The sequence below is a fragment of the Xyrauchen texanus genome, chromosome 14 (genome assembly GCF_025860055.1).
Source record: "Xyrauchen texanus isolate HMW12.3.18 chromosome 14, RBS_HiC_50CHRs, whole genome shotgun sequence".
NCBI lineage: Eukaryota > Metazoa > Chordata > Actinopteri > Cypriniformes > Catostomidae > Xyrauchen > Xyrauchen texanus.
In genome coordinates this window covers 12,079,253-12,151,341 of record NC_068289.1, presented here as the reverse complement: position 1 = coordinate 12,151,341, position 72,089 = coordinate 12,079,253, and the positions used below count along the sequence as shown (strand labels likewise).

At 38.9% G+C, this 72,089-nt stretch overlaps 2 protein-coding genes across 3 annotated transcripts; one reads left to right on the top strand and one right to left on the bottom strand.

Moving 5' to 3' along the window:
* Positions 1 to 13,102: 13,102 nt before the first annotated feature.
* On the bottom strand, positions 13,103 to 53,807 carry LOC127655253 (cholecystokinin receptor-like). Its single transcript, XM_052142940.1, has 5 exons — positions 53,672 to 53,807; positions 35,115 to 35,363; positions 22,994 to 23,255; positions 16,365 to 16,492; positions 13,103 to 13,632 (listed from the first exon to the last, which is right to left on the bottom strand). Exons 1-5 carry the CDS (start codon positions 53,805 to 53,807, stop codon positions 13,103 to 13,105), a joined length of 1,305 nt encoding a protein of 434 aa, XP_051998900.1.
* A 2,557-nt stretch (positions 53,808 to 56,364) lies between these two features.
* Positions 56,365 to 72,036, top strand: LOC127655068 (Na(+)/H(+) exchange regulatory cofactor NHE-RF3-like). Of its 2 annotated transcripts, XM_052142675.1 has the most exons (9): positions 56,365 to 56,462; positions 58,677 to 58,887; positions 59,206 to 59,434; positions 59,567 to 59,703; positions 66,159 to 66,354; positions 68,461 to 68,657; positions 68,946 to 69,197; positions 70,667 to 71,011; positions 71,497 to 72,036. In XM_052142675.1, exons 2-9 carry the CDS (start codon positions 58,681 to 58,683, stop codon positions 71,542 to 71,544), a joined length of 1,611 nt encoding a protein of 536 aa, XP_051998635.1. In that variant the 5' UTR covers positions 56,365 to 56,462; positions 58,677 to 58,680; the 3' UTR covers positions 71,545 to 72,036. The 2 variants fall into 2 exon arrangements, with proteins under 2 accessions (XP_051998635.1, XP_051998636.1); XM_052142676.1 differs by lacking the exon at positions 58,677 to 58,887 and having other exon boundaries at positions 56,375 to 56,462.
* The last annotated feature ends 53 nt before the right edge of the window (positions 72,037 to 72,089 follow it).

Genomic DNA, 72,089 nt, shown 5'->3' with positions numbered 1-72,089 from the left:
CCATTTTCAAAACAGTGTAGAAAAAAACAAGTCAGGTAACAATCACTAGCTCACAAAAAAGATTTTGCACACCTCTGATATACACACAAACACACACATTATCTACCATTATCTGACATTAGTTTTTATCAAGTCTAGATTACGAAAAAGAATGTGCATACCTCTGATCCACACACACACACACACACACACACACTATCTAGCATTATCTAGAATTATCTGACATTAGTTTTTATCAAGTCTAGATTTCCAGTCTTAAGGCTAAAATCGAGAAAAGCTTTTATCAGCTAAAGAAAATAAAGTCACTTAGAAACTGAAAAACACACATATAGTTTTAAGGCATTGGTGGCCTAAAGTCTATAATGTTCCACTTTGTCCTGTAAATCTCATTTTCTTTTTCTTTTTTCAGATTCTTGTTCATGGGTGAACATTATACTTCCATATCTATATATTACAAAATAATGGTTTATGGTAGTGTAATGTTCACCCATGAGCAAGAATCTGAAACTCAATGTATATGTATGTGTGTTTGTAGACTACATTAAATACAGAGATATTAAATGTATTTAATATACAATAGATTTTTAGCAATATACAAAAAAAAAACTAAAAACATTTAAATAATAACAAAATGTTACCACCGAACAGAAAGCTTAACCATGTTCATCATTCATTCCTATACAAACTGCTTAATCATCTTTGTATCATATACACAAAATTCATTTTCTGGAATATCCAGAGCATCAATCACTGCTTTGAGTTTGGTTTCTCACTTGAGTTTAAACAAAGTCATGTGAATATTTGACAATGCTATATACTCCGGATATCTCTCATTTCCTTTTATAGACTGCTTGCTGCTCTAGTCTCTCTCTCTCTCTCTCTCTCTCTCTCTCTCTATCCATCCATCCATCTATCTGCATCTTGCAATTAACAATCTGACTTACATTAACCAGTTTTTCAGCCATAATTTTGAGATATAAAGTCAGAATTGCGATAAAATAAAGTAACAATTTACAGATTTGTACTGTAAGTCACAATTACAGTGCGTCAACTCGCAATTACAAGATAGTATGAGATCTTATTTGTCCTTTTTATTTATCTCCCTGATGAAAATGCTTTGTGGGGAAACTAAATGGAGGCTTCAAAACTTGAGTTGCCTTGCCAACAGCACCTCATCAGTTGCAACAATAAGGTGGTGGTTGTGAACATTTGAAGTCTCCTTGGATCCTTGATTATACACCATAAACAAAAAGGCCAATTTTCTAAAAATTCTGATGTCCATTAAATATGTGTGGCACTGCTTCTGTATGGACTTTGTATAGGTTGGTAGCAGCATCCATTTTTCAATTAAGGGTTTAATGCATGGAGGATGTCACCGCAATTGCTGAGGTAGAGACATCAATGACAGTAGTAATAACTTAAACTAGAAGGCTAGCTAAGCCCTATGGCTCAGATCTAAACCTCTGGAGGTGGTGGCAGCTCCCAGCAATCATGAATATCACTTCTTATCTGCTCCACAAGACTCTTATTGAACTATGGAGCACATTGAAAAACATATTTACCACAACAGTATATAGGAACTGGCTGTCCTGTGGTGTGACATGTGATATATAAAAATTAAAGGCTAATTATTCTATAATTATTATGTGTGTTACAGTTATTAACTGAATTTGAACACAATTAAATAATGAACACAAGAGGATAATTTAAAATGAACAAGAAAAAGCAAAAATGTAATGAACTGGAAAAAAGTGGTGAAAATAGTGAAAGGCTTATTAGAAATAAAGACTAACCACAGCACCTAAATACACAATTTCTCTAATATATTCATATAATCTTTAACCTTTTATTATTATATTAATCTATTGATTAAAAAAGTACATTAAAGAGTTAAAAGTAAAGACATACGGTACATAAATATAAAAATCGTACTTAATTTTGTTTTTATGGTTTTATGCTGTAATTCAGTTATTCTGAAGGACGAATCATATATTTACTCAGGTCACTTTTCACTGGAGTTTACGCTACGCCTACTTCATATGCCGGAACTCGACTCTCTAGTGAACGTGCGAATCTCTTGTGAACGCGAGGCCGTTACCGGAAGCCAGTGATTATAGTTTATAAAGTTATAAATATGGATTATATTTCTTACAAAAAGACATCGCTTCAATTCAGAAGGACATTATTAACCCCCTGGAGCTTTATTTGATGGATGGATGCGCTTTTTTGGTACCATTCACTCCCTTTATAAAGCTTGGAAGAGCCAGGCTATTTTTTAATATGACTCTGATTGTGTTTGGCTGAAAGAATAAGCCATATACACCTAGGATGAGTAAATTATGGGATAATTTTCATTTTTGGGTGAACTAACCCTTTAACAATCATTCTCATGGAAAACACCATAGCATCTCTGACTTTTATTAACTGAAACTAAACTTAGTACAACCTATTAATGCTGGCACCTTCTGTATTTAGATGCGTTTCTCTAGTTCAGACAATTTTTGGAGGACATCACTTTAATTATATCTCAGATCATTTGAAGTGATGAGCATGGGTTTGCTATTTGTTTTAGGAAACACAAAGTGTCCCTGTAAGTTCTGCTGTCCAATATAATAAAGTTAAAAAGGTTATAAGAAAAATAAAACAAAATATATATTTACCTGACAAGCAAAACTGCATACAATATTAAAAAGTGTTTTCAGAAAATGTATCTTAAACACAAGTCTTGGGGCACTGGCAGATTGTTTCACTTGTTCACATTGTCTTGAAATGTAGTTACATATGCTAAGAATATGACTTATTTTGCTGTGACCCAAGGATTCCTGTAATGGAGATGAATGCTTTAAAATACCATCTAAACAGGTTTTAAAATAACTTTCAATATTCTTGTTGCATGTCATCTTGACTGACAAGGCTGAAAAACTTAATCTGCAAATTCCATTCAGAGGAGGCAAGGTGAAACATTATTATAGTTTATACTTTTAATAAAGCTGAGAGGTTATGTATGCACTGGAGTGAGTGATCTGATAATAAAACTTGCGTTTGGTTGTTTGGGGTCTAAGCACTATAAAGCTTGAGGTTAGTTTAGGCTTCAGAGTGTATCCTATTAATCAGAGAAGAGCTAAAGGCCAAAACAATGTGAGAATGTGTTTTGAGCCCTCGCTGACTGCACAATCTTACTGTTCAGCATTCTCAAAGACACCTCGGGGAAATCAATGTTTTATAACCCTTCCATTTTCAGCCATAGCACCCAAGCTGTGAGCATTTACAATGGCAAGATTAGTGGGATGCCTCTACAGCTAGGCAGTCTGACTAATTAAAGTGTCCCACAGCTCATTAGAAAAAAAAAGAATTCTCCACAGGCATGACCGCATACCATATCCTTATTGTTTATGTGGATTTACCTGGCAGATGCTTTGAGTTTAGAGTTTAGAGTTAAATTGATTCTACATTTGCTAATCCAAAAACAATATGTCAAATGCATCTTCCATGAGAGCATTTCCTGAATTAAATTTGCCTCTTTTGTGTGTGTGTGTGTGTGTGTGTGTGTGTGTGTGTGTGTGTGTGTGTGTGTGGATGTTTAATTGTTTACAAGGACTTTTTTTAGGTTACAAACTAGTAATTACAAGGGTATTATGCTATAAATTTGGTTTATGAGGACATTTCTATTGTCCCCATAATTCAAATCACTTAAAAAACATACTAAATTATGTTTTATTGAAAATGTAAAAATGCAGAAAGAAATGCCCCAACGTGTGTGTGTGTGTGTGTGTGTGTGTCCAAATATTAAACACTTTGGCTGCTTCCATAAGCCAGTTTGCCCCTGCTGATAGATGCTGTACCTACACCATTCTGCATGTAATAAAATAAAAAAATAAATAAAAATAAATCATCTTTCTTTATTGATGGCCATTCATTAGTAGCTGCGTATTTTGACAAATGGTTTTTTTTTTTCAAGCAACATATCAATTGTGAATATGGGTATAACGTGCACTTATTGTGAATATTACATCATAATCTTAAAGTAGACGTTTTGCCAGTGATTTATTTTTTAGAGGGCTCTTCAAAGCATGAATTAGACTTTATTTTTCCCTGTCTGCTGCCTTTAGAAGCATGTACCAGAGATGAGTGGGAATGCTGTTGGATAGCTGTATTTATTTGGTATTTTAGATCTCTACAGAATAGACAAACATGATCCAATCCATAAATTCCTTCACATTTGACATCTGTGAAGCCTGTGTCAGACAATGCTACAGTACATTTTAATATTAAATTTAATAATAGGCATTTAAACGCAAATTCACCACTAATGGGGTGTTCTCCTGCTTTTGGGCTCCAACATCAAAGCTTTATAGGAAAATGTGCAGTTCATTATGCAGTATGAAAGGTGGTTGCTTACTGGCCCAATTCAAAAGTGTCCACCCTCTCTGAAATTCTGGTCCGATACTTCCTGTTTCTGGCGGCACACTGCACAAGTTATTGTAGCTTGCTAGCCTGCTTAGCATTGCTTATTCTGTCTTTCTACTGTTTCATCTGTTTGTATTATACCGCGCACTGGTTGCTTTCATTTTGTTATATTTTTTATTTGCCTTTTTCTGCTTGTCTACATCTCACGTCTCGACTGCGTGCATTCGTTTTCTCCACTGAGTTTTACATGAATTATTGCATCAATCTCAAACATCTGCTGATTACGAACCACATCGATCTCAAACCCTCACCACTCAAGAACAACAACAACAACAAATTGCCTCAGTCATGGCATCCGCTCATGTTATTGCTTCCTGCATTACATGCCTCATGTTTACTATAGCTTCTTCCATCAGTAGTGTGGGATTCACATGTGATAAATGTTAGGAATTAGTCAGGCCGTCGCCTCATGCCACCCTACCGCAAGATGCCTAAATGCTACACATCTGCCCCTGGTTCTGGTAGAACTATTCTTTCAACTACTAAGGATAGCTTCACTAATAATCTTCCAGAATTGTCATAATCAAATAACAGAAAACATAAATACAGTCTTTTCTAGCACTCTTGACAGTGTCTCCAAACTTTGACTCAAGAAATAAAAAAAAGGCCTCACTGTTACGATTGCAGATGAAGGCAGACGTGGAGACAGGATCTAAACGCAGTGTAACTTTATTGATACGGAAAAAGCTTAAATAGACAAAACCAAAACAAAGGAAATACCCATGATGGGGAAATAAACCAAAAACACGGAAAACATACGAGGAGTTAACAAGAAGGATAAACATACAAAGACCACGGAAACAGGCGTCCACAAACATCAACGATAGACAAGGGAATGGAGAACAAACAGGGTTTATATATACAGAAACACTAATGACTAAACGACATACAGGTGAGAACAATGAAGTGCATGGGCAGTGATGAAGGCAGGGAACTCTGGGAAATGTAGTGCATGACAATAGACAAGTGAAACACGGGGCGGACAACAAGGAAAACGTGACATGGAACGTGATCAGTAAAACAGAAAACACGGGACAGACAACAAGGGATCATGACATAACCCCCCCTCAAAAGGACCGGATTCCAGATGGTCCTAAGAAACTAAAAAATAGCAAGGAGAGAGGGGCTAGAAAAGGGGGAAAACAGACAGACCAAAGGGGGCACAAGGGACACAGAGACAGACCAAGGAGGCACAAGGGGCAATTAGGCAGTCCATGGGGGCACAAAGAGCAATTAGGCAGTCCACGGGGGCACAAGGGGTGGACAGGCAGACCAGGGAGGCCGAGAGGGCCGACAGGCAGTCCATGGGGGTATGAGACGGGGAACGGGTCAGGTGGACTGGGGGGCGTCCACCGGGTAGGGATAGGTTTAGGAGGCCAGGGAGGTGTCGACCGGGCAGGGACAGATTTAGGTGGTCTGGGAGGTGTCGACTGGGAAGGGACAGGTTTAGGAGGCCAGGGAGGTGTCGACCGGGCAGGGACAGGTTTAGGGAGCCTGGGAGGACCAGGAGGTGGAGCCGTGGAAGGCAGATCCGTGGAAGGCTCAGGAGGTGGAGCCGTGGAAGGCAGAGCCGTGGAAGGCTCAGGAGGCGGAGCCCTGGGAGGCTCAGGAGGCGGAGCCCTGGGAGGCGGAGCCCTGGGTGGCTCAGGAGGCGGAGCCCTGGGAGGCTCGGGTGGCTCGAGAGGCGGAGCCCTGGGAGGCTCGAGAGGCGGAGGCTCGGGAGGTGGAGCCCTGGAAGGCTCAGGAGGCGGAGCCCTGGGAGGCTCGAGAGACTTGAGAGGCGGAGCCCTGGGAGGCTCGAGAGGAGGAGCCCTGGAAGGCTCGGGAGGCGGAGCCCTGGAAGGCTCAAGAGGCGGAGCCCTGGAAGGCTCGAGAGACTTGAGAGGCGGAGCCCTGGGAGGCTTGGGATGCGCTGGCTCTTGGACGGTCATGGCTACAGGTGCTGGCTCTTGGACGGTCATGGCTACAGGCGCTGGCTCTTGGACGGTCGAGGCTACAGGCGCTGGCTCTTGGACGGTCGAGGCTACAGGCGCTGGCTCTTGGACGGTCGAGGCTACAGGCGCTGGCTCTTGGATGGTTGAGGCTACAGGCGCTGGCTCTTGGATGGTCGAGGCTACGGGCGCTGGCTCACTGACGTTCGGGGCTGCAGGCACTGGCTGGTTGGATGTGGTTGGCGGAGGCTGGAGAGCAGAGGCCTTTCTTCTCCTCCTCCTCCGGGCGGACGAAGTTGGCAGCGCTGGCTCATTGCTCAAGACAGGCGTGGGGGTTGGCTTGCTGGCAGGTGGAGCAGACGAAACAGGAAGTACCATGGGTGACTGGAGAGTCACCACTGAGGGAGGAGAGGTAGGATCCTCCTCAGCGACGCCCACGGTGAACGGTGAACCACAGACCAATAAAGTCGCCTCTATGTAGTCCCGTAGCGTCCAGCCGCGCGTCGCCAGTGGCAACCGCTCCTTGAGCGAAACATGTAAATTGCCCCTGAAGAATACCACCAGGGATGAGTCAGGGAAGTCCGAGATATTCGCCAGTTTGATGAAGTCGCGGATGTGGTCTTCCAATGGACGGTCCTCTTGCTTCAGGCTGAGCAGCAAGAAGTTTGCACATTGCACAGCTAGATCCATTTGCGGTCTATTGTTCTGTTACGATTGCAGATGAAGGCAGACGTGGAGACAGGATCTAAACGCAGTGTAACTTTATTGATATGGAAAAAGCTTAAATAGACAAAACCAAAACAAAGGAAATACCCACGATGGGGAATAAACCAAAAACACGGAAAACATACGAGGAGTTAACAAGAAGGATAAACATACAAAGACCACGGAAACAGGCATCCACAAACATCAACGATAGACAAGGGAATGGAGAACAAACAGGGTTATAAATACAGACACACTAATGACTAAACGACATACAGGTGAGAACAATGAAGTGCATGGGCAGTGATGAAGGCAGGGAACTCTGGGAAATGTAGTGCATGACAATAGACAAGTGAAACACGGGGCGGACAACAAGGAAAACGTGACATGGAACGTGATCAGTAAAACAGAAAACACGGGACAGACAACAAGGGATCGTGACACTCACACTGTGGTACAATGATCATACTCATGATCTCAAGAGAGCAGCTCAGAAAATGGAGCGCAAGGAGAAGAAAACAAAATTAGAGGTATTTTGTGGTGCATAGAAGGATAGTATCTGTAGCTATGCCAGGTTAGCATATTTTAGCAAACTCATAGAAAATAACCACAACAATCCTAGGTGTTTATTCAGTACTATGGCTAAATTGGTTAGGAATAAAGCATCGACTGATCCAGATCTGATATCAGAATATTTTACTGGTAAAATTGAAATAATCAGATATAAAACTGGAACTATACAATCAACTGTCACAGCACCTCAGAAAACAGTGTCTCGTAATTTTCACCACGAGCAACTTCAATCCTTCACTGTCATAGGCCACTGCATTTCTCTTCTAGTGCTTTTAGATCTTAAAGCTGCCTTCGACATGATAGATCACAACATTTTCTTGAATAGGCTGGACAATTATGTTGGCATTAGTGGACTTGCATTAGCATGGTTTAGGTCCTATTTATCAGATCACTACCACTTTTTATGTGTAAACGAGGAATTGTCAAATAAAAAGGTTAAGGATGGAGTGCCACAGGGATCAGTTTTAGGACCTCTTATTTTCTCCTTATACATGCTTCCCCTGGGAGATATTATCAGGAATCATAGAATAAGTTCCCAGCTTTATATTTCCTCTAGACCCAATGGAAATTCATTCTCCGAATTGAAATCAAAGATTGGATGGGCAGAAATGTCCTTCTACTCAATTCCGACAAAACAGAGGTACTGACGATTGGACCAAAAACCTCTCAAAATTTGCAGCTAAAATATAATTTGGCTCTCGATGGATGTATTGTTACGTCATCTTCTTCAGCAAGGAACTTAGGTGTTATATTTGATACCAATCTGTCCTTTGAAAATCTAATTTCCAAAGTTTGTAGAACAGCATTCTTCCACCTGAGGAATATTGCTAAATTATGACACATGCACTCTGTTGCTGAAATATGTGTTCATGCTTTCATGACCTCAAGACTAGATTATTGTAATGCATTACTTGGAAGATGTCCAGCAAGTTCAATAAATAAACTTTAATTGGTTCAAAATGCAGCAGCCAGAGTGCTGACTAGAACTAAGATATATGACCATATTAACCCAATTTTATCGTCGTTACATTGACTGCTTGTTAAATTTCTTATTCATTTTAAAATTCTGTTAACTACATACAAAGCTTTGAATTGTATAACTCCACAGTACTTAAGTGGCCTTCTGACACACTATATTCCATCACGCTCATTACAATCACAAAATTCTGGCTTGTTAATAATTCCAAGAATATCAAAATCCACAAAAGGAGGTAGATCCTTTTCATAATTTCTCCTAAACTATGGAATAGTCTCCCTAACACTGTTAGTTTAAGTTCTCAGTTTAAGTCTAGACTAAAGACTCATCTATTTAGCAAGGCACACACCTAAGTTATCCTTCAACTCACAATTAGGCTGATTTAGTTAGGTCTGCCGGAACCAGAAACAAACCAGAAACATCCATCATTATTTAAAACTCTTCATAAAACTGAATGCCATCTACACTAATATTATTCTATTTGTTTCCATGTCTGAACTTCGGGATTCATATTCCGAGGTTACCAGAGCCTGCCAGATCCAGCTCCCTTCATGCTCAGTGTCGGACTCAACAGCTACGTGTTGCTGAGAGATGATGACAAACTACAGACAGTGCTAGCCAGACATCACTTCAGTTTTTTTACTTCAGAGGATGAAATTATGCCAACTCCAACTGTAAGACATCGGATACTTAATATGCCACTGCCTGAACATTGGATTTAGGATGGAACCTACCGAACCTCAATGACCTGCTGGTTTAACTGTAATGCACCTCATAATTTATCTCTGCCTGCATCACCTTTGTCTATTTACGGACTACACTCTTGAAATGTAATACAAATACTATAATTTAATTGCCAACAAAAGCCTTCATCAGCCAACTAACAAAGGGCAATGCATCTATGTAAACTTCTGCAGTTAATCCAGGAAGTAATACAAATACATTTGTCATTAATCTTAAAGTTCATAAAAAAACATTTGTTTTATTTATTTTTAAAACACTGGACATTAACACTTACTTAATTTACAATTTTAAAACCATGACTTGCACTGCACACAGATAACTAATTTTGGCATAATATTCATGATGTTAGCCAGAGAGGACCTGGCCCCCACAGTGAGCCTAGTTTCTCCCAAGGTTATTGTTCTCAATTAACCAATATCTTATGGAGTTTTGTGTTCCTTGCCACAGTCGCCTTCAGTTTGCTCACAGAGGTTCTAAATACAATTATTATTATACTATTTAATTAACTATACACATTTTACAATCATATTTAATCGAACTACACAATGATCACTGTAAGAAATTATATATATTACAGATTGGTTTATGCACGATTTCCTGTAAAGATACTTTAAAATGATGTGTGTTGTGAAAAGCACTATACAAATGAAAACTACTTGAATTGTTTTTCCCAGGAAACACATGGCTTCTCAGTGGATGCAAACCTGAGGCAATCAGACATCAGTTCTCTTCACAGCAGGATTTCTACCACTAACTATATTGGTTTCAATGGCCCTTCGATAAAAAGGAATAATCATGTGTTTGGAAATGTCAGATCTAAACGCATCTGCTGACCTAATTTCTATTCTAATTAGAATAAAACTGAAACATCTGTGAACAACAACCATTGCTCCAAACCTTTTTCAGGATTGGGTGACACAATGCAATTTACCGTAAAGACAGAATAATACAAATTCATCCTTTGCTATGATTGCTGACACCCTTTCTGATCTAAATCCCTGAATTGTTGGGCAGCTGTTTTGAAATTTCAGAAATTAATTAAAGTAATGGCACTGCTGGAGTGATCTCATAAAACAAATCTTTGCATTTGAACTTTAATACAGATCCCGAATCTAAGTTGTGAGCATCACAGGGGAAAGATACTATTAAAATCCTGGCTGGTACATCAGGGAACGTTTGGATGACCAAGCTCCATGCATTTAATGGCGGAATTTGCGGTTTTTGAGGCCTGCTGTTTTATGCCGGGTAATCAGGAATGAGCCTCTTGAGAAGGGCCTGAGGAAAAGTGCGGATAAGATGCTTTCATTGTTCATTAGAAAGAAAGCTCAGTGAGCAGATGCACATTGATTAGAAAGTCGCATTTAGCCAATGAAAAGAGAGCAGAAAATAGAAAGTATGGAATAAAGGGACAGTTATAGAAGAAAAGAGTAGATGGTGAAATAAACAGGAAAGCAACAGGAATTCTTTGGGGAGCATTTCTGTTGGTTTATGCTTGGTTATTCTTGACTGTACCCAGGTTTTAAAAAAAAACGTTTTAACTTTTACAAAGTTAGTATAAGTGATGTAAAGTACAAATGACCAATGTGAGACTATATAACATTATATTAAGTCCTACGTGACCACTTGAAACATGTTGTAATGTAAGTAATTATTAGGGCTGTCAACTGATTAAGAATGTGTAGAATTAATTATATGATATGCTTATTACTTCAAATTAATCAAATTAACTGCAAATAAATGCATATCAATATTTGCTGAGAAAAGCCTCCAAATTAAGATAATTCAATTACATCATTGTGGAAGACAAGTAAAGCATTGAATAGACATTAGCCTAAAAATGTTGCTTTAGAATATATTTAGATTCCATATCATGATCATTATTAACTGCCCATATTATATTATAATGTCATATACAGTCCACAACAATTTATATAGCAACTGAGTGAATTGTGAATTGCAATTCTGGAAGGCAAATTCCTTATTATGGAATGTATACACCTGTCAGGGGATAGTTTTTGTTATAATTAAATGCATTAAATTAGCACATAAAATTGACAGCCCTTTAATTATTTTATGTTTAGATGTGAACATTTGAATCTCAAGGTAACATGAGCCATTTGAATGAATGGAGTTCCATGTGAATGAATGAAGGGGAAATGATTGTCTTTGCAATTAAGGTTGGGGAGCTGCAATTAAGGTTGCGGAGCTATTGTATGTAGAGGAATATGTAACATTTAATTTATCTTTAGCCTGCCTCAAAAATATTTAATTTGATCCTATTTTCTATTCTGTAGGTTAAAAAACTCCATAAGACATCACGTTTTAAATTTTTTGAGCGTGCTATGCTGTTATTTGATGAACACTATCTGGGAGCACCTTAATAAGCTTATAGTTATTAAATTGACAAGGGTGGGTAAAAGCAACCATAAATCAACCTGTGATATTATGACAGATTGGCATGAGTTCATCCCTATCAGAGTTTTCATGCAACCATTGCTCAGATTTGCCACCACTCAAGAGGATGCACCACAGACTGTGAGGGACATGATGGACAACCTTAAAATCAAAGAATAAAAACTCTTCATCCACATGAATAAGGATGAGGTCATTGGCCAAAATAACTTTCCTATCTAGCAACAGACCTACACAACACTTCGATAAATTAATTAAGTCTTCATATAAGAAATCCTTCACAAAATCTCTCCAGATGTTACAAGCACAGAAAACATTTTTAAAGTACTGGATATACTAAGCAAGCACTTAAAACTACAACAGTTATAACTTAATGTAATATTATTGGGATTCCACTGCTTGATTTCAATCATTAGCTTAATTTACATAGTCATTGGAGAATCAGAGAGAGTTGGTGGACGTTAATAGCATGAGCAACTCCACTTCCTGCTAAGTTAATGGACTCTTGTGGTCTTGGCAGTGACCAATGAGCTACTTCTCATACCGCATAACTGCTGAATCCATGCAGGGCTATGGCTTGTCAACACAAAGCCAGATAGATATAGCAAACACTGATTGGTTGCCATGGTAATTGTGTAACGGATTGTTTTTCTGCACTTCAGTTAAATTTGACAAATGACTATGAATGACTATGAATGACTATGAATAAACAGTATTATAAAGTATTATACAGTATTATTTTTCTTACTGTGCATGAACATACTTTCTACAGACATTTTTATTCTGTGTTATACAATTGTTTATGTTTGTGTGGTACTCCTATTTCGGTGCACTTCACATTGATTTACTGCTAAAATGTGAGGCTGCAATATGTGACATGGAATTGAAGATACATTTTTGGTCTGTCACCCCTGACAGAAGAGAATGAGGTTTTAGCAAATCCGCCAGTAGGAATGACATCCCCTACCAAAAAGTAGTTTTACGACAGCTTGTGGATGCTGTCTTTACTATGTTCATTTATACAAGTCTCTGGTGTTTATGTAACAACATGAGCCATCACAGATCATTACACAACAACGAATGATGAGCCTTTTATTGCAGCTAGGCAATAAAGTATGTTGCACCCTAACTGCTTGCCTTTAAACACAGCTACTCACTTGAAACTCCCATCAACAAAAGTCAAACCTTCATAATTTTTGTGGGATACTGTTCAAAGCTGAGTGTTATCTACCAGACCAAACATATGTCAACAACTATCCCAGCCAGGGTCCCAAAGGAGCCTGTGCTCTGAGAATCAGCATGGCCCCATGGTGCTTACAGTGGTATAGTTGAACTTGGACATGGATGCACCAGTCGCAGTGACCTCATCATCACCTTCTCTGAAGGCCCTCCTGCGGCAGGACCTGCAGCAGCAAGAAAAAGTGACAAGAAGCGCTTTGCGAAAACGCTTATTCATAAAGCAGTAGATGATGGGGTTGACGCAGGCGGATGTGTAGGACAGCAGGTGGATAAAGGAAATGGGGGCCCCGGAGAGAGCTCTGTGGGCAGATGGAAGGTCAAAAGCTTTCCAGGTGTTAACAGAGTGTAGGGGCATCCAGCAGATGAAGAACATAGCCACGATGACAATGAGCATACGGATTACTCTCTTCTTGGCCATTAATTTGGCCTCAGATGTGTTACTGCGTGGTCGGTCCACCTTTGTGGAGTTGGTTGGGGTGAGGGCCGACATCTCCATGGAGTTGAGCCTCTTTGACACCTGAATGTAGCAGCCATCTCCATCATCGCTACCAGATGAGACAGTGGCACTGATGTCATTTTTCATTCCTAAAGAGGAAACATTGCATATTCCTCAAAAATCATTTACAAGGCAGTCATTCAGCTATACACAATTCATGAGTAAGATGAGGACAAGAGGAAAATTAAATTTTAAACTAGATCTGCAGTTCCTGAAGTACAGACCAGAGCTAGCAATGTAGCAAAAGAATAGTTTTAGGACCAATTAAAGCTGAAGTATATAACTTTTTCTGTGTTCAAATACTTTATCCTATACCAGATTAATATGTAAAGACAACTACAAGTAAGCCATTCATAGGTTAATTTTCTTCAAAACTGTAAGCACTGTGTTTCTGTGGGCTATGAAAATAGTTTTGAGTGGCCCACTTAGTCCTACCCTAACAACGTTACTCAACCAATGGTGTGAGTTGGGTGTGGGACTATCTCTTTGTTTGACTAATGGCAGACGGGGGTGTATTCAGAAAGCTATTTTGAAAACAATGTTTATTTTTGCAATTCCATTTGGTCACACTAATAGTGCAGAAATTACATCAGCTTTAAACCTCAAAAGTACTTAAAGAATTGTTAAATGAATCCCTACTGTTATCCACAAACCAATAAAATTTACAAGATCACACAGCAGGTTATGCCTGTGCAGTCAGGAGGTTCCTTTTGCACAAACTGTTACCAATAAAAATGGAATAGGAAATGACATTTCACTAATTCCGATGAAAAACTTTAATGTAGAGAGCGGTGACTCAGTCAGTGATGGAGAGTTTTAATACTAGATTGCCTAAGCACAGAAACAATGGGGGTATCTTTATAACATTAATAGAATGATTTACATTAGAATAGTGTAATTTAAGATAGGACATAAAGCAATCCAGCAGATATTAAAGAGTTCTATCAATGAACAATTTATAGTAATATTCAAGTTCTTATTTCCTTGTTGCTTTTTTTAGGGGCAGATACGGACATTTTGAACAGCTGCATTTATTTTTTGAAAATCATAGGTCGCATTTCATTACTTAGGAAATTGGGTCTCATTTACTTTTTTTCATAAACAAATGGTCATGACTGTACACTCAGACTATTAAATCCACAGGGTAGGTCATCAAATACATCCACAGGAACTAGCACAGTTAATATGCTTTGGGGTGGGCTGCATGTTGCTTATTAAAAACATAACAATAAAAAAAACTGTATTATACAACAATCAGTTCCGGTTCTCTAATCTGATTGGAATCTGAAGTGTTCCAAAGGTGCTGATATTTAATAGAACAACTTTCATTATTACTTTGAGACTAGATTACTTCTATTCAAATGAACATGTATGTATACCTGTAGCGTACAGTATATACTGTATGTATGTATGCCTTATATACATTTAAATATGTTTCAACCCAGGGAGGAGGGCTTCCCTAACAGTCGTGGGCCCAGTTCCAAGAATTCCCTTAAGAAACCTCTTAATTATAAATGTTCATGTAAGTGTATTGCAGTGGGGATTTCTTTAAGACTGCAAGGGAAGCTCAGCTTCCCCTATAATGTCAAAAAAATAATGGTCAAATATGTACTATTGTGTAAACAATTTATTGACTAAAAATGCGTTAGAACAAGTTCATCTCGAAGACGAGTTTGTTCAGAATCAGCTACATTACATATAGTAGGTCGGCTGACTCGATTTACTTCTCATACATTCCCGTAGCGTCAGTGCTTCCGCGTGATGATTGGAGGATCTGTCGAAAGATTGATTGACAGCGAATCTGTACTATAAGAAGTCACTGAAGCTATTTCGCGCTCAGTCCCAACGCGGATTTCTCAAGTGTAGTCGAAAGACAAACTGCTGCAACCTATTTCTTTATATTTGTTTGGCGAAATTGCTAGTCAATTTGCATAATACATTTCACACAATTATATTCCACATTCCTTGTTTCAGTTTTACCAAGTTTAATATATTTTGTTTTAGAGCGTTCGTTCGTTCGTTCGTAGGCTAGGCTAGCGTCGTACGGGTGAAACTGCGCAAGATGGCAGACGGTGCTAATATTGTCGACCTGATTTTGGCGAAGCCATTTGAAAGTCTTCCTTACGAGGAAAAAATTAGAATTAAACAGCAGGGCAGATCAACACCTAAGATTGATGCAAAAAATAGGGAAAAATAACAGGTCTTTTCAGCTCTCCTATTATGACAAAGTTAGCTGGCTGACTGGAAGTGCTGTGACAAATAAAATGTACTGCTGGCCATGCCTCTTGATGAAACCATCTCACGGATGTGTTGTTTGGTCAAAAGTGGGGTTTGGAGATCTGTCTAACTTTGACAGGGCATATAAAAGACATGAAAAGAGCAATGAACATGTGAGTGCATGTGCAAGATTAAGTTGCATGGGCAGGATCAGGGTTGAGCATGCAATCAATGAAGGTGCTCGCATTCAAGTGACTAAACATAATGAAACAGTCAAACAAGTAGGGCAGAATTTACTTTTAAATAAGTTTATAATGTAGGCCGAAAATGAGCTTCCCCTCTTTGAAAGACCAGCAGCCGCCACTGGTGTATTGTCCCTAAGAGTTTTCTAAACTTATAGGGTTTCTTGCAGCTGGCTGCTGGATACTTCCAAGGTTTCTTCCTCATCTAATTAAACATTTTAGAAAGTTTTCCCTGCCATTGTCATCTTTGGCTTGTTTACTGTGGTGTTTGTAAGGAACTACTCTTTGCAAACCTGGTTTAGAATGTAGAGCTATAAAGGTACATTTTATTGAATTAAATATTGACTACATAAAGGTCTCACCACACTGTCCCTTTTTCTGTTCCAATTCAAACTGTATTCCACGGTAGAGCTCTCGGGAAATAAGCCCATAGGCGATGATCATCACAACTCCAGGAATAAAAAATAGAACAAATAGCAACATGATGCACCTGAAACAGAAAAGGAGACACAAAAGAATATGATCAACAGAGGCAAAATAAAACTGTCTGGAGCTCCTTCTTTAAAGCACACTACATTTGCATTTTAAATGCGCAATAAACCCCCCACAAACACACCCACGAATGCATAGCTCTTTAAGACTGACATTTGTCCAAGGGTGGCCACCCTTATTAGACAAAAAGGTGCTCTATTTTGATGAAGTGTGTTCTACTTTGATGAATCTTTCAACAACAATATATCTATGAATTCAGGGAAAATAGTCAAGGGCACTTCTAAAGGCTTTTTTAGAAAACGTAAAAAGCCTTTATTGTCACACTCTGAGGAAGGCTGTTTGCCGAAATGCATCAGTTTTTTTATTTTATGTCCTGATGTGACTAGCCAATTGACAATAAAGGCTTTTTAAAATTTCTACCAGAAGTGCCTTGGAATATTTTCCCTGAAGTCCTATGACTGAAATCCAAACAAATAGCAACTTCTGGGGTCCTACCCAACAAGGTCCTTGTAGTAAGCAGCACTCCAAAATATATTTCTTATGAACAATACATCTAAATATACTGTATATATATATATATATATATATATATATATATATATATACTGTATGTTATGGCATTCCGTTCAGGAAATTATTGTATTTATAATATGAAGTTTGAGTATATGGAATGAATCTCTGAATATAAGGAAAGGAATGAAAGTCTGAATATAACTCTGAATATATGTAATGAGAGTGTGAATATATGGAATGAAACTTGAATATATAGAATGAGAGTGTGTATATATGGAATGAAACGGAATATATAAAACGAAATTCGCAATATACCAAATGAAAATTAGAATATATGGAATGATAACTCGTAATATATGGAATGAAACTTGAAAATATTTAAAAGGAAATAATTATATTTATATATTTGGGATATATAATAATATGTGGGATACAATTTGGAATATATGGAATGAAACCTGATATTATTTAAAAGAAAGTCTGATTATATAGAATGAAACTTATAAGTGTGATGAAATCTGATGTCATCAAAGCGCCATCTTGTGTTTTTCATGTGTGATTGTTCCGTACAGATGTTGAACTCACAGATCTTGAACTATGAGTGAGTCTGCACAAAATGTAGTAGTGGTAATCCTAAGTAATAACAAGCTAATTAACAACCTGCCGAATGCATGTACGGGCCAAAATACTGGTAACCGTATTCAATACCGTTCTTCCGATGAAGAAATTCTGGTGTTCCGTATGTTTAATCTGAAATATTTAACACCGTATTTTGGCATCGAATTTGAGCAACTTGAATATAAATTGTATACATTTTTAAACCTGAATGTTTGATTCTGAGTTTGTGAACATTGAAAAATAAAAGTGAAAATGAATTTTGAAATTTTGAAGGGTTGAATTCAAAGGCAAAAAATCCACATACATATTTTCAATGCTGAAAAATTCAGAGCTAGAAATTCAATGGCTTTTAAATGTCAAAATCTGGTGAAACAGATTTGCTTCCACAGAATTTCTTCATCGGAAGAACGGTATTGAATACGGTTACCAGTATTTTGGCCCGTACATGCATTCGCCAGGTATTGAAAATGTTAATTAGCTCGTTATTAATTAGGATTGCTGCTACTAGATTTCATGCAGACTCACTCATAGTTCAACATCTTTGAGCTCAACATCTGTGAGTTCAACGGAACAACTACACATGAAAAAAACAAGATGGCGCTTTGATGACATCAAATTTCATCATGTTTATTTTCATTCTATATAATCAGACTTTCCTTTTAAATAATCTCAGGTTTCATTTCATATATTCAGAGTTTCATTCTATATATTACGAGTTATCTATCCATATATTCTGACTTTCATTCGTTATATTGCAAATGTAATTCTATATATTCAGTTTCATTCCATATATTCACACTCTCATTACATATATTCAGACTTTCATTCCTTTCCATATATTCAGATATTCATTCCATATACTCAAACTCCATATTATAAATACAATAATTTCCTGAATGGCATGCCATATTATGTGTATATATATATATATATATATATATATATATATATATATATATATATATAAACAGCTAGTTTCGGTCCTCAAATCTGATTGGATGAGAGACGTTCCATAAGCACTGATGGTCTGACACCATCAGCACTCCGAAACTTCACTGTGTGTATCACTCCGCTTGTGTTCGTCATCCTAAACTAAAGTGTAAGAGCAGTGCATATGTGTTAAGACCTACTGTAGGATATTTGTCTCTTTTTACATCTTTTTTTTTTTTTTTACATTACATATATTAGCCAGCAGCTGGTGGCAAAAGCTAAGTTTTGTGTGTAATATGAGCTAGTTGGTGACGTGAAGTGGATCCGTTAGTCATTGTTTACATAGAACAGCACTCACTTACTAAAGCGTTCCACATTGGATACATACTGTTTAAAATGGTGGAGGATATTGCGATTTCTATAGGGAATGACTCATGCGAACCGGCTACAGTGAAATAGAGAGGAATACCCTCGCTTGCACAGCTATTTTTCCACTGAGAAAGCTGACAGCATCTCTGCTTGGGTGTGGCAACAGGTTATTGCATGCACTCCATCTCTCTATCTCTTTCTCAATCACACACACACACACACACACACACACAAACAGACACACATCCTCGTTTATCCAATAACTTGTCAGAAACAGCACAAACTGTGATATTATTTCTGAAGTAACATTTTTGAATTACTAATGAAGGCTTGGACACATCACTTGTTTTGAACCAGAAACGGCAGATTCTGATCCGTCGCATTAGAAAGTAGTTCATGCACAAATGCATTTTTATGCCCATCCTCAGCTTTTCCTAGTTTTTTTTTTTTTTTTTACTCGATCATTGAACTGTTGTATATAAGCAAAATCGCACTCATGCTCATGAGATATTGCTTAAATATATCACACGAGCAAGAGTGCAATATTGCCCTACATCAGCACTGCTGTTATTCGGCCGTAGGTAATTACAGCAGTGCTGATGTAGGGTCATATAGCACGATTGCGAGTGTGGTATTGCTTATATACAACAGTTCAATGAACAATTAATTTTAAAAAAATTAGGAAAAACCAAGTAAGGTCATAAAAACGCATTTGTGCATGGAACTACTTTATTACGCTACTGATCAGAATCTGCCATTGCTGGTTCAAAACAAATGATGCATCCAAACCTCCGTTGGTAATTCAAAAAGTTCCCTTCAGAAATAGTATCACGGCTTGCGATGTTTATAACAAGTTATTGAATAAACAAGGATGGATTGATGGGTGTGTGTGTGTCTGTGTGTGTGTGTGTGTGTAAGAGAGAGAGAGAGAGAGAAAGAGCATGTGTGATCACCTGTTGCCACTCCCAAGCAGATATGCTGTCAGCGTTCTGAAGGTCAGCTTTCTCAGTGGAAAAATAGCATCCAAGTGGGGGTATTTCTCCCTTTTTCGTGGTAGGCGCGCAAGAGTCATTCACTATAGAAACAGCGATGTCCTCCGACCATTTTTAAACAGTGTGTATCCAATGTGGAAACTCGGTAAACACCTCAAGTTCTGTAATCAAACCAGTCCTTTTTGTCTCAGCTGCAATGAACCTTAATCCTGAAATTGTTAATTTAAAGTCATTTAAAACAATATCCTAGCTTAAATAATGTAGTGGTAATACGAGTGACCACAGAGCGCTGTTCTATGTAAACAATGATTAACAGATTCACTTTAGGTCACCAACTGGCTCATATTACACACAAAAATGATCTTTTGCCACCACTTGCTGGCTAACATATGTAATTTCAAAAATAAAGACTAACTCCTAACAGATATGCACTGCTATTACGCCATAGTTTAGAATGGCACGAACACAAGCGGAGTGATACACACAGTGAAGCTGATCCTGTCAGACCATCTGTGCTCATGGAACGTATCTCGTACAATCAGATTTGTGGACGGAACTAACTGTTGTATATATATATATATATATATATATATATATATATTAACTATATATATGTATATATATGTTTACAAAAAAATTAGGTACACCTGTACAACTGGGGGCCATCAGAATGAGGAAAAATGGTGATCTCAGTGATTTTGACCATGGCATGATTGTTGGTGCCAGATGGGCTGGTTTGAGTATTTAAGTAACTGCTGATCTCCTGTGATTTTCACACATAGCAGTCTCTAGAATTTACTCAGAATGGTGCCAAAAACAAAAAAACACTGAGTGAGCGGCAGTTCTGTGGACGGAAACACATTTGTTAATGAGAGAGGTCAACTCAGCTAACCACACTGTACAATTGTAGTGAGCAGAATAGCATCTCAGAATGCACAACACATCGAACCTTGAGGCAGATTATCTACAACAGCAGAAGACCACTTCAGGTTCCACTTCTGTCAGCCAAGAACAGAAAGCTGAGGCTGCAGTGGGAATAATATCTGTGTACTTCAGCAGAAATCGAGATTCATCAGACCTGGCTATGGTTTCCAATCTTTAACTGTCCAGTTTTGGCAAGCCTGCGCTAACTGAAGCCTCAGCTTTATTTTCTAGGCATTTCTGTCTGCAGATCTGCTGCTCACTGAATGTTTTTTGTATTTGGCACCATTCTGAGTAAACTCTACAGCCTGTCTGGCATCAATAATCATGCCACAGTTGAAATAACTGAGATCACAGTTTTTCCCCATTCTGATGGTTTATGTGAACATGAATTAAGCTCCTGACCTGTATATCCATGATTTTATGCAGCACTCTGCTGCCACATGACTGACTGATTTTATAATAACATGAATAAGTAGATTTTCCAAATAAAGTGCTCAATGTGTTTATATTTACAAAAACGTTTTCTATTTTTCACTTTAAAATGTATTGTTATTCATAGTAACTACAAAAGGCCACATGATGACTTAAAGTTCATCAAGTGTGGCTCTTCCAGGAGTAACACATGTGACACTAAAATAATGCAAGCCTTAGTATTTGCCTTAATCTGCACAGAATCAACATTAGAGTTGCGCAGCTGTACACATGCAGCTTAGAAGAAACATTGTTGGTGACATGCTTAACAACAGCAATTAGGCTACCCATAGTTATCTCCACAATGCACAACCTCTGGTGACTTATTTTATTATTTTCCTCATTAAAAAGTTGAACAGTCCATATTGGCCAGAGCAACCAAAAACTAAAAAATATAAGTGCACCTGGCAGTTAAAAAGTGCCTTTGAAAGTTCTTAATATGATATCAAGAAAGTATAAGGAATGAGTACAAGCAAACTCAGGGGAACAAGGAGAGAGAGAGAGAGAGAGAGAGAGAGAGAGAGAGTTCTGTTGTTGTTCCTAGCTGTCTAATTAGCAACATGATTACTAGTGGTTGTCATAAAACTAAAATGTGCCACAGGAGGCAGCCAGCTGATTTTGAAGACACCTGCTCCTAATCTTAGCTTTTCAGAGTGACTCTTTGTCTATTTCTTTGTTATTGTCTCCCTTTATGACCCAGTATCCACCTGGTATTAATAAGTGTCTCGGGTGATCCGATCACATGTGATCCGACATGATGCCTGTATATTTTATGGTTCACTACATTTTATAATATTAATTGATAACAACTTGATATACTAACCTTCTGAAACTATAAAAGTCTGCTTTTTACTTTAAAATGTACTGTTAATCACCGTAGAAATTACAAAAGTCCACAATAAAGTTCATCAAGTGTGGCCCTGTAGGGGGCAATGTAGAAACAGTGCACATTGTTACTCACACAAACACAAAACACCATCAGAGTAACACATGTGACACTAAAATATGAACTAAACTACATAAACTATAACACACACTGTAAAAAAATTCTGTATTTTAAATGTAAAAGACTGTTAATATGCTACACTAAAAAAAAACGCAAATTGGTTAATGAGTAGTTAATGAGCTGTGATGGACTGGCGACCTGTCCGGGGTGTCCCCCGCCTTTCGCCCAATGTTAGCTGGGATAGGCTCCAGCCCCCCGCGACCCTGTACACAGGATAAGCGGTTGACGATGGATGGATGGATGGATGGATGGAGTAGTTATATATGTAGTAAATATACGTAAAAAAATGTGTAGCCCCTTAGACTTCTGTTGTAAGTGCATTACTTGCACGTGATTTTTGATTGTTCAAAATGATTGCCTGTGGTAATCGACAGCATGCTTATGGGATTAAGTTGTAATGAACCTGAAACATTCCATTTACAACATTTACTTTGTGCTTGTTGTAGCATAAGTAAATCAAAGAGACAACATTGCATCAATCTATAACAACAGGGACCACTGCATGGTCTGCCATGCTGTCAGTGCTGTTTCCAATCAAAAAGTGGTCTACTAGTTTTTAAATAATCATGTGCTCATGTTATTTATCAAGACGTTATTACATTGTTACTACTGTGTTATTACACACAACATGATTCTGGTTGGTTCACTAACCCTGAGAAATATCTGCAGTACTCACCATGCTTGCTCAACCTCGTTCTGTGGCCAGTCATGGCGACACATGTGAATCGTGATGTTGTTGGGTTTGGTGAACTTGACTAGACTGCTGAAGATAGGATAGGGTGTCATGATGAGTAAGGACAGAACCCAGGTAAAAGCGATGACTTTGTAGGCGTGGGAACGGGTCTGCCATGCCCGCGACTTCAATGGGTTACATATCGCACTGTACCTCTCAATGGCTATAGCCACTAGACTAAAAGTGGATATGCACACTGAAATACCTGTTATAAGGAAGAAAAAAAATAATAAAGATCTGGGCACATTTAAGGTTTAATAAGTTGTTGTACAAACTAGAGTCAAGAGCTCAAAGATCTTGTCCTAAAGGATAATTCTCAGACTGATATATACAGGTGAAACTCGAAAAATTAGAATATCGTGCAAAAGTTCATTAATTGCAGTAATTCAACTTAAAAGGTGAAACTAATATATTATATAGACTCATTACAAGCAAAGTAAGATATTTCAAGCCTTTATTTGATATAATTTTGATGATTATGGCTTAAAGCTTATGAAAACCCCAAATTCAGAATCTCAGAAAATTAGAATATTGTGAAAAGGTTCAGTATTGTAGGCTCAAAGTGTCACACTCTAATCAGCTAAACACCTGCAAAGGGTTCCTGAGCCTTTAAATGGTCTCTCAGTCTGGTTCAGTTGAATTCACAATCATGGGGAAGACTGCTGACCTGACAGTTGTGCAGAAAACCATCATTGACACCCTCCACAAGGAGGGAAAGCCTCAAAAGGTAATTGCAAAAGAAGTTGGATGTTCTCAAAGTGCTGTATCAAAGCACATTAATAGAAAGTTAAGTGGAAGGGAAAAGTGTGGAAGAAAAAGGTGCACAAGCAGCAGGGATGACCGTAGCCTGGAGAGGATTGTCAGGAAAAGGCCATTCAAATGTGTGGGGAGCTTCACAAGGAGTGGACTGAGGCTGGAGTTACTGCATCAAGAGCCACCACACACAGACGGGTCCTGGACATGGGCTTCAAATGTCAAACGTCTTACCTGGGCTAAAGAAAAAAAGAACTGGTCTGTTGCTCAGTGGTCCAAAGTCCTCTTTTCTGATGAGAGCAAATTTTGCATCTCATTTGGAAACCAAGGTCCCAGAGTCTGGAGGAAGAATGGAGAGGCACACAATCCAAGATGCTTGAAGTCCAGTGTGAAGTTTCCACAGTCTGTGTTGGTTTGGGGAGCCATGTCATCGGCTGGTGTTGGTCCACTGTGCTTTATTTAAGTCCAGAGTCAACGCAGCCGTCTACCGGGACATTTTAGAGCACTTCATGCTTCCTTCAGCAGACAAGCTTTATGGAGATGCTGACTTCATTTTCCAGCAGGACTTGGCACCTGCCCACACTGCCAAAAGTACCAAAACCTGGTTCAGTGACCATGGTATTACTGTGCTTGATTGGCCAGCAAACTCGCCTGACCTGAACCCCATAGAGAATCTATGGGGCATTACTAAGAGAAAGATGAGAGACATGAGACCAAACAATGCAGAAGAGCTGAAGGCCGCTATTGAAGCATCTTGGTCTTCCATAACACCTCAGCAGTGCCACAGGCTGATAGCATCCATGCCACGCCGCATTGAGGCAGTAATTAATGCAAAAGGGGCCCAAACCAAGTACTGAGTACATATGCATGATTACACTTTTCAGAGGGCCGACATTTCTGTATTTAAAATCCTTTATTTTTATTGATTTCATGTAATATTCTAATTTTCTGAGATTCTGAATTTGGGGTTTTCATAAGCTGTAAGCCATAATCATCAAAATTATATCAAATAAAGGCTTGAAATATCTTACTTTGCTTGTAATGAGTCTATATAATATATTAGTTTCACCTTTTAAGTTGAATTACTGAAATTAATGAACTTTTGCACGATATTCTAATTTTTCGAGTTTCACCTGTATATATAATAGTCAAAAATATTATTAAATAAATGATACACTAACTAAACTAACTGTTATGGGTTAGATACATTTTTCATGTGTGCAGTTGCACATTACCACTTTTTACAGAATAAATGGAAATTAAGAGCAAATGAGTATATGTAATAATGGTTTGTGCACTGCAAAAGGTGTATCGTGCAACTGTTACCTTAAGTATCTCATTCTGCCTGATCACAATCATTTAAATGAGTTGTGTTGTGTAACCTAATGTATTAAAGTTGATTCAGTGATATTCAACAACAGTTTTATTTCCAACCAATTAATTTTATATTAATAATAGCAAATAATTATGTAAGATGTTCTGCATGAAGTACATGTTTTAACATATTGTTTCTGTGTAATTATGTAATTTATATTTGGTTTGATGGATATGTGTATTGAGTGATGTCTGGTAACTATGTTCTCTGTTGTTGTTGTTGTTGTTATTTTCCATCAAATGTAATTTGCCCAAAAGTGCCCAAAGTTCTGAATGCAGGATACAAATCAGGGATTCAGTGCTCCGGGGCTTTCACATCTAGTTTATCTGCCAAGTTTTCTGATATAGCTGTTCTTATTGCTAAATGAATTTAATTCACATCTAGAATGGATTGACACAAATCAAAATTGAATGTGACAAATCCTTGAGAAACGCGTTTTTATAGCATCGCAAAGCTATCAGCATTTTGAAATGACATTCTATCAGCGGTCTCTGTAATGTGAGATTGTAGACCGCCCTACATGTTTGAGGAATTACTGTCCTGATGGCCCGAGAGCTCTGATCTGATCTCATCCTCTGCACCAGAGCTCATACCAGGAAAATAGTTCTTAAATGTACAAATCCCCTTCCATCTCCTCCCTCTCAAAAAACAAACAGTGGTGGTTGGCACAGCGTGTTGGATGAGCTCCCATGTCGCACTCTGTCACTGTGTGGGCTGCAGGCCACTCGCACACACTCAAGCAAATAAGATCTGCTCTCTTCTGAACTATGTCATCCCCAGGGGCCTCTCTAACAGACAGTGAACATAATGCAAGGGAAAAAAAGCATCCTTAAGAAATGCTTTCTGCCCATGTATGCAAATAAAAAAAGAAAATAAAAAAAGGCACAAAACATTACAATGTAATTGTTTCCTTGGAACATGCAACCTGAATTGTTTACATTTAGTCATGTAAATTTTATATGTATAGCGCCTTTCACAACACATATCGTTTCAAAGCAGCTTTACAAAAGATCAGACATTAACAGACGATAAAACTAATGTCTATAATGTCGATGAATCATCATTGTGTAATTAGATAAAATACCATTGTTTATCGTGTTTAAAAATAAGTTATGAAATAGTTATTGTATTAATAACCCCAGTGAGCAAGCTGAAGGTGACTGTGGCAAGGAACACAAAACTCCATAAGATGTTGATTAATGGAGAAAAATAACTGGAGAAACCAGACTCACTGTGGCCCCCACAGCCAGTTCCCCTCTGGCTAACATCATGAATATAATGTAAATATTACTTATGTATAGATAAGTCATAGTTTAAAATTATTAAACTAAGTAAGTGTTAAGGGTCAGTATTTAAACATCGAACTTTGTGTCATGACTTTTGTGCAACCGCATTCTCTTTATTTTAATACTGTCCAGAACTGAGCAGTCACAACTTGACTAAATTTCTTCCCCTCCAATCCATTTTACAGAAGTCCTTGTTTGTTAGATTTGACCTTTGCATTGTATCAGCTGCTTCTGTATGATCCTTGACTTTTGTTTAGGGAGTGATCCATGAAAAAAGTGGTGTGGATTCAAACATAAGTCTACACCAGTTGCCAAATTAGTTTTCTGAAGTATGAGTTTAGCATGATAGAATTCACAGCCCACGGACGGGCCCTTAAATGTACAAAATAAAAGTATGCGATAAACAAAACTGCTGTGTGTTACATTGGTACACATGCCACATATCTTTGGAAAGCTACATTTCTTGATTTTCTATTGATATAAACCATTTTAAGATACAGTCACAACAGCAGGTACAATCTATATCTTTGTCAGACCACCAACATATAAACAACCAATAACAAAATTTAGGCAACTCACCTATGAAGCATCATAGTATTCCACTGATCCATAACTTCCCGACAAAAACGGTGTTGTTTCATTGTCAAATGTCCAAATGATCAAATCAAGTAAAATGTTTAGTCCAAATCACATTATTACATCAATAAATATCCACAGACTCTTGTTGCATCATTTCAAAGCACCTGGCAGCTGTACCTAAACTTTCACATATTATCGGTAATAACTTCAGTTCAGATGTAAACATTTCCTATATCCGGTATCAAAATGGAAGCACGCACTCTGACCTTTCGATTGACACCTCATTTGACCCAATAGGAGCTTCCATGTCCTGTCCAAAGCCTTCAATACCCAACCACAGTCTGTGTCGAATGTAAGGGCATACCCACTTTCCTTTGTTTACTGATCAAACCAATTACATCGAAGAGTGGAAATGACTGACGCATCGTATAGCCAATGAAATTCTGAAAACAGTGATATGCGGCTTTAGTGGGAAGATTAGAGCACGGTTCTGTAATGTGTGTGCGCAAAATTGTCTTGCCATTACCCAGCGTTTTGTGCGTCTGTGCGTAAAAATATTGGAGAGCTGTTTTGGAACTGTTTACACATTTGGCGATTTAAATATGGTGAAACGGACGCGAAAAACAGGCTTTTCACCCCAGGATGTGATATAAGAAGGCATTTACTGTGGAAATGATGAGTTTGGAGATTAAATTTCTGAAAACAATACGGATAATTCGGAGGCAGAGGAAATGTTTATGGAGAGATGAGACATTGCTCTGGACAAGTAAGTGTTTTCTTGTGTTTTATAACATATATTACTGTATATTCCGCATAAATAAGCTTTAGTTTGAATAATGAATACACATTTTGTAATTACCCTTTGTCGTGTGTTTCCTCAGTGAGTGTTTGAACCGTTTGTGCGTGTTTTTTGTATTTGTTTGTGCGTGTGAGGTTTTAGTTCATTGTTTGTTTCAGATCTATTGACATGCTATATAGATGTTTTGTATATTTACTGTAAATATGTATTTATATATATATATATATATATATATATATATATATATATATATATATATATATATATAAATGGACTGAAATATATATATATAAATAAATAAATAAATATAAGTTGAAAATAAGAATATATGTTGTGTTTGAGAGTCTATTTGTTACAATGCTGAATTCATGGGGGAGGTGTAGGCCCATCTATTTGTTCCATAGTACATTGGCAAAGTATACAGTATTTACAGTAAATATACATACAATAATACATATTTACACAGTCGAAAAGAAAAACTATATATATATATATATATATATATATATATATATATATACATATATACATATATACATTTACATTTATGCATTTGGCAGACGCTTTTATCCAAAGCGACTTACAGTGCACTTATTACAGGGACAATCCCCCCGGAGCAACCTGGAGTTAAGTGCCTTGCTCAAGGACACAATGGTGGTGGCTGTGGGGATCGAACCACCGACCTTCCGATTAACAGTTTACCAGTTATGTGGTTTAGACCACTACACCACCACCACTCCTATATATATTCTATATATATATATATAGAATACAGAAAAGATGGAAAAGTTGTGTCTAGCTTTGTAAATTGTACATTGGCAAAGTATACAGTATTTACAGTAAATATACATACAATAATACATATTTACACAGTCGAAAAGAAAAACTATATATATATATATATATATATATATATATATATATATATATATATATATATATAGAATACAGAAAAGATGGAAAAGTTGTGTCTAGCTTTGTAAATTACATTTATTTATTCTCACTGAATCAGATAGCGATTGGGAGCCGGATGCGGGCCACATAAAGTGGAGCAGCAGGACAGCACCTCATCAAGAGAGGAGGGCTTTCAGAGAGACCCTTGCTGAGGAGCTGGCAGAGTTGGGGTCTCACTCCACAGCCAGACCCGTATCTCCTGCTCCACGAAGAGCACATCACAGGCCGTTGCACATCACCAAATCTTGCATCGCTGGTCGTCTGAAGTGCAGGCAGTGTCATGCAAAGACACCAGTGAAGTACTCTTCCTGTGATGTGCCGTTGTGCTTTGTACCCAAATGTGACTGCTACAATGACTGGCATGTTGCTAGAAACATGTACAATTTTATAATGGTTTGTAAATACTTTGTGTAAAAATTCATGTAAATAGTTTGTTGTGTATTTTTTATATAAACAAATTGTCCACCATAGCACTAGTTTTGACTCTTTTATATGCACAACATTTAGTTTCAAGAAGGGAAAAGGCACTCTAATGTGTTTATGCATCAGTTACTCTGTGTCAGCAAAACTAATAGTGGATCTGGATATGGAATATGATAGCTCTAAGTGTCATCTTTCATTAGAGCCCAAAATTATGACTGTACGTTGAAGCGCTCAAAAGTAGTAGCCTTTTTGTTCTAGGTTACCAAAGGGTCCTTTTGGAGTATCCAAAAGGCACTTTTGTAAAACGCCTGGGTGTACCCTTAGAAAAACATGTGTAAAATATTCATTTTTATGGTATTGTTATAACATTTGAACTTGGACTAGGTAAGGCTTCATGCTGTGATCCCATTGTGTTCTCAAGCTAATAGCTACAAGTTATAGTCATCTGCAGGCATCTGTATGCAAAAAAAAATTTCAGACGGAAAAACAAACTTCTATTTCATTGTGTTCAAACTTCTATTACTCAGAATCAGTAGCACTTACAGTAATTCTGACTGCTGGGGAAAAAACTTCAGAGTGTCCCCTTTCAAATGTGACCAAAACCATGCATGTACTCCAAAATGTTCAAGAACAGCTTTAAATTTACTTTGGGTATGCCTTGATTAGGCGTTTTAGGCTAATTTTACAGGATTGGGAAGAGGCTTAGGCATGACGTCAATTTGCAGACTAGCCCGGAAGGCTATTTCACCATGGGTTCTCGCTGGAATTTTGAATGGGTATTAAGAATAGCGGTTTTCGAGTTGCTAATAAGTTACATAAGGTCTACAACTACTGGATGCTTATTGAAGTATTTACAGTACATTTATTTGGACACAAAGACCGTTTGACTCAGATGTGAAGCAACCAACCACAATTTGCCTTGTTTTTACCAGAGGTGGGTAGAGTAGCCAAAAACTTTACTCAAGTAAAAGTACAATTACTTAAATAAAAATTACTCAAGTAGAAGTAAAAGTATCAATGTTAACAAATGACTCTTGTAAGAGTAAGAAAGTATCCAATAAAAATAATACTCAAGTAGTTACTAATTAGTTACTTTCACGTGTAACATAATGGATGTTTAATCTTCTATATTCCAGATCATGATCATGATATATTCCACAATCATTCCCCAGCACCTGATTGGAAAGCTGAACCTGCTGGGCCTGGACACCTCCCTCTGCAACTGGATCCTGGACTTCCTGACTGGGAGACCTCAGTCAGTCCGGATCGGGAACAGCATCTCCACCACCACCACACTGAGCACTGGGGCCCCCCAGGGCTGTGTGCTCAGTCCACTGCTGTTCACTCTGCTGACTCACGACTGTGCAGCAATGCACAGCTCGAATCACATCATCAAGTTCGCCGATGACACGACCGTGGTGGGTCTCATCAGCAAGAACAACGAGTCAGCATACAGAGAGGAGGTGCAGCGGCTGACGAACTGGTGTAGAGCCAACAACCTGTCCCTGAATGTCGACAAAACAAAAGAGATGGTTGTTGACTTTAGGAGAGCACAAGGTGAACACACTCCGCTGAACATCGACGGCTCCTCTGTGGAGATCGTCAAGAGCACCAAATTTCTTGGTGTTCACCATGGGAGAACCTCACCTGGTCCCTCAACACCAGCTCTATCACCAAGAAAGCCCAGCAGCGTCTCTACTTTCTTCGAAGGCTGAGGAAAGCACATCTCCCAACCCCCATCCTCACTACATTCTATAGAGGGACTATTGAGAGCATCCTGAGCAGCTGCATCACTGCCTGGTTTGGGACTTGCACCGTTTCGGACCAGAAAGCCCTGCAGAGGATAGTGAGGACAGCTGAGAAGATCATTGGGGTCTCTCTTCCCTCCATCAAAGACATTTTCAAAAAACACTGTATCCATAGAAGCAACCAGCATTGTGGACGACCCCACACACCCCTCACACAAACTCTTTACCCTCCTCCCGTCTGGCAAGAGGTACCGAAGCATTCGGGCCCTCACGGCCAGACTGTGTAACAGCTTCTTCCCCAAGCCATCAGGCTTCTCAATACTCAGAGACTGGTTTGACACACACACGTGTCCTGAGTTGCACTTTAATAACTGTCACTTTATAACTGTCTGCTAACTGTCTGCTACCTCAATAACTGCTATGTGCATAGAACATTATCTCATAGTATGTTATGTTTACATTTTAGAAACTGTCATCTTTTTGCACTACTGAGTACTGGTCGGCGCTGCACTGTCTATTGTCCTGTTCATTGTCAGTAATTTGTTGTACTGTCCTGTACTTTTTGCACATGTTTGCACGTGCACTTTATATAGATATATATAGGTTTTTTTTTTTTTTTTTTATATATATATATATATATATAGGTATTTTATTTCGTTGTGTAGTCTCATGTGGTCCTATGTTGGTCCTTTGTTGTTTTTATGTAGCACCATGGTCCTGGAGGAACGTTGTCTCGTTTTGCTGTGTACTGTACTAACTGTATATGGTTGAAACGACAATAAAAACCACTTGACTTGACTTGATGATACACATCAAACATGCATCACAGAATGATTAATAATAATACTATTAATATTATTGTTAATAATTGACCTTATCCCTGTATTTGATCCCGGTACATAAGAGTCCACACTTACAGATTCACGCTGAAATTGAATAAGTAGCACAGACAAGCCCACACTGTCACAATCTCTAAAACTTACCTCATCATGTGTTTTTTTTTTAAGTTGGAGCTGCAATTTTAATCTTGAAATCCTTGTCTTGGTGAAAAATTAAGGCATTGTGTGGAGAGAAGAAATGTTTGTTTTGTATGCTTGCTGCTGTAGTGTTGACCGTGACTCCAGTGACAGCGTGCAGCAGCTGTGAAGTTCTGCTGTTGTAAGATTCCCATTCAAAAATCTCAATAGATTACGCATTAATTAACACTTATTAAATTAAAACTAGTAAGGTAATGACAGGAACGCTACCCATTGTAACAAAGTAACAGTACATTTTTTTTCATCAGAAATTTGCTTGAGTAAGAGTGAAATGTGCCCACCGTAAAACATACCCATAAAAGTAACATTTTTCCAAAAAGCTACTCAAGTAAATGGAGCTCGTTACTACCCACCTCTGGTTTTTACATTATGTTAAGGAGCAGTAAATCTAAAGTACATGATTTCACAATAATAGGTCGGAATAGACTTTTTTTTTATTCAGTTTGGCAATCTCAGCAAATGGTTTTACAGAAAACTAGCATAAATTATCTGAAATTTGTAGACTTTTTGATCAGATTTAATGTCCTTCCAAAAGTAATAAGTACAGATTATTTCACAGAAATATAAACAAATCAGAATATTCTTGTTCATATCAAGTTATAATTATTATATTTGTTTTCCAAAAAAAAACTATTTCTAAATGATTTGAAGCTACAAATCTGGTACAATTTGACAAATCTTTAAAAAACTAATTGTTGATAAGGAATAAAATAAAAAAAAATCTTATTAAATAATTATTAAAGGAATAGTTTACCCAAAAATTATAATTATCTAATAATTCACTCACCTTTATTCCATCTCAAACTTGTAATACTTTCTTCTGCGGAACAAAAGCAAAAATATTTTCTATGCAGATATGAGGTGTTTTTGTCCATACAATGCAAGTCAATGGGGTCCAACACTTTCAAACTCCAAAAAAGACATAAAGGCAAAATAAAGGTAATCCATACGACTCCAGGTGTTTAATCCATGTCTTCTAAAAAAATTATTACACGTTATTAAATGTGTGTGTGCCCAAAAACACATTATACAGGTGAGTGTAATGTCACAGAAATGTTATTGATGTAATTTGTTGCTCTATAACCAAACAGTCAACGGAAACTATGTTACAGTGCCAAACTTCACAACCAAATTGTTTAAAATTCAGGACAGTCTTATCACACAAATTAAAGATTGTCATATATTGAGCAGAGCATGCTTATGTCCATTAAATCATACAATGAACCATAATGTCAAAAGAGCTTTTTAAGAAATACAGCAAAAAGAAAAGGTGAAAACCCAAGGTGTTTTGTCCCTCACCTCCTCTATTTGGTAAGGTCCAACAAGATCGGCCTTAAGTCTGACAAAGTCAAAGTATTTAGCATACACAGCCATGCTCTCAAACTTTTTGTTGTTAAACTGTTTTGACATTTAGATAAATTGCTTGCAGTCAACAAGGCCAACGAAACTCAAACTGTTGAAATCGTGCTTGCATTTGTGTGGTGATATCTTTATAATCCTGTCAAAAAGTTTCCTTCTCTCATCCCTGATAGACTGGTTGCCTCTTGCTCGCCTTTCCTTGAGGTTGATCTGGATGCATTTCTGCAGAAATTGTGCATGGCAAATATCTAAGCCCTGCTATTTGTTATACAAAGCAGCCATTGTGTCCTTTATTCGAGCACAACAATAGCCAATGTCCATGCCCTTTTTCTAAAGCACATTGAAAAGTGAATCCGTCAAATTGAAAATGTCCTCCTAGATGCCAAGGAGAAAGCACGTTATATCAGCCAGGCATTATATCCCACAGCCATTTTAAGTGTGTCATTATCCCACGCCACTGGATTATCGATCATAGACTGAAACATAGTCTTTAAATTTGAGTAGTGGTGACTAATAGTCTGAACAAGGCACAAGTGCGAAGACCATCTTGTCTGATCAGCTCTCTGACTACCTCATCCAGAAGTTTGTTGATTTGTTGAAGAATGAAAAAAGCCCTTCCACCGTTTTGAAAAAGAAGTGGCATTCTGAAATAAATGTCCCTGACTGTGACAGTACGAGGTTTAGTTTGAGGGCATAAAAATACGAGAAAATAGCCTCTGGGATTTTTTTTCTTGGATCTTGGCCTGCACACCATTTAATTGCGATGCCATAGCAGCTCCATCATATGTTTGTGCAATACATTTTTCCATGCAATGGAAAATATTCAATATTTCTCCAAAGTTCCCAAAACATATGCAGCGAGAGCATCAGCAGTATGTTCATCACTCACATCATCAAAACCTAAATGTGCTTCTTTCACCTCTTGATTTAGTGCATACCGCAGTATGACTGGTACCTGGGCTTTATTTGTGAAGTCTGTTGATTTATCAAGTTCTATTGAAACAAATTTCATTTTTAATGTTATTGATGATAATGTCTCCAATAGCCTCAATCAAATAGTTTTGGATCTTGTTAGACAAGCCAGAGAAAACAGTGGATGAGCTTAAATGCATGGCAAAATTTGTATCATACTTTGCAATGAGTTCTACGTAGGTCTCACGTTTCAAAGAGCCATTTCCTTTGAACCAAAAATGTGAATTCTTGCTTTGGTAGATAGCAGGTAGCATCAATCAATTTGTTTAGTGTTTCTCTATTTTCTTTAATAGAGAAACAGACCAAAAAGCAACTTCTATTGTGAAGTTTAGTTGTTAATCTCATTTGTTCATTGAGAGTTAAGTCTATACAGCTAGAGCCCAAAATAAATAGTTCACCCTTCTGTTAGGTAAACACTGCTTATATGGACAGCATGTCCCTGATGTGTAGAGTGTGTGCACAGTGCATGTATCAAGCACGAAGGAAGGAATTGCTTTTTGGTCTGTTTCTCACCCAAAGCCGATCGCATCACTTTAGAATACATGGTTTAAACCAGTCAAGTTTTATGGAATACATTCATGCTGCCTTTATGTTTTGTTTTTGTTTGTGTGTTTGAAGGTGTTGGATGCCATTGACTTGCATTGTTTAGACAAAAACACCACATACCTCCATATGAGTTTGAGACAACAAAAGGATGAGAAATTAGGAGAGAATTATAATGTTTGAAAAACTAATCTGTCTAACTGTCTTTCGTTAGGTAAAGTGAATGTCCATCTTACCCATGAGATAGGCCACAATCTTGCACATGGCAGCTCCAAAGATGAAATCCTCCAGCAGGTTGGGTATAAGAGTGAAGGGCATACAGAACACAACCATCATAAGGTCACTGATGGCCAGGGAGAGAAGGAATGAGTTGGTGACCGTCCGCATTCGCTTGTTCATGACCAAAACCACGATGATGAGCAGATTACCAATCACACTCAGCAGGAAAATGAGAGCATACAGAAGAATGCGTAGCGAATCCATTTCTGAAAGATAAAGATAAAGGCTTAATAACAAATCAACACATCAAATAATAGGTCGCTGCTTTTGAAATGTGAAAGCATAAACAATAATTTAAATTAGCTTTGGTGAACTAAGAAATTAATTGGGCCAGTGATGGGTTTTAAAATATAGGAGGGGTTTGCCCATTCCTAAATTGTTATTGGATTCATATTTAATCCAATACCAACGATTGTTGGAGAAAATATCAAACCAAATCCTGTCAGTGCATTGTATGGTGTTAACCCCTTTAGATGTGATTGTGACAAATGAGCATACAAACAAAATGAAGCTAAAGCCACATGTCTGGATATATTCCATTTAAAATCTGATGATGTGAAATCCAACAACACAGTTTTATGAAACATTTTCTAAGTCCATCATCTGTGATTTATATACAAAATTTACCTTGTCAGCAAACTTTTGATGGTATGAAAAATATACCCCTTCAAGTTACAATGGGAGGGTGTTTGTACCATAATATGACCTTGAAACAGTTTCAATGCTTAATGCATCTTAAACATTTCAGTAATAAAAACATATTCAATCTGGCATACACGGAGCAGTAAAAATCCCTCTTTTCACCACCAAACTCTATAATTTATGTTAATTCTAACCAGTCTTATTTTCCACTCTTTGTAGTTTTTGCAAGCAGACAACAAGTGTCATAGAATAGTCAAAATCAAAAGATACATCTAAAGGTATACATTGCTCGGTTGATCAAAACAATGGCCTTTTAACTTCTTTATTGGATTAGAAGGATTAGAAATCATGTGACATACAAAAGACAATCCAACAAACAGAGACAACAACAAATACACACATCCCCAAGTCCCATGTTTAATAGAGGAACCTCTTCAAGTCAGCCTAATTAAGATTGGGTGGACTGTGACTTCCAATTAGTCAGGTCTCTTGCCAGCAGTGCAACAAAAGCAATAATATATTTTTCAGAAGCAGAGAGGGCAGACATTGGGGACATTTTAAAAGCATGTGGTTACTTTCAAATTTAGTTTTACAGCTTGAAAAAGTTTGCAATATATAATGATAAGAAGTTTCTTTACATTGAGGCAGTGGATCAGCTACATTGTGCTGGCATGTTAATCAATACATCTGATAGGTGCTATTAGATTGTTCTTGCTGACTCCAGAGAATTTTTAGAACTCATTAATGCCTCTAATGCAACCTGAAGCAGGCAAATGGAAAATCATATGAAACATTAATCATAAAATAATATCCTTTAATTTAACAGCTTTCTTACTGTAAACAAACTGTGTTTATTTTAATAGTACTGATGGAATGTGGCTTTTTCAGCTGATGTATGTGTCGTAAATTTACGACATGGCCCATCACCTAATGTATGAAATTAATTAGAAACTTGATTTTTACCTGAAATGCTGATGTATGATTGGGAAATTGTCAGAGTGTTGGTTGATTGAGGGAATACTGTAAAACTGAACTGCAGTGACTAATTGAGAAAAATAGAAGGATTACTGAAATCCATAAGACTAATAATCAAAATTCTGCACATCACAAACTTTCAATGAATTTGTCGGGGCCTGGATAGCTCAGCGAGTAAAGATGCTGACTATCACCCCTGGAGTCACAAGTTTGAATCTAGGGTGTGCTGAGTGACTTCAGCCAGGTATCCTAAGCAACCAAATTGGCCCAGTTGCTACGGGAGTTAGAGTCACAAAGGGTAACCTCCTCATGGTTGCTATAATGTGTGGGTTTCGCTCTCAGTGGTGAGCGTGGTGAGTTGTGTGTGGATGCTGCGGAGAATAGCATGGGCCTCCACACACGCTTGGTCTCCACGGTAACGCGCTCAACAAGCCACGTGATAAGATGCGCTCATTGCGGAGGCATCTAAGATTTATCCTCCATCGCCCGGATTGAGGAGAGTCACTACGCCACCACGAGGACTTAGAGTGCATTGGGAAATGGCCATTCCAAATTGGGGAGAAAATGGGAGAACCCCCCCCCCAAAAAAACAACTTTCAATTAATTCAGCTGATAGATTCAAAATTAAGGAGCATTTCTTAAAGCATGTAAAGATATACAGTATATACCCATTTTAAATCTGATGTATCTTTGCTTGTGTTATTATAGGTTTAAACATGATTCATGTCACTTAGCTCAGTAAGAATCATGAGATCTGTTTTCAATGGTCAGCTTAGCTGAAAAGCTACTTTCATATTTGCACAAAACGAGTATCCAGGCACGTGCCGTGGCTTTGAGATTGGGCAAGCATCAAAGATTTTTAATACACAAAATTAAACACTGTGTCAAAACACATTATAAGGGTGAGTGTAATGTCAAAGAAATGTTTTAGACATATATTTTTGCCTTAGAACCCACCAGTCAATGGAAACAATTGTCACAGTGGCGAAATTCGTGACCAATTTAAAAAAATTCAGGACAGTAATATTGCTCATATTGCACAAATTAAAGATTGCCATATATTGAGACGAGCATGTTTATGTCCATTGAATTATACAATGAACCATAGTGCCAGAAAAGCTTGTTTTCACATACAACAAAAAGAAAAAGAAAATATTGCCAGTTACTAGTTTCAGCATCATATGCCTCACACGTCACTCTTCACACAGTTCAGAACCACTGGAATGAACAGCAGCAAGTAACTAATCTGACCACCAAAGGCAACAATCTTAACCTGATTACACAAGGAAAATGGAACGTAGAAATGGCAGTCTACATACCTTATTTTTTAAACAGACTAAACTGTCTGTGCTGCTCAACTGAGATGAAAGATGACGAATTTGAACAAAAACATTTGTTTATATTAACAATTACATTTAATTAATTCATATAGTGTCATTTGTCTTTTCACAATACTGTTAGGTAAGCACTGCTTAACTTGCTTATAACAGCACGTCCCAGAGACCACGTTCACAAGTTCGCAGCAAAATACAGTTATCAGACCTGTTTTGAGAGCTTAATATGGTTGTGTGCACACACAGGACGGTTATTTAAGAGTGTGACATCCGCATTCTGTAACCAAACTGACATCCGCAGATTTTCAGGTTTCACAACCGCATTCCAGACAAACCTGTGCTTTGTGAACAGAGCCACATTAGATGACTAGCTGTCTGTCACGTCATATAATGTGGAAGCCACACTGCACTGTACACAAGTGTGTCTCATATTAATCAGGAGGATTTCGTTAACTCACAGAGACGGAGATATGAACTGCATGTCATCTGAAGATCCCACCGCTGTCTTTCATTGAAGCTACTCGTGATTGTGATCTGCGTGACAAATGCTGGGCTCTGCACTCGGTTAAAAGCATTCAAAGCAGCTGTCAGCTAATTATGATCTGATGAATGAACTCGCACCTCATTTGTCTTTCCTCTGAACTTGAGAAAAGGCCAATGTGAAATTGGCAGACAGAATTTGCATGTCCCGCTCCCGGACATATGGTATAAAGGGAAGCGGGCGTGCGTCTGTCAGTCCGAGCGGTTGTGCAACAGCAAGCCGAGTTCACCACTGTTCCACTCACCTCTACTGGCAAGAAGCACTGCTGTTGGATTTTACGGCACATTTCCAGCTGGCATTCTCTCTCTCTCTGCACGCTGTGCAGTCCACGGCCCTGGGCGCTTCGACAGGACTTTCACTGCCTAAAAGAGTGATTTTCCCTCCTAAAAGAGTTTGTTTCTCTAAAAGAGTTTGAGTTTTCACTCACAAAAGAGCAATACACAGCAGGCGTTGAACGTCCTTTTCAGGACACGTCTTTATAAAGATGTCTTTCCGCCTCTGTGAAGTCCCTGGATGAGGTCGATTTCTCTCCAGTTCTGACGGTCATAAAAGCTGCCTCATAAAATCTGGGGATTTACCTTTTCACCAGGTAAATCCCCACAAAACACCTGCCCCCCGACACGCTTGCTTGCTTCCGTCCGAGCTCGGGATGAGTGTGGCTTGCCTCGCGGCCAGCCAGTATTCTCCCTTGAGCCCCCAGAATTGTATGAGGACATCGCCGCTGCATCGGAGAGCGTCACAGCGGCGTCTGATGCTTATGACTCATCTGGGCTGCCACCTTCGGGACTGCTCGCCCAGTCTGAGGCTGATGCGCTGATGTCCGCTATGCTTTCCCGGGCCGCCATGAGCATGAGACTGGACTGAAAACTTCCGCCCCCCACGGCTACTCAATTAGTTGCTCTGGTCAGGGCGCCGCACATAGCCTTTCTCAGCAACCAAGCCTTGGGACGCTATTCTGCCTCCCTATGTGCTATTACCTGCTCCCCCCACGCGGTACGTAAAAAAAAATCGTCCCCTGTTTGGACGCATGGCTTTCGCTGTCCAACCTATCACTCTGGTTGGCCAGGACCCTCTGACTCGGCTACGTGATTCAGTTCGCCCGGCTCCCGCCTCGTTCCAGCGGTATTCGCTCCACCTCCGTACATGGTGAGAAATGCAGGGGCGTGATCTCTTGCTTTACGGGCAGAGATCACGACTCTTCTTCTCAAGGATGCAATAGAGCCCGTCCCTTCAGCTGAGATGAAAAAGGGTTTCTACAGCCCTTCATTGAACCCAAAAAATGTGGCGGTTTGCGACCAATCTTGGACTTGTGAGTTCTCAACCGGGCCTTACACAAACTCCCGTTCAAAATGCTCCGCAGAAACAGATTCTAACCTGCGTTCAACGTCTAGATTGGTTCATGGTGTTAGACCTGAAGGACGCGTACTTCCACGTCTCCATCTTGCCTCGAAACCGACCTACGGTTCGGGTTCGAGGCCAGGCATATCAGTATATAGTCCCCCCCTTTGGCCTGTCCCTGTCCCCTCGCATCTTTACCAAGGTCACAGAGGCAGCCCTTGCCCCGCTACGGGAAGTGGGCGTCCGCATACTCAATTACCTCGACGACTGGCTCATCCTGGCTCACTCTCGAGAGTTACTATGCACTCACAGGGACCAGGTGCTCAGGCACCTCAGCTGTCTAGGGCTTCAGGTCAACTGGGAAAAGAGCAAGCTCACCCCGGTTCAGAGCATATCTTTTCTTTTCTCCTCCCTTGCCTTCTAGCCTGCGAATTCAGCAGAGCAATTCACGTCCAGACCCACTACAAGCCACAGGTTTCCTGTACTGGGATAGGGCTCCACAGGCTTAGTTCCCTCTTCAGGCAACTCCCTGTGATGTATTTTCCGTGGTACGATCCCCCTGTCAGCGGACCTGCGTCTCCCTTGGGAGTCCCACTGCCCCTGTTCGCCGTGCTTGTAGAGAAAGGACCTACCACCACGCCGCTCCCACGTACGGCTTCACAACCCTCGTGGTGTATTTGCCACATGTTACCTCCCCCTAGTCTGGGCAGGATGTGGCCTCCGCAGGGTCTTTTCCCCCTGAAAGAATAGGACTGGGAAAGACTGCCTTCCCCGACGCATTTCATAGCGACGCATTTCATAGCGACGCATTTCATAGCGCTAACCCCCAGCCGCTTCATACTCTATGCAAGAAACATAGAGATAGAAAAGGCTGTGGCTGCCGGGCTTGCTCCCATGCTTGCTCCCATGCTAGTCATGTAGCACCTGTTCCCCCCTCAGGGCTGCTGGGAATCTAAAGTCTGTATATGACATCTCTTTTGGGTGCGTTGGTTCACGTAACACGGACTAGTGCATGATGTTTTTGAATGAGACCCCTTGTGTCACTTCATTCAACACAACGTCGAGTGAGTTACAGAAGGGAAACACCATGGTTCCCTGAGTGAGGGAACGAGACGTCGTGTCACTCCTGCCACGGCACTAGACCTACCACTGTAATCGGCAGTGCCTTATTCTCGGCTCCTCAGTGCAAAAACCTGACTGACTGACAGACACACGCCCGCTTCCCTTTATACCCGTATGTCCGGGGGTGGGACATGCAAATTCTGTCTCCCAAGGAAGACCCCTTGTGTCACTTCATTCGACACAATGTCTCGTTCCCTCCCTTAGGGAATGGAGGTTACAACAGTAACCATGCCCATTTCATGACTCACACCTGTAAGTAAATGCGATTGTCAATCCGAAACACTGACTGTGTGAACGTATCCTGAGAGTATCCATAAACCATATCACGGTATTGTATCTTTTCTCTGTTTGGGTAACATTATCATCTTAACATTTTTTTAATACAGACAGTCATGGTAATTCCTATACAATTTGTTACATTCTCAGTCCTTTTACGTGAAGATGGGGGATGACATACAATTTCATGCTAGAACAAGAGATAAAATAATTGCAATCAAAGCCAAAATAAACAAATAAAAATAAATAAGTGAGAGCTTACTGATCAGAGAAGTTGTGACATGATTGTTTTTTACAGTCTGATATAAAAAATAAAATAAACAATAATGTTTTTTAATTGTTTTAGATTTGGAGAGGACAAAAAAGCAGATTTACACCAGATTTAACAACAGATACACATCTTAAGATAAAAAGCAATAGGAGAAAATGAAAGCATAAATACATCTAAATGTTCTCTGATAATTTTGTTTGGGTTAAGAGCCAATTTGACCAGTGCAATATTCATCACATTCAGATCACACTGTGCATTCAAGAAGGCTAAACAGAATTTTGAAACTGTAAATTAGCTTTATTTTATGTAGATACTTAAAATAAATACCATTGTTAATTCTTGGTGGAAGAAAACTATAGCCTACACATTACGAAAAACCCTTTCTGACAGTACAATTGAGCCTTACTCTTTGGGCCCCATTACAAGCATTGACAAAAAGACATTTTTTGGCTTAGTACAAAGTATTCCAGCAGCTTTCCACCACAGCTTCTGCCGAAAGCAGTCAATGTGTGCCAGCATGAGCAGAGAGGATTATGGGATGTGAACAGTCATATCCTGTTTGTGGCTTAGTCAGGCTAAAGCAATCAATCGAGGCCACCTTTGACTAGAGCAGAGGGTTCCGTGTCTGCTCCATTAGTGATTGCCTGTAACCATAAGTCTTAAAGGATTAGATTTGCCAAAATGCTGCTCAAATCCTCAAAAATGTAATCTATGAGAGATGTGGTCCACATGAGTGGCTCAACTAAAATCGATGTAATCTTTCAGTTTCTCTGTTGTTGTTAAAAATAATGCTCCTGTGTTTATAAAAGTGTGTATCCATGTGGCACTTGTTTCTGTGGGAAGCACTGGCATACTGTATATGTGGGAGAAGCATGAACACAACTGCTTGCTTGCTTGGATTGATTAAATTGTTGTCATAGAAGCGGGTTTCACTGTCCTTGGGAAATATTTAGAAGTTAAGTGTTTGGTAACTCTGGCATTATTTGTTGGCTTGGGGGGAGGGATTGACTACATTTAGGGTAAAAAAAAGGACTATCTTAACAGAATGTGTCATCATAGCTGTTAATTGGTAGAATTCTCAGTGATCTCAGTGATTTCAACAGTGGCATGATTGTTGTTGCAAGACGAGCTTGTCTGAGTATTTCTGTAACTGCTGATCTCCAGGGATTTTCACATACAACAATCTCTAGAATTTACTCTAATAAAAAAACATCCAGTGAGCAGCAGTTCTGCGGACGGAAAAGCCTTGTTGATGAGAGATGTCAACTGAGAATGGCCAGACTGGTTTCACTTGACAGAAAGGCTACGGTAACTCACTTGACAGAAAGGCTAAGATAACTACTCTGTACTACTCTGTAGTGAGCAGAATCGCATCTCAGAATGAAGAGGATGAAGAGGATGGGCAGAAGACCATGTCTGGCACTTTATTAGTACCATAATAAAATACTCAGTGATTGTAAATCAAAACAAGCTGTGCAAGTTCTGGGTGAGTTTATTCAAATTTATAGCAATTCGTACAAACAGTGTGCATTTACATTTTCATGAATTCAGATTGACACTGAAATATTCATCAACATATTGAGAGCGTCTAAACTGTTACAAGCGAACTGCTACAGGTGAGTTTCAAGGAATAGTTCACCCAAAAATGAAAATGATCTCAGCATTTACTCACCCTAATGCCATCCCGGAAGAGTATGACTTTCTTTCTTTAGCAGAACACATCTGAAGATTTTTAGAAGAATATCTCAGCTCTTATGGTCCATACAATGCAAGTAAATAGGTGCCAACATTTTTATTAAGTCCAAAAATCACATAAGTCAGCATAAATGTAATCCATGTGACTCCAGTGGTTAAATCCATTACTTCAGAAGTTATATGATTGGTTGAGCGAGAAACAGATCAATATTTAAGTCCATTTTTACTATAAATTCTCTTCCCTGCTCAGTCAATCTCACTTTAACTTTCACATTCTTCTTCTTGTGTTTTTGGTGATTCATATTCTTCATGCATGCACCCCCTACTGGGCAGGAATTGACTTAAATATTGATCTGTATCTCATCCACACCTATCATATCGCTTATGAAGTTATGGAATTAACCACTCGGGTCTTATGGATTACTTTTAACCTGCCTTTATGTGCTTTTTTGAGAATCAACATTTTAGCTACCATTCACTTGAATTGTGTGGACCTACAGAACAGAAATATTCTCATAAAAATCTTAATTTGTGTTCTGCAGAAGAAAGAAAGTCATACACATCTGGGATGGCATGATGGTGATTAAATAATGAGAGAATTTTCATTTCATTTGGGTAAACTATTCCTTTAAAATTCAGACACAAATCCATAGTGGGACTCTCATTTATCAGGAAATGATGAAGAAATCTTTTTAAATGACAAATAATTTTTTATCTAAAAATGAAATCCAGATTAAATCCAGACTAAGTAAAGTTATATTCACTCTATGAATGGCTGAATTTAATTATCATCCAACCTTAGTATGAAATATAAGTGAAAAACTGTGCATGTTATAGTGTAACATATAAACAAGACCCTGAGGTACTTGAACTCCTTCACTTGGGGAAATACCTCCTTCCCTACCTGGCGTACGCACTCCATCACTTTCCTGATGAGAACCATGGCCTCAGATTTAGAGGTGCTAATCCTCATCCCAGCCGCTTCACACTCGACTGCCAAGCGATCGAGTGAGAGGTCAAAGTTCATCAGGTAAATTAATGGACTACTTTTTGCCATAGACATAATAAATACATAGACGCCCTATTGGCCACTTTGGAACGTTGCTGCGATACGTCAACGTGTCCGCCATTTTGCGGAGAGCAAGACTGCGCTGTAATCAAATGCAAGTAAACGGGTGAGTTGCGGTTTTTCTGGATAAAAACAAAAATAACGTTTACATTTATCAACCGATTTCAGTGGTTCGTACATGGTGTAAAGAGTACTTGTCATAAAAGTCGGTTTTAAGAAAATATTTAGATTTTCAGGAAATTTGCTTTATAATATAAAATATAAGATAAAACTATACTATAAATCATGTCAACTCATGTCTCAACTTTCACAGCTCGCAAGCAAGCTATTTTAGTCTGACTAACTCCGGTGGCCAACTAACGTTATTATTACTAATTATATAACGACCAAATACAACCAAAAACAAATGTTCAGTCTTACTTGTGAAAAGTAATTCCCCGAGACCTGTTTTCAATAGTGCGGCGATTTGTACAGCCCCAAGCAGCACATGAGGAAGGCATTTTTCCTCAACTCCCGTTATGAGAGAAATGGGAACGTTGCCCTCCGCAATATGGCGGCCCGTTGACGTACGCTCCAGCGGCCAATAGGGCGTCTATGTATTTATTATGTCTATGCTTTTTGCGACCAGGTAAAATTGTTATCACATTGCTTCATTTTCCATGTCCATTTAAAATAATAGTAATAGTAAATGAAGGTACACAATGTTGGAAATTTGTATTTATTTAAATATATTTATGTTATGCTAATAGAGTGTCTTTTTCACTGTATTAAAGTTTGCATTCATAGTAACACTGTTGTGAACCCTATCCACCCCCCACCCCCACCCCTCGCAAAAAAAAATAAGTGTCCTCTTTTTCGAAAACCAGAATATGGTCACCCTAACTTTCAAAAGAGTTTACATTTTGCATTATGCCGTCAATATGTTTGTATTGCATGTTTCAGTGTATATCCAAATGAACAAAAATGTATGTGTGCTTGAACCACACTTAACATGCAAATACTAATGAGATCTACACTGTAAAAATCCAACTTCAATTTGTTGAAAAAAGTGAGTTTACTGAAAACAATTAATAATGTAAACTTGTATGCTAAAAGTTTGAAGTACTTGCAACCTATCTTTTAAGTTGGACCAACTATTTGGTCTCTTGGTGGGGCTGATACATGATCTCATGTCAAAACATGGATCTGCTTGAAAAGAATGTTTTATATACTTTCCAAGAATATGGAACCATATGGACAGCAATACTTCAAAATGCTTAAAAAAAGTTTATTAAACTTAATAATCATTGATATTTTGAGTTATCTGAACATATTTTATTGAGATCATGGAACTTAAATGTAAATGACTTATATTTTTACTGTGAAGACACTGCTCATCCAGAGTTCTCTTTTTCCCAAATTGCCGGAACAGCTATGGAAATTGGCACCAGTGGTCAAGCTAGCTTAGACCGACCACCCACAAGGACCAAACAAACAGACTGAAGCAAAGTAGAAGCAAAACAATATAAATCAGAAATGCACAATAGTGAATGTGAAAACAACTCAGTTGGGGGGAAGAGTAAAAGATTTAGGGAGAAAGAGACAACAAATTTGATCACTGAGAACAAAACACTTGTTCCTTCTCCTCTTATCAATTGACATGTTGCAAATGGACTTGTCTAATAGAATCCAATTACTCTTTCCTCTGTGAGGTTCTTCCAGTGGATAAATATTTCACCATGCAATCTTGGCATCTATGACAGCTGTTTGTTTTAGGATGATATCTCTTCACGCCCTTTCTTGCACAGCTGTCAACATTTACAAGTCACGTTACAAAAACCATCATAACCAAGACACCCTGCAATGTAAACTGACAAATAACTCAGCTGCAAAGGAGGGACTGAAAATCAAATATTTGAGTGTAGATTATTGATTATCTCTTTAACAATCCATTCTCATATGTAACATGTTGGTCATGCTGGATCGCTCAGGGGTGTGTACACGGTGATGTCTATCATGCAAAGCATTATCCAAAATGAGCTCTTAGATATACAGATCGTTAAATCTGATGGATAATGTTTAAATGTGATCTGAATATTTGTTCCAATTCCAGGGGATTAACTAAAGTTCATGTCATTAAATGCCTTGGCTCTGTGTCCCGTAAACAAAACACAGCTAGGATTTCTCATTATTCTTAGTTGATTTTCCATTTCCATTGCCTCCAGAACCACACATGCAGCTTCTGTTTCAGCTGTTAAAGTCCAAAATTCAGCAATTTTTTATTTCATCAATGCCTTTGGGCACATTATCAATTCATGAGTTCATTGTACTGGCTTAAGAATTCAGTTCATAATGGTCGAAACATCACTCACATTCCAACCAAAGAAGGAATGCATAAATAAATTAAAATCAAGAAGAATCAAGATATCATGAAAATTATTTGCATGAATTATAAATCTGAGACCAAATGTGAGCTCATAAATAATTTATATTTGTGTAAGTTGTGTTTTCCCACATATAGGCACATCGTTATACACACTCTGAATCATTGTTGAAACTGTGAGTTATGATTAGCATCAGCATTATCAAAGAAATGAGGAATTATGAGATGGATGTATGTCCTAATCATGGATTTTGGGAGAAAGTTTGTGTTTCAAAGAAAACCGTAGGTTCAAAATCCTTTCGGATTTCAATCAATATTCAACATGCAGAGAAGTAATCCATTCTGTTTCTTGTAAACCTTTCATAATCGATCTCCATAGACTGGGCAAGTTCTTGTGATTAAATGAAATAATGATCTGTGCACTAATTACAATCACCAGGGCAAAGCATGTAACAAAAAAAACATTTGCCGGTTGCTTGTTTGCCATGTATTTTGGTGAATATTGTTGTAGAGATCCACTTAAGGCTATGTGTATTTAATTAATAATGTAGTGGAGGGTTCTGGAATGGTTTAACTAGTTTAGAGAGTGCAGACTGTAGTGTAGGAATTAAGAATGTGCAGTTACCAACACATAAAGACAATAATACAAAGTCTGAGAATGCTTTAATACTGATGAGGGACACAATTATCGTAAGAACTCGTTCATACGAGATGTGTTCTTGCATTCAAAACAGCTAGACTGAGCACAACTGAATGGAACTGAAATCAGAGGTCTGAAGTGGAACTGCTGCTCACTGAAGTTTTTTCACACAACATAAAAACACAGAGCTCATGGTGTGAGATGCTAAAAAACAGCAAGCTGGGTCACAACGGTCAGAAATGTTTATTTAGTGGAAATATATAGACAAACATTTAAAAAAGCTCAGATGGATGCACGTTCTGTGTGAACGGCTCTAACTCGGCACGCGGAGTAACTACGGATACTGTTCACATGGCCTCTGACACTTTTGGCTATGTTCAGAATAGCGTACTATGATACTATTCATTCATTATATTGTATGAATACTGTAATACAGTACACAAATTGTATAATTTTTTATGTATACATGTAAATGCAATTGTGTTGAGTAAAACAGAAGTAAATACAACTGCGTTTTTTTGTTTGTTTGTTTGTTTCGTTTTTTTACTCTTTCGGTTCATTATTTGATCAGACAGCCAAAGGCAGTTTATTTCCAACATCATAACTGGATGCCAACATGATGAGGTTATGTGACAACAATGTACAGTAGTATGGTACTTTTCAAAATGTTATTCTTGGAATTATGTCTACCGTTTCACTTTCAATTCTTAAAGAATAGCATGCAGTATACAGTTGATAATGCTCAGTATTAAGTATTCAGATAGTAAAATAGTGCTTCATTTCTAACATAGCCGTCTCTTTATATTCTCATCTACTGTATATATCATAGTTAAACAGATAGTTCACCCAAAAATTAAAATTCTGTCATCATTTATGTCATTCACCCTCATGTTGTTCTAAATCTGTATGATGTTTTTCTTTCTTGGAACACAAAAAGAGACGTTTAGCAGAATGTCCAAGCTACTTTTTGACATACTGTACAAGCTGTGACCCATTCACTTGTACTCTATGGAAAAAACAACTTCAATTTGTTTTTCATTGTTTTTCAATCATTCTGCAAAAAATAACTAATTTTGCGTTCCACAGAGAATAAAAAGTAATTTGGGTTTTGAAAGACATAAGGGTGATGACAGAATGGGTGAACTTTTCATTTAATATTACTCTATTAAAATCCCTCTTATCCCTCTATACTGCAGTGCTCAGTTTAAAGTCATCAAGCTGTGTCCTTAGAGAAATTCATGGTTCCAGCAAATGGATGACCTCTCTATTCGATCCTCTCCCTCTGGACCTTTTCAGGACGTGTCTTTATAAAGATGCCCTTCCGCCCCTGTGTAGTTCCTGGATGTGGTAGAGCGCTCTCTGCTCCTGATGGCCACAGGCGCTGTCTCGTGTGTCTGGGCAGCGATCACACCGAGGCAGCGTTTTTGCAATTCAGTTTAGACTCAGTCTCAATGTTAGCGCGCCTCACCAACGACCGCGCACAGTCAGTGCTAAAATGCCTCTCTGCATTCAGGCCGGGCACGGCGGTCCCCTTAAAGTATTTCCAGAGGCTCCTAGTGCATATGGCGTCCTCCGCGGCGGTCGCGCCCTGGGGTTGATGGATAGGAGAACGCTTCAGCACTCGCTCCAGACTCGAGTCCCGAGACGAGCATGGCGCGTGGTGTTCATCAACCTCGCCTGCTGCCAAACTTTCAAACCCTGGACAGTCCTCTGCTTTCTACGGACAGGAGTCCCCAGACATGCAAATGCAAATTCTGTCTGCCAATTTCTCATTGGCCTTTTCTCATAGATCAGAGATGCAATAGGCTCTCAAGACAGACACCTAGTGTCGCTTCTTTAACACAACGTCTCGTTCCCTCCATCAGGGAACGGAGGTTACATCCGTAACCTAGACGTTTTGGCACATTGCGCCTGTATTTACCAGAACACTCATTAAAAAGCCTCAAAAGTTATTCTATGAGCAAAACACAACAAAGATCGGAACAGAATTCACCCCCATATGAAATCTGCCGCAATTAGACTACGATGTCTTAGGGAGCTTTGCAGGTGTTTGTGACCATACCTGTCCAAAGATGAGATTGCATCTCTGTGTAGAGCAGAAGTCGGTGTCTGTAAGAAGAAGCTGTTTTGATGAAAAGTGGATGAGCCCAAACAAGTTCAGCAGTCTCAGGTGAAGTTCTTATCCAACTAACAACGAAGTGCACTACAAATTACACTACATGGCCAAAGGTACGAAGACACACCTTTCTAAATAACAGGTTTGACCGGGCCTCTTAATTCTAGTGAAGACAAATGTCAATGCTATGTCATACAAGGAGATTCAAGAGAATTGTATGCTTTGTGGTAAGAGTTTGGAGAGGGTCCAGGTTTTTTCCAGCATGATCCATAGTGTGGTCCATAAAGAAATTATTTGTTGAGTCTTATGTGGAAGAAGTTGACTGGCCTGCACAAAGCCAAGACCTGAAACACAATGAACATCTTTGGGATGAATTGGAACGCCGACTGCAAGCCAGAGCCATCGCTCAACATGAATGATCAACAGACCCGTTTGGGCATGGTGTTTGGTGTCCACATACTTTGGTCATATAGTACATATAAACATTTAGAAAGTGTTCTGAAGTTCTTAAGAAAAAGCATCCGGAATAACAGAAATATTAAACTTCACTTTTCCAATTACCTCTAAGTGGCATTGGCATACTCTTTCCGTATACAAAAATCTTAAAAAAGGGAAACTATTGCATTGTGTACACAACATTTTCTGTTGTCAATTATAATAATTGGGGTCTAAAATTACTGGGTAGGAAATCTTCTTGCATTATGTATTTTACATGACAGCCAAAAGCACTGGTAATGTCATCATTTTGATTCTGATCACTTCCTGCTGTGCTGAAGGTTACCAAACACCACATTTGTCAATTAAGACCATTATTTTAATATTGCGGTTCAGGCACACAATATAATGCAATAATACAATTACAATGTCCTGTTCTTTTTTCTTCCTTTTTTTTTAAGGTGAAGTGTGTAATTTCTGTGCCTCTAACAGAATCCAATGTAAATCATGATTGCTTTGAAACAGGTTTCTCGAACACTCCACCCCATCTGTCATTGGCTGGTCAAACAGAACTCACATCATTGGTTGAGTTAATGTTATGTTGATACTGAATCAAACAGAAAAGCACCACAGAGCCATAGTGTTTACACATTTCTGGAAAAACAACCTACATATGGCTTACTTATAGTTGTCTCACTTTCTTCATATTACTGTAAGCTGAGATAGGAGAAAGTATTTCAACATAGAAAAAAAAGTGCCTGACATGGTTTTCAGGCACTTGGGCATGGGCGCATGGGCTGTTGTGGCCCATGCGCCTCAAGGTTCGATGAAATGTGCATTCTGAGATGCTATTCTGATCACTACAATTGTACAGAGTGGTTATCTGAGTTACTGTAGCCTTTCTGTCTGTTCAAACCAGTCTGGCCATTCTCCGTTGACCTCTCTCGTCAACAAGGTGTTTCTGTCCGCAGAACTGCTGCTCACTGATGTTTTTGTTTTTGTTTTTGGCACCATTATGAGTAAACTCTAGAGACTGTTGAGGGTGAAAATCCCAGGAGATCAGCAGTTTGCAGCAATGCTCAAACCAGCACATCTGGCACCAACAATCATGCTACAAAATCACTGAGATCATAATATTTCCCCATTCTGATGGTTGATGTGAAAATTAAATGAAGCTCCTGACCCTGTATATGCATGATTTTATGCACTGCACTGCTGCCACACAATGGGCTGATTAGAAAATTGCATGGAAAAGTAGGTGTACAGAGCTCACATCATTGTGTTAATATTGTTATGTTGAGAATGAAACAAACAGAAAAGCACCACAGAGCCACAGTGTTTACACTTTTCTGGAAAAACAACCTACATATGGCTTACTTATATTTGTCTCACTCTCTTCATATTACTGTAAGCTGAGATAGGAGAAAGTATTTCAACAAAGAAAGACAAATTGCACACTTCAGCTTTAAGAACAGTTAAGTGTGAAAGACTGATTGGCTGAGAGAGAGAGGTAATTTCTTCTACTTTGCTGATTGCTGATACACTATAAGCATCCAAGAGATATGAATGATGAGAAACGACAGGCAGTAAGTAAAGTGTAAGACAGGCTGTGAAACAGTAAATTATCTCATAATTGAATCCTAAATATGTACATTCGTGCCAATCATCGTCACATCAAGAACGCTCAAGGAAGTGTATTAATTATTAATAAAATGTTGCTATATTAAGCAAAAGCATGGCATTCTGCTTATGACTGTGTCCTTTCAAATTATCATAAAATGGAAAGCTTGGCTTTATTGCTGGGCTAATCTAAATGTTAAAAGGGCGCACGACTGCTGACCTCACAATGAGTGGACTCAATGGGGCTCTTACCAGAGATTGGGAGCAGCATTGTTTCATAGCAAGTGAAATACTCTCTTTTCAATTTAGAGTTAGTTTAGTTCATTTTAATGGTCCTGCAGTGTGACAAATTATTTTTAAAGCAAATATTCAATTTAGTCTCTAAATTAATAGAGTTCATAAAAGCTGCATGCATGATAATTATAAAATAATTAGCAAAATGCTGATTAAACCGTTTTAGATGGATTATAGCATGAGAAATACATGACACACCATAGGACATGAAATCTTTGCATATGTATTTCACGTGAACTACCCAAATGCACACGGATAGCAAGCTGGTACATGGTGCTTTGTATTTCATTTACTAATATATTCTAATAAAATAAAATGTGAGGTGTAAAAATTATTCTGTGATTAACTGATAAGTCTGAGAATAGCCATCTCAGAAAGTCATTACAGCACACTGCAGATTCTCATTATATAGTGTGACACATATTCAAAACAAAATTGGTGATTGAAGCATCTAAATCATCCTGGAAGTGTGGTTGTGATTGTGAATGTGCAAGCCATGCTAAAAAAGTCTGAATCTGTGTATTTGAAGTGCATTGTTGATGGAGCACTGTGTGATGGCAATAATGACAGAAGAGTGTTTGATGATCAGGGTCCATGCTAGATGCAAGTACAGAGAGCCCAAAAGGCTGATGATGGAGGAAATGGATGTGAAATATATGTGTGTTGTAGAACATTCTCTGATTAGGCTCTTCAGCGCTCTAAATTTAGGCTGCACCCAGAGCTATGCTGAATACTTCCACCAAGCCACCCAGCAAGACAGACAGAAACAGGAGAAATAGCTTGTTTTTACAGTACAAGTGAATGTTCTTACCTTAAGGAGCTATTTCTTCAATTACAAGCTATTTCCGTTGGTGTAACCCACAAGTCAGATGCATGCAGTCTAATTAAATAACCTTTTTTTTTTTTGAGTAAAACCAGTTCATTTTGATACTGAATTAGCCATGTAGCACATTTCACATCTTAACAAATCTACTTGTTTTTGATGTTGACATTTTAGTCACATTATTATTATTATTATTATTATTATTATTATTATTATTATTTTAAGCTATGAAATAATGTCTAGTGCAATTCGTCTAATAGGGTTGTAAAAAAATGTAATGACCTAATTCTATATTTATATACAGTATAGAAATTTAGCTCAACACCATTGCCTTTGAGCCACTGTGTTTATGGCTTAAAATGTTGCAAGTGACGGCTGGAGCTTGTCATGTAATGTCGGTCCCTGATCTAATAAACAGCCCAAATGCACTGGAAATGAAAATGCGTTTTGTCTTAGAAACATTTTGCCCGTGCATGCTCCAAATATTTTAGCTAATTCTAGTGCGAATATGGATTTCACTCGCTTTCATTCTTTTCTTTATAGCGTAGGCTATTTGAATGTTTATATATATATATATATATATATATATATATATATATATATATATATATATATATATATATATATATATACTGTAAAAAAATATTTACTCGCTTTAACTGTGATTATAAAAGTTCCTGAGGAGAAACATCGGGCTACATTTAGACTTGTGAAATTAATTTTATTTTATTCCATTGCGTCAGTTTTCCACATATGCGCTTTATTTGATCCTCTTGTCGCATCACCCGCTACATAAGTGTCAAAATCACCAACATCACCGTTGACAAATGAACATCTGAGGTGATGGTGGTAGAGGTGAATTTGCAGTGGCAAGTTGTCCTTTCCTCTACCCAAATATTTGACGAGTGATTTCAGATTCTAATCATTTTCAAGCAATATGTTTTGTGAGAAAGCTCCTCACCTTTGGGTCGCGGAGGTTCCTTCTTTGGAATCAGAAGCGCGTCTCCGCAGGTGCCGTTGGGAATCTCCAAACTCTCGTTCTGAAGCTGGAGACATGCCCAAATCCCAGATGTTTCATTAAACCTTTGTAAATCCATTGCGCATCTAGCCACAACGATTTTAGATTAAAAGTTCCACGCAAACATAAAAAGTACTACAAGTAAAATAGTAGTGCTTTAGGGATTTAAAAAGAATGAAATATAATGTAAATTAAAAAAAAAAAAAAAAAAACACATAAAAACTAATGATTAACAGGGAGAAATTGGATGAATCGATCCGCCAAGCTCTTATTGAAAGACACCGTTTTAGTCGTAGTTGAGTTGTTCAGTCGCAGTGTGTAGAAGGCACCGTTGCTCTGTGAGAAATGTGATGAAGCAATGACACTGTCTGCGTGCGTCTCTACACTTGGACTGTGGGTTTGTTGATAGCTGGGCTGGGAATTTTGGGAGTGAGTCTGTGGGTTTCAAGGGTTTGCGCATGGTAGAGAGGAGGAGGTCTGAATGGGAATGAGTGGAGGAGACTGAGGGTTGGGAGAATTGAAAGGTTATGAATGACGAAACAGTTGGAGTAAAGCAGCAATGCCATCTTGTGGACCGGGCATTCAATTAAATAGGTAGCCTTCCTTTTAAAAGGTAATTATATATAAGGCTTTTAGTCTTCATAAATTGTAATGTCACTACTGTGCCATCTCAACCTAAATTAATACATATTCCAATAGAAAGGGGGCATAGGTTAGTTGTCACACTTTTTACTCCAGTGAGTAATTTCGCAGGGTAGCCTTATTTTTCCAAATGACATACACTCACTGAGCACTTTATTAGGAACGCTATGGTCTTAATAAAGTGCCTGATGTGAACTTCTGCTGTTGTAGCCCATCTGCCTAAATGTTTGACGTGTTGCGCATTCTGAGATGCAATTCTGCTCTCTACAATTGTACAGAGCAGTTATCTGAGTTCCTGTAGCCTTTCTGTCAGCTCTAACCAGTCTGGCCATTCTCCATTGACCTCTCTCATTAACAAGGTGTTTCTGTCCGTAGAACTGTCACTCACTGGATGTTTATTGTTTTTGTCAAACAACTCTAAGTTAACTCTAGAGACTGTTGAGCATGAAATCCTAAGAGATCAGCAGTTACAGAAATGCTCAAACCAGCCCATCTGGCACCAATAATCATGCCACGAAATCATTGAGATCGCATTTGTTCCCCATTCTGATGGTTGATGTGTACATTAACTGAAGCTCCTGACCCTGTATATGCACGATTTTATGCATTGCACTGCTGCCACATGATTGGCTGATTAGATAATTGCATGAATAATAGGTGTACATGTGTTCCTAATAAAGTGCTCAGTGAGTATATTTTGAAATGTAGACTACATAAACTTAAACCTAATAGTTACTGACATTTAACCATTGTGACAACTGCAGATTCAGAATGCAAGGATCCCTCTCATTATCAGCTGCCTGATTTTAAAGTTACAGTTACATGTACAGACTACATTAAACCCATAATAATGTCAATGGCATAAAATAAATCTTTGTGTATGCTAGAGTCCAACAGTGCAATTATGATGAGTCCATGATGCAATACTTGTATTACATTATAAACATCCGTATTACATCCGATAAACATACAAGTGTCATCATCTCCCATGAAAATCCTTTAATTTATTTCGATCTATTTTGTCAAGCACTTTCTCTGTCCATATTTTTGCTTATTTAGTAAAGATTGTAGGTTCAAATGAAGTGGTTGAGTAGATGAGATGAGGGTGGCTGCACTGGGACACATGTGGAAAGAGTCATGGTCTTGCTTATAGTCGACAAAAAGATATAAATTAAGGAAACGCATCAAGTTACCTGACAAGCACTTTTACACTCTCATGCAAAGGTAATGCAACCCAATTTGTGAGACTACGCACACAAATAAGTGCAGTCTCCTCATTTAACTCTAGCACACTGTACGTTACGTTGAATGAGTTTTCTAATCCTCAAAACACCATTAAGGTAAGTGGGTATGATTTTCCAGAAGACTGATCTGCAAAAGAGTGCATGTTCCCAGTTATTCGCTCAAGCATCTGCTTTTTGTAGAAATAAACAGAGAGTAACAGTCAGACATTGTGTCTCCCATTTCCCATAGGGGTTTAATCAAGTCATTATAAGTATTGTTTTCCATTATAGTCTTTCTGTGATCATAGAAACTATGGCACTACATCAAACCTTTATGGATATTTTAGCCCTATCAATTCATTTTATAAGAGCCTATTGTGTTTTGTCATTTTTGGACATCTGAAAAAAACTGTTTTTAAAATGCTCTTTAAAGTTTCCTTCTAGATGTATGCTGTGCAATATTATGTAATCATATTTTGACATTGAAGACTTTTAAAATCTGGAGCCACCCAGCTGTCACAAATGGCATAATGCAGTGCTAAGAGTGAATGCACTCTGTTACAGCCATTACAGTCAATTAGACTGTTAAATAGTCTTAGAGAACATTAATCCAGTCATAATTTGAAGTTCTTAAAAGTATAGGTTTGAATGTTTGTAGTGCCTTTTTTTCCACTTTAAGAAACAGTATGGTTACTCATAGCAACAGAGAATAAACCTTCAGCCACGAGACATGGTTAAATAACTCACCTTTTAGATCAACCTTTGGCCTGTCAAAGTCCTTCAAACATACTTACGCAGTGCTTGATAACACCTTAGCAGAAGCAGGCAGCTACCTCCTTTAGGCTGGGGCATTGAGGAGACTGCAACTGGTGAGTAGCATCCACTTATCATAAAGATATAGTGTGGAAATATCACAGAATTTAAGTGTTTATCTGCGTAGATGTGCACCTTACTATCTGAAAAATGTATTCAGGCTTATGTCATGTTAATGTCTTGTCAGAATAGAATGGAATAGAATAGAATCCATTATAAAGGTAACATAAACGGTACAACAGTTGTCACTAGTTGTACCTCTACTTAAAAAAAGCGCAAACTCATTTTGGGAACATACTTTAATGTAACTGTTAACTGTCTGAAACTGTATATGTTTTGTTCCTCAGGGAACAAAAATATTTTCCTTTTTGTCTCCTTAAGGGTACAAAAATGTACCACCCCAGTTTCAGCTTTGTACCTTAATTGGTACTTAATTTTTGAGCATATTTACAATCATGTAGTCGGACCCACCCATGCTAAATTTGTCCTGGGCACCTGATACTTCAAAAGTTTTACAGTTAAGGAAGAATTTTGTTTGCGCAACGCAAATTCCTGTTTTCAAATAGCTTGTAAATAAATATGTGAGGAACTTTGTGCAAGTAACATTAATTATTAAGCTAGTTTTAGCCATAGTCTAATGATGTGAAAACATTACCAGCCCATAGAGCACTTCATGGACCACTCAAGTGTGAGAAGAGTACTTGAGCTCTCAGCTGATGTGTGAGGTATTGTGTAATTGATATGGCATCTATGGTGTTTGAATTTACTACTAGATGCTTGCACATATTGGTAAAACTTTTATCAAAATGAACCAAGGCTGTATGCAATCTTTTTAAATGCCTGAATGCATGCTGGCAGCCTGTACAAATCATTACCATAATTTGTCTTTTTTTGTTTTGTCAGGATTGGTTGACATTTGCAATTACAGAGAAAGGGTACAAACATTTTAGAACAAAACATACTTTGAAATAAACACATTCAGCCACTTTGTTAACCATTAACAATTGTGTAGAGCTCTCTCTCTCTCTTTCTTCTTTTGTTTATTCTTTTAATGTTTTTAAACCTCGAGTGGCTTAGCTTGGCACATTCACCCTAATACAGGTTGGTGATTACATGCCCTTTGACAATTTTATATTACCCAAGTTATCTACACCATTTCAAGAACATTAGATTATACTATCATTACAACAGGGAATGGTTCCCTTCAGTGTCTCATTATCACTGGTTTGCCTCCATTATTTTCTACCAAAATCTTGGTAACATTCTGTAAGTATAACATAACTACACTTTATTTGCACATGCTGAATTGTTATTACCAATTTTATCACCACATGAATGGTATGTGGGTAGTTCACATTAAATACTTTTGGGAAGTCGACATGTCCCGGTGTGTGACATGCTAAAACCTATTATGAACAGCCTTTCGCCAATTCTTTCACATGCATGCAGTTGTTATTATGACCACATTAAAGTATAAGCTCACACAAAAATAAAATGTATGTTATTATTTGTTTATCCTCATGTTTTTCCAAACCTATTATAACTTATTATAATTTATAAAATTATAATGTTTCCTCCGTGGAACACACAGGAGTAGTTTGGAAGAATGTTGATGCTCCTCTTATCTAAACCTAGCCAATTAGAAGATTAAACATGATAGGAAGCTATTGTGTGTGATGAAACAAGTAATTGTCGTGGATTAGATGTAAATGATGTCCAGCGACATCACTGGCTGTAGTGAAAGTCGTAGGGATTCAAATGGGTGCAGTCACACATTATCATACGAATTAGCTAAATTAGAAAGGTTGTACGAATCCTGACGATTTCATTGTGATGGTGTGTTGGATTGGTGACTGAGGCTGTAGTTCATAACATTCTGCCTAACATCTCCTTTTGTGTTCCATTGAAGAAAGAAAGTCAAACTGTTTGTGATGATATGAGGGTAAGTAAATAATGGCAGAATTTTCTGTTTTGGGTGAACTGTCCCTGTACTTTAAAATGTAATTAGTGAAGTCCAAAAAAAAAATGTGAAAAACAGCCTTAAAAATATACTCTTTTCCCTTATACTGTTCATACATTTTAACCAAAACCTTTATGGTTGAAAAAAAAAAAAAAAGTATGTTAATTGACATGTGAACTACCTACAGTATGTAATGAAGTGTGCTCACTGCATCTGAGATAAGATAACATCAAATGTCCTAGATCATATTATCACATGGTTGTATGAAGGTGACACTATCAGTAGACAATGTATGGATGCTTTTCAACAGAAAAATGGCTGCATCAAAACCACGTATCATTACACTATCCAAGCGTGAGGGACAAAGCTTTGGCTTCTACCTAAGAGTGGAGCATGGGGAGGAGGGTCACCTGATTCGAGCCCTGGAGATGGGTGGCCCAGCGGAACTGGCTGGTATGAAGGATGGAGACCGCATCATCAGAGTCAATGGAACATTTGTGGACAATATGGAACACAGCAAGGTTTTACGGATTTGGCTTTTGGCCATTTGTCTTTTTTCCCTCGTATCCCAGCTGTATATGCAGATTCAACTACAGCATAAGTAAGACCAGTTTGATAAATAGCAGTATTGTCCCAACCAATCTTCTTGTGTTCAATTTGGGGAAACCTGATTAAAAACATTACCTCTGAATGCCAATATTTTTAACGACTTTAGTGGCGCAGAAATTACAAATTTTAGGATCAACATACGTTCCATAATTTGGGGTAATGAAAGGAAAAGAAAGTTTTATCCACAAAGCTGGGTTGTAAAGTTTGCATTCATCCTTTTCCTGGGTCAGGTTGCAGATATGGTGAGAAAAAGTGGGGTGACCGTCACATTTCATGTCCTTGGAGAGGAGCCATATAAGCAGGCCAAAGACAACGGTGTGAACCTTGCCGAGCCTCAGTCTCCCACTGGTCAGAGCCAAACCACCATGAATGGAGTGTCTGCACCAGCCCCTAAACCCAAACTTTGTTTTCTGGAAAAATCCAGCAGTGGTTTTGGTTTTTCCCTAAAATCCACCAAAGGTAACCAAAGGTTCACTCTGCTTCTTCTCTAGTGGGTAAATTAACAAATATCTTATCTTATCTTATCTAATTATGTGAGATATGAGAATGTTACTAACAGTAAATATTTGATCTAATTGTACTGGTTGTCAGGTGAACATGGCATTTTCATGATAGATGTGGTATCTAGAGGAGTGGCTAATCAGGCAGGTGTGAAGCAAGGTGATCGTGTGGTGGAGATAAACGGTGAAAATGTTGAGAGTGCTAGACATGATCAGATTGTGCAAAAGGTAAGTGAAAGCTTTAATTTGTACAACTTCATCATATTTATACAGTTTAATGGCACCAACTGCATCTTATATTCTTTTTTTTTATCACCAATACTATTTTATTTACCTTACATTTGAGTTAGAAATGAACAGGGCTCAGGACAAATTGCCACAGATATTTAAAGGAGCCCTCAGAATTTTTTTTCCTCATCAAAAAAGATTAACTACTGAAGACATGAATTGTAATTTTGCAATATAGTGCATCCGGAAAGTATTCACAGTGCTTCACTTTTTCCACATTTTGTTATGTTACAGCCTTATCCCAAAATGTATTAAATTCATTATTTTCCTCAAAATTCTACAAACAATAACCTATAATGACAACATGAAAGAAGTTTGTTTGCAATCTTTGCAAATTTATAAAAATAAAAAAAAACACATAAGTCATGAGTATTCACAGCCTTTGCTCAATACTTTGTTGAAGCACCTTTGGCACCAATTACAGCCTCAATACTTTTTGTGTATGATGCTACAATCTTGGCACACATATTTTTGGGCAGTTTCTCCCATTCTTCTTTGCAGGAACTCTCAAGCTCCATCAGGTTGTATGGGGAGCGTCGGTGCACAGCCATTATCAGATCTCTCCAGAGATGTTCAATCGGGTACAAGTCTGGGCTCTGGCTGGGCCACTCAAGGACATTCACTGAGTTGTCCCATAGCCACTCCTTTGTTATCTTGGCTGTGTGCTTAGGGTCGTTGTCCTGTTGGAAGATGAACCTTCGCCCCAGTCTGAGGTCCAGAGCGCTCTCTGGAGCAGGTTTTCATCAAGGATGTCTCTATACATTGCTGCGTTCCCTCAATCCTGACTAGTCTCCCAGTTCCTGCTGCTGAAATACATTCCCACAGCATTATGCTGCCACCACCATGCTTCACTGTAGGGATGGTATTGGCCAGGTGATGAGTGGTGCCTGGTTTTCTCCAGACATGACACTTGCCATTCAGGCCAAAGAGTTACATTTTTGTTTCTCATGGTCTGAGAGTCCTTCAGGTGCCTTTTGGCAAACTGTAGGCGGGCTGTCATGTGCCTTTTACTGAGGAGTGGCTTCTGTCTGGCCACTCTACCATACAGGCCTGATTGGTGGAGTGCTTCAGAGATGGTTGTTCTTCTGGAAGGTACTCCTCTCTCCACAGATAAATGCTGGAGCTCTGTCAGAGTGACCATCAGGTTCTTGGTCACCTCCCTGACTAAGGCTCTTCTCCCCCGATTGCTCAGTTTGTCCAGGCGGCCAGCTCTAGGAAGAGTCCTGGTGGTTCCAAACATCTTCCATTTATGGATGATGGAGGCCAATCAAGTTGTAGAAACATCTCAAGGATGATCAGTGGAAACAGGATGAACCTGAGCTCAATTTTGAGTGTCATGGCAAAGGCTGTGAATACTTATGTACATGTGATTTTTATTTTTTTCGTTTTTTATTTTTAATAAATTTGCAAAGATTTCAAACCAACTTCTTTCATGTTGTCATTATGGGGTATTGTTTGTAGAATTTTGAGGAAAATAATGAATTTATTCAATTATGGAATAAGGCTGTAACAAAAGTGAAGCGCTTTGAATACTTTGCGGATGCACTGTATATGTAGGAAATCATGACCACTCACATTAAACTGAAGACTTCAGTCATATTAGTAATCTTATAACAGCTGTTTTATTCTACATGGAGAGGGTCCAACACTGCCATGTTAGAATCACATGACCAGCCGAATACTAATCGCTTAATCTCAGTAACTGTCCAGTTATTTGACACTTTTACTCTTTGATTAAAGTAATCATGGCTGACTGTGAATACTACATTTTTTCAGTGGTATCTGAAACTGAAAACTATTGGTTTTATTGATATTATGCTGCATCCAAGCCACAAGGTGTCAGTGTAATTCCAAGATAAAAGTTACTGAGTACACCTTTAAAATTTGGGAGCAACAGATGCCCTCATAGTGAATTGCCCTTGTTTTTTTGTTGTTGTTTTTTAAGCTGGATATATTTCACAATATTATTTTCTATTAATTATATAATTATTATTTAATTACCATTTAAAATTATTCCAGTTTATTGTGTTTTGTTGTTTATTGTGTATTGTGCATTATTTAAACCTTATTCAAAGCTTCTTTGTATTCAATATTGATCTTATCACATACCATAAGGCCCTATTTTAAATGAACTGATTCAAGTATTTGACATAAATTAATAAAACTAAGTGTGTTCCCTTTACAAAAAGCTACACTTCTGATGCTGCGCTGGAAGCACTTTGGGAACACCTTCATGTGTGTGACCAGCTGTGAATATGTGCGTAACACATCAATGAACCTTGACTGGAATTTATAGCCTCTGCCGGTGTAATCGTTGGATGCACCTTGGGCTGGGCTATAAATAGATGTGTCACCGGAGCATCATCAGATTCTTTGTCTTCAGAGATCACTCGTGTGTGTGTGTGTGTGTGTGTGTGTGTGTGTGTGTGTGTGTGTGTGTGTGTGTGTGTGTGTGTGTGTTTATACGAGCCTGTCAAACTTTCTTTCCTCTATTAGGAGTTAGAATTGGTTAGGCAGTTCACAGTGAACCTTTTCTCCTTTCACTTCTTTCTTAAAAAAAGAGAGAGAGAATGACTGAAAGTCAGAGCAAACGATGCGTGTTCCCTTGTTTACGCTCTATGGCCGAGAGGGACACGCATCAGTTTTGCTTTGTTTGTTTGGGGAAGAGCATGCTGCTCTCGCGTTGGAGTGGGGCGGGTGTGGGCATTGCGATCTGCTTTCGGGCAAAATGCTTCGCGCTCGCCTCGCTTACTTCCGGGAGTCAGCGGCCACACTTCGTTCATGGGGCTCTCTCATGGATCTGGCTGAGGAGCGAGAGACGGGTTCATCCCTTTCCCTCGCTCTCACCCCAGATCCAGCTGATCCTTCTCGTAAGCCTGAAGCGCGACTCTTCGGTTCACGAGGGGGACGCTGAATCTCTGTACGTTCCACGAACAATAATAAAGCGGCTAACAACAGATACCCCCCAAACGCTCCAAACAAGAAGACAAATTTCTGTCTGGTGGCCAAAATGAATAAATAAAAGAGGGAAGGGAACGCTATATCAGTCCCTTCATTTTTCTCCATGACCTCCATAACAAGTATTCTCATTCATGGAGGAATCCTTATACTTCCCGTGTCTTCGTGCCCTTGACATATTCGACTATCGTGGGTGCTGAAGAGACACTTTGGGTTACCTCTCACCGGGTTTGCATCGTCATTTAAAAAAAAAACAACTCTCTCCCCACAAAGCCTTGCAGAATTACCTCCATCTTAGTAGGGAGGGCTTATCAAGCAGCGGGTCAGGCTGGTGCAGCTCTGCACACAATGGCAGTGTTACAGGCGTACCAGGCTGACCTGCTGAAGGACCTCAGTGCAGGTACCGCTTCGCCTACTGGCCTATTCGGGGACGCTATGAACACAGTTATCTCCAGGTTCCAAGAGGCGGAGAGCCACGAGGAAGCCTTTGGGCAGTTTCTTCCTCGCCGCACTCAGGGAGCAGGCCTGTCGGCTACCCAGACCCCCCTCAGTCCTTCTAGAAGGGAGGCTGAGAAGCAAAGCGTGGCGAGTCATGCTCCCCCTCGCAAAGATTGGGGACAGTCTCGTCGCCCTCAGCAGCCCCCAAAGCAAGACCTCAGGACACTAATTTCTAAGAGAAAGAAACCCTGACGGTCTTGCACTTAATCTTGTGGGGGGTAGCTCCCCTCGGAACGGGGCGCGTGCTCTTCGCCTCTCCCGGTACCCCCACGAAACCTCTCCATTCCTGCCGCCTCTGGTGTTTCGGGAGGTAGAGACTTCCATCAAAAGTTGGGTGTTTCGCTGCTTCCTGCATTTATCCAGGATGCGGAACACTCAAAACCCCTCAACAGGAAGTCTTAAATTAATACCCATCTCAGAGTACTTGGAAGCTTGGAAAGTTCTGCCAGATATTTTTACGTGGGTCCTAAGAACAGTAGAAAAGGGCAACAGAATTAAATTCGCTCGCCTCCCTCCGTGTTTCAACGGCGTGGTCCCACCCAGGGAATCACTCATCTGGGGGTTATATGGAATTCGATCACAATGCAGGCACAATTGTCTCCCACATGAATAATTTCCATTGAGAACACCCTGAGCAAGGTCAGGCTAGGTCAGGTTTGCATTGCCCGTCAGTATCAACAAATACTAGGTCACATGGCGACTGTGTCCACGTCAGCTGAATTTCTGGCACGTCGGATTCTCCTTGGATCCCAGGGCAAGCTCCTGTCACTCAGGGCAGTTTATATCCCAGGATGCCCATATGTGGGAGCAGATTTATTGTCCAGACAGAAAATACCGACGGGAGAGTGGAAACTCCACCCCGAGGTAGTGGAACAAATCTGGGTGAGATTTTACAGGGCAGAAGAGGACCTCTTTGCCTCTATGAACAGCACACTCTCCTCTACTTCTACCTGAGTCACCCAGCCCCCCCTGGGTCTGGAGGCGATGGCGCGTACATGGCCCAGAATGCGTCTGTATGCGTTTTCCCTCGGTTTATCTGCTCCCGGGAGTCTTGGCCAGAGTTTTCCAACAAGGGTCTTGCCTCTTACTGATAGCGCAGCGCTGGCCGAACAGGGTATGGTTCTCAGAGTTAATATCTCTCGTCGATAGATCGCCTTGGGCGATTCCGAACAGGAAGGACCTTCTTTTTCAGGCACAGGGGACAATATTTCATCCCCGGCCTGAATTGTGGAACCTTTCATGCTTGGCCCCTGAAGGGTACCAACTGAGATACACAGGGCTTTCTCCTGAGGTCATCAAGACCATTTTAAGTGCTAGGGCTCCCTCCACTTGGAACAAATCTGGGTGAGATTTTACAGGGCAGAAGAGGACCTCTTTACCTCTATGAACAGTGCAATGTCTCCTTTACTTCTCCCTGAGTCACCCAGCCCCCCCTGGGGCTGGACGCTGTGGCGCATACATGGTCCAGAATGCATCTGTATGCGTTTCCCTCTACTAAAAGTTCAAAATGCAGATCCTGGACTTTCTGCAGGAAGAACTGTCAGCAGGCACATGCCCCGCCACTCCCAGGATCTATGTAGCCGCCATTTCGGCTTGCCACGCCTTGATGGACAGGGTGCCCTTTGGAGGGCATCCTCGACTCGCTTGCTTCATTTGTGGAGCCATGCGACTGTGGCCTCCTGCTAGGACCAGGACCTCTTCATAGGACTTAGCAATAGTCCTTGAGGGTCAGGTTGAGACCCCCTTTGAACCTCTAGAGTCAGCATCTGACAGACTTCTGACTCTCAAGATGTTTTTTCTTATGGCGATTACCTCTCTAAAGAGAATTGGGGACCTACAGGCTCTGTCTGTTTTGCCAGCCTGTTTAGAGTTTGCCCCAGGAATGACCAAAGCAATTTTGCACCCTCATCCCGACTACCTAACTAAGGTGCCTTTCGCGACCCTACATCCGGTCACTCTCTAAGCCTTTGGCTCCCTGCCATTTTGAACGGCGGAGTAGCAAAGACTTCACAGTCTGTGTCCAGTCTGTGACCTTTAGACTTATGTCCACCGCACTAGCCAGTGGCGTAAGTCAGGGCAACTATTCGTTCGCCATGGGAGCCGCAACCGGGGGGCGGCAACCTCCAAGCAGACTGTCACATTGGGTGAGGGACGCTACTGCCCTGGCCTACGAGGCACATGGTCAAGCTTCGCTAGTAAGTATCAGGGCTCACTCTAGCAGAGGGCTCGCCTCCTCTAAAGCCTTGGCTAGAGGTCTCCCTCTGCAGTAAGTTTGTGATATGGCAGGTTGGTCCTTTCCGCACACATTCGTTAGATTCTATAGTTTAGATGTTCATGCCACTCCGGCTCTTATGCCCTCGAGTAGACATCTCAAGCTTGTGTCTGAGACCTCTCACGTTCTTGTGAGCACACTACACAACCGTAGGGTGTCCAGACAGCCTCAGTGCGGCGGCGTGGGTATTCTCGTTCCCAAAGCACTTCCAGCGCAGCATCAGAAGTGTAGCTTTTTGTAAAGGGAACGTCTTGGGTTACTTGGATGTAACCCTTGTTCCCTGATAAAAGCGGAACGAGATCCTGCGCTTCCCTGCTGCACTGGGATGCCCCGGGTCTGCTCTTCAGACAAAATACCTGACGATGCTAAGGTGACGCATCTATTTATAGCCCAGCCCCAGGTGCATCCAATGATTACACCAGCAGAGGCTATAAATTCCGGTCAATGTTCATTGACATGTTACACACATATTCACAGCTGGGCACACACATGAAGGTGTTCCCAAAGCGCTTCCGCTTTTATCAGGGAACAAGGGTTACATCCAAGTAACCCGAGAAGTTTTATGTGTTTACAGGTTTAAAAAAAATACTTATGAAAACCAATTCAATCTTACAGTGCCCTTGGGGCAAATGTATTATAATAACTAACATCTATCTCTCTTTGGTAGGTGAAAGCAGCAGGAAACATTGTAATTCTTCTGCTGGTGGAGGAGGACACTGACAAATATTTTAAGCACAAAAGCATTAAACCAGGGGTGAGTCTTGCAACAGTTAGGTACCTCCCACATAAGCCCCGCATTGCAGACATGGTCAAGAGAGCAGATGGTTATGGCTTTATTCTTAAGGCTCACCCTAAACATGCAGGTGAGTGATTACCATACTGTTGCTTAAAGTCAGCATGAAATCAAAATGGACCCTGTTTAATTTCCTGGTCTAATTGTGCTTTACTTATCTTTGCACATTACTCCAAAGAAAAAAATTATGTCTTCATAAACTTTTGTCAAAATTGAATAATTTGCTCCAAACACCCAGCTGCATTCTGGTATTTAACACCCACGTTTCACTTCCTGATGGATAAATTCATGTCCCATCGTACATAATTGAATCATCGAATATCCTGTGGTGTTTTACATGGAAATACATCACATATAGAAATAAAAATCAGCTGAAGTCTTTGTCAAAGTCACTCTGGATGCAGTATAAATGTATTAAAGTTCTCAAAACGACAGCTCAAAATAGCCCACTTTGGTTATACTTGGGTTAATCATGGGTAAACAAGACATTCCTTTCCAATAACCAATTACTTTCTAAATGTTATGTTCTTGCCAGATTTGTCTTAATGGCTCAAACTGCATACTGAAGCAGTTGGTAATTGTTATAGCAGTGAATTTTACAAAATGTATCTTACCAGGAAAGAAATGTAAAGATAGTTGACTGTAGTTAGTGAACAGTATTGATATATTATTTAAGTCTTTCCAACAGCAATATTATTAGTGGCGCTAATGCAAGCATCACTATTGCTATTCTTTACATTTTGGGTTAGGAACTGGGTTAGGGAAACCTATTACTGAATAAGTTGCATACTTTTTGAAATATTAACTTCAAACAGCATTAAACCCAAGTGCCTGACATTGAAGGAGGTACCTGAGCCATATCTTATATCACAGAGACTTAAGGGTGGGATCTTTTGATGTTGGCCAATAAGGGACTACCTGTCAAACAGAACACTCTTACCTAGCAATGCCCTAGCAGCCACCCTAGTAACCGCATAGGAATGCACTAAAAACTACTTGGAACATATTAGCAACCCAACGTCCTGGCAACCACCCAAAACAACCTAGCACTGTGAACTTTCTTCAGAAAATGTGTTGTAAGTTTCATAAATAAACAGATATATTGTAGCATTTTTTGTAAAGCAAAAAAAACAAAAATAAATCTGAAAAGCTTGAATGTGTTTAACCCTTAATTTTAATAGGTGGCCATTAAGCAGATGCATTTCATCCAGTAATTTACAGTACACTAATTGCATGGACAACTGCCTGGAGCAACCTGAGATTAAATGCATGGCACACAGACATTATCCCAAGGGAAATAGAGCAGGATTGTCATTTCCTGGGCCCTGAATATCTGGTGTTGACAGCCCAGAGTCCAGTGACCATTGGTTCTGCCTAGTTTATTGTTTATCTGTATATTGCATGGTGGTGCCTTGCAACTGAGCATACTAAAGTTTATCACAGTGTAAGGGCAATGTGTGCTCATGTTTCACTGATAATCGACAATGTGATAATCTTTCACAGAGCGGTTTTATTGACACTGTCAAATAATATGCAGAGTTTATCTATGTACTTAAATGGTTCTATGATGATTTAATTAAAAATCTATGATTAGCATTTGGATACACAATATTTTGTTAACATTTTTTAAGAAACTGTATATCATTTTAAATATATAAATTGATTCTTAAGAAAGATTTTTTATATAGTTTGATATTTAATTAATTTCTTTTAAGAAAATGTATTATTATTTTTTATATTTAGGTAATTACATATTGAAAATTTTGTAATTAATAAAAAAACATACCTAAAAAAATAAATATTAAATAATTGTATATAAAAATAAAAACAATTTCTGACATGAAAAATATATAATTATTGCACACTAAAAAAAATATATGAATAAAAGCACTTCCTAAAACAAATTAAAAGGTAACTGACACTACAGCAAAAAAAAAAAAACAAACAAAAAAAAAAAAAAAACTGGAGAAGCAAGGTCTGTAACAGATATTTGATATTTAGATAATTCTGTAATGTGTAATTGATATCAGACATTAAAGCATTGAAATACTGTATGTGACATTTTATTCATATTATCTTTGATCAATTCTATAAATATTATTTTATGTTGTGTGTTAAATTAGAGAGTCTGGCCTCAGACATTGTAGATTATTGTGTCGCTGAACCTATGCCTTAGGCCATTACATTGGAGAAATTGACAAAGGAAGCCCTGCAGAGCAAGCAGGACTCAAGGATATGGACAGACTTGTGGCTGTGAATGGAGAGGGAATTGAAAACTGTACACATGAGCAGGCGGTGGACAAAATACGTCAACAAGGCAACAAGTGCTGCCTCCTGGTGTTGGATGCTGAAACAGACAAAATGTACAAATTGGTGAGTCCCTTACATTCACCAAGATTGCTGTAACACTTCAGAAACACAGCAACAAATGCTTAATTTAAAACATTCCCACTGATAAGGGCACAATGGGGACAGTTCATGAATCACATCTTTTTTCTTTTATTTTTTTATTTTATTTAAAAGCAGCTTGCCTTTAAGTGTGATGATACACCACCTCCTACCATATAGTTAATACACAACTAAATTTTTCAGGGAAAATATAATTAGAAACTCTAAACAGAGATGCAGATAAGCTTTACTGTATAGTATTGTATTGTATAGGGTGGTGTTTCTCCACTTTTGTACTGGGAGGAAATGAGAGCATCTGTGCCCAGCCATCCTGAGCCTGAACTTGAAGCCAGACCTGCCCCAACACCAGCCCCAGCTGTATCCACACCTGTCCCAACAGTACCTGCACCTGCCCCAGCAGATGTAGACCACAAACCCAAACTATGCAGACTGGAGAAGACCGTAGCTGGATTTGGTTTCCATCTCAATGGCATCCAGGGAGTGTCCGGACAGTACATCAAAGAGGTGGGACCTGAGAAATAACGTCTTTTAAATACTCCAAAATGACAATAAAAGGAAAATAAAAGGATCATAATAGTAGTCCATATGGCATGTGCGCTATATTCCAAGTCTTCAGAAGCCATTTGACATTTCATTTGAGAGCTCTGCTGCAGATTGTCATTGAACAAATTCTTCAAGGTTGCCAAGTTTGAGTGAGATTTTGATGTCATGGCCAGGGTCGCATTGATGAACAGGCAAATCGTTGTTCAAACCCAGGGGTCCCTGTGTCAAAATGCTATGGGAAATAAAACCTTATTTTTATAGGGCTAGTTATAATATTCTGATGGTATATCTATAATATGAGTGGGCCACTTTACTTTGCTGGGACTGAGTTTCCAGTAAAACAAAAAATGTGTTTCCTTTCGCAATATTGTTTTCCAAATTTTATGGAGGTCCAGATTTTAAACCCCTTCATTCTACAATTTGTGCTTAACCTTATGAATGTTTAGCCTTTTATATTTCTTCCACTGTTTAATTGCCATAATAATTGTTCCAAAACCACAATGGATGTCTCCTCATCATGACTCTAGTTAAGTCAATGTAGCTAGTCTTTCTACAAAATAAATAATCTTGTATTTGTTTTGGAAAATCCTAATAGCCTAAATACATGTACATACTTAAAATAAAAAGATATAAAAAGTTAAACAGATTCCTCCTAATAGATGTAATATGAAACAATAACTTTTGTCACTGTCTTCCTACAGAAAAAACATAATACCTTTTAGTAAGGGCAATGATGTGCATTTTAAAAAGTCTTAATCATGATGTTGAAGCGTGGTGTTGTCTCCTCTTTATCTTCTCAGTGCTGTTTATAATGTCGGGGCTATCTAAAAGTTTGAGATGTTTAACTTCTTCCCCAGTTATTTCAATGAGATGATTCTCTATAGAATTCCTATTAAGTGAATTACTTTTGTGGTGTCTGCACGCTGAGATATCGAATTCCTGTTCTGTCACATGCTGTGCCTTACTTCAAAGTTCTGTTTATGCTGTCTCTGGGGCATGCTGATGTGTGTCGCAGCAGTAAATTTGCTTCAGCGGCCTAAAAATTAAAGTCTCGTGCTGATGGAAAAATCCAAATGGAAGATTTATTGATGTTTTATTTATTTTATATAGAATTAAGTTTTCTTGTTATTTGCTGTGAGATTTAATTGGGTAGAGTGAGAGCTTGAGACTGAGCCTGAAAGCGTGAGAGTTGGTAACCCTGCTTCAATTTTGGTCTGTTCCTCACACAAAGCTTCCAAAATTTTTCATAAAAGATGTGAAATATAGCAAACAAGTCATTTGGACTATGGCTTTTTTTGGAGCTTGACTGCCATATTTCCTTTTCACTTTCATCATTGTTCAAAGGAATCCATCTAGTGCAAAAATATGTTCAGTGTGAATGACCCTGAACAAATGTTTGAGTGAACTGTTCCTTTAATGTTCTCTCTCAGGTGGTGAAAGGTGGAACAGCAGACAGAGCCGGACTGGAGGATGACGACATTGTGGTGGAGGTGAATGGAGTGAACGTGGAAATGAGCACACACGAGGAGGTTGTGGACCTCATCCGTAAAAATGGGGACACGCTAGTCCTCCTAGTGGCTGGGAGGGCAGTCTATGAACACCTGAAATCACAAGGGATTCCCATCACCGCTCAACTGCTGAAAAAAGAGCCTACAGCTGATATCCCAGCACCAGCCCGCGCACCAGACGAGGAGAGGAAAGACCAGCATAAAGACACAGGAAAAGACAATGAGACAGAAAGACCTGCCACTCCACCCCCTCAAACCCGTGCAAGGGTCAGTACTGCTGAGCAGGAAGTACCTTTGAATGTGACAAATGATAGAAAATGTTTTTTGTCAAACTCAAAACTCAGTGGGATTGAAACGAAATTGGCAACTCAAGAAATTACCTGACGAACACCATTTTCTTCCTGTGTTAACATACAGTTGATGCATACCTACTGAAACAGAAAGTTGGAATAGGGTATATTAAAAAGCCAATGGCCTTTAGTTTATATCACAGCCATGAACATGACTGTCTACTTGCTATTGAAAGTCAGTGTCCGGTTGTATTGGGGAGGAACATTCTCATTTGAGAGAGCTGGTCTGTTTTGCCAGAAGAGAAAGACTATACATTTATTTGTTAAAAGTTTAGTCAACTTCTAGTACCTACAGTACCATACAGATGGTCTCACAGATGTGGACTACAAGCTATAAGACTCCAACTTTATGGCTAAATCCAAAAAGAGATACTAACTCAAATTTTTATCTTTTCAATCTAGACTTCATCATCATCATCATCATCTGAGGGTGAGGAGGAGAGACTCTGAGCCTATACTAAAAGATCCTGCCAATATTCTGATTTAGTGATAAGCTGACGCACTTACCAGATTGCCAATTCTATTAAGAAGAGGGAAAATGCCCTTTGAACAAGAGACCCTGTTTTCAAGGCAGTTTTGATTCAAGAATAGATGCATTTTCAATCTCTTTTAAAAGCTATGAAAATTATGGTGATCTGGAACTGTTTATTAAGATGATTTCTGTGCTGTTCTTCTTTCATTGGTGTCTACAACAACAAATATTTAACCATGCTTTATTAAAAAAAAGGATGCTGCCTTCAGACCTCTGTCAGTCCTATGCTGTTGTAATTCAAAGGAAACAACAGGCACTCTTCAAAAAATGGTCTTTCAGACAATGCAATTCTTAGACAATTCTTGATGTATGCTGTTTTATTCTACATGATGGTTTTTGTCATTTTTTGATTGGCTATTCCTATTGAATAAAACTTCTTAATTTGGTGAAAGCCACAAGGGCAACACCACATCTGTCTACAATCTGTGTGGAAACCATTTTTCACCATTTAAAGAAACAATGG

Coding starts and splice junctions, on each gene's coding strand:
- LOC127655253 (XM_052142940.1), bottom strand. CDS start 53,807: ATGGATTTACAAAGGTTTAATGAAACATCTGGGATTTGGGCATGTCTC. Junction 35,364..53,671: donor GGAACCTCCGCGACCCAAAG/GTGAGGAGCTTT, acceptor TTTATCTTTCAG/AAATGGATTCGCTACGCATT. Junction 23,256..35,114: donor GATTGTGGCCTATCTCATGG/GTAAGATGGACA, acceptor TCCTTATAACAG/GTATTTCAGTGTGCATATCC.
- LOC127655068 (XM_052142675.1), top strand. CDS start 58,681: ATGGCTGCATCAAAACCACGTATCATTACACTATCCAAGCGTGAGGGA. Junction 68,658..68,945: donor CAGACAAAATGTACAAATTG/GTGAGTCCCTTA, acceptor TGTATTGTATAG/GGTGGTGTTTCTCCACTTTT. Junction 69,198..70,666: donor CCGGACAGTACATCAAAGAG/GTGGGACCTGAG, acceptor GTTCTCTCTCAG/GTGGTGAAAGGTGGAACAGC.